We start from the raw sequence: 51,531 nt of genomic DNA, 5'->3' as shown, positions 1-51,531 counted from the left end.
GAACGTACAGTTCTTACATATTTGTAGTATCTGAAGAAGTTGTCCTATTTTCAGCAGCTTCAAATGATTGGCCATTGGTACCAGTTGATTGATAGTTGATAGTCCCTATTCCATGTTGTCTGGGTTGCCAAAAGTGGGAAGCAAAGCGTTGCTCCCTCTTTGAATTCCTCACAGTCTGCAAGAGGATCTTCTCTCTAGTGGCTGGAACACCCTTCAAACAGAAGCTGTGGATTCTCTTAAAACAAAATACTTCCATATCCAAACCCTAATAGTCAACAGCAACATAGTGCATAAGAATATACATACTTGCGGATCAAGTTATTGTGCAGGTGAGGGGGTGGGTGGGACAGGTGAGGTGAAGGGGTGGGGCAGGGGCTGGTGGGCACAGTAGTCGCTAATGGTGTTGAACAGTGATGGCCGCTGACAAAGAGGGGCGCCTGTGCCACTCCACCGCAGCGTTGGGTGGTAGTGATCTTTCGTCTCAGCTTCCTCTTCTCTGCACTCTCAACACAGAGCCAGCCTCCCTCATGCTTGTAGGGGTCCCCTCTTTCAGAACAACAAAAAGGAAACTCACTAACAGGAATAATAATAATATATTATTATAATAATAATAATAATAACCGCCTAGTAATGTATATGATGAACAAACTAGTAGAGATGCTGGGTAGTGGTTCAAATTTCAAGAATCGATGTGATTCCGATTCACAAGGTTCTGAATCGATTAATCCCGATTCGATTAGATTGCGATTCAATTAATTTCAATATCGATTTGGTTAGTGATACTAAAACATGTTTTTTGAGCTGTAACCTGAATTACATGACTGTCCAGTTATGTAACACAGGGTTTCCCAACCTTTTTTTCGCCAAGATACATGGGGGGAAAAGTTGCGGTGGTTTTAGTGGTTAATGGTTTAATGGTTTTAGTTACACATATATTTACTCACCAGGTGGTGACAAAAGGTAAATAACAGCCTTTTCATCTGTCAATAAAGACACTTTCACAATTATGCACAGTGATTTTATTTCAGCCTATATAATTTCTAAAAGTAGATGTTAATGATCAAACATTTCCATTTATGTAGCCTACAGTATTTATGTTTTTGTTTCAACTACAAACATAAATAAACGTCAACTTGAAACTATATGTTTCAACTACCACACACAGCCTATAATATTATAGCCTATGTATATTATTATTATTATTATTATTATTTTTAGATTTAAAAAAATCGATCTCTGGACATATGAATCGATATCAAAGGATTAAAATAAAAATCGATTCAAAATCGGAGAATAGATTTTTTTAACCTAGCCCTAGTAGAGATGCATTATTAATTTCACTCCAAATCAGTTTATAAATTCATACAATTTGATGACTTTCAGTTGCAGCACAAAATGCTGTCAAAAAGACATAGCTAGCCAGGTGTCTTAAGACACTGTTGACAGACACTTACAAGTTACAACCATACAAATTATAATTTAAAGTTAAAATAACTTAACACAAAACAAATATTGCCAAACCAAAAATGCATGCAGTTGCAGTCAACCCACCTTCATATATGACTACAAAATGTCATTCAAAATACAAACATCACTGTTAAATAGCACTCAATCGCTAGCCGTTAGCATACAGTGCTAACCTAGCTTATTCAGCTAAACTGACCATAGAAACACAGAAATGGCACCCTAGAACATGAATAATGTTATGGTTAGCTTACCTAGTGTTACATTACCATGGATAGATTAGCTGCAGGTGACAGTGACTCATCTTGAGAAGTTGAAGTAAATCCACTGGCAACGCTGCTGTTGCCCTCTACAACTGTGTACCAGCGCAGCACGAGCACCAGTCAGCTTTCTGCATTCTTCTTCTTTGGAGTTTTATGAGGGTTGGCAACCTTAAAGTTGCATTACCGCCACCTACTGGATTTTAGCAGTTTCACAGTACAAACTATGCTTCCAAAAGGCTGTTGTAACTGTCTTGAGTAGGCAGGCAGGCAGGCAGGCGCACACACACACACACACACACACACACACACACACACACACACACACACACACACACTAAAGCAATAGACTCTTTTCACAACAACCATTTTGAGGTGATACATCAGGAAGTAAAGCAGGTGTAACCATACCATTAATGATGGTTCCATTCCATTCATATTATTGGTTACACCTGCTCTACTTCCTACTTCACCACCTCAAAACAGTTACTGTGAAAAGGGCCTGTGGGGGTGTCATGGCATGCATATATTTGGAATGTGTTACAATATAAATAAGTCCAATTGAAAAAAGGCAAAGTTATGTCTTAAGATATGCAGTGTCTTGAAGACACGGAAAATCTTATGTCTTAAGACATAATGAAAGAAGGACTTTGCGCACACTTAAATTTGCACTAAAATTCACATTTATTGTGAGCTTTCGGTCAGCAAGACCTTCATCAGAGCATACAGAACAAACAATGACAGGCAGGCTAATAACATGTCACTCCTGCTCTAATGATCAGCAATATGCAGAACACCTGTGCACACTCAGCTAGAAGCAACACCTTCTGGGGATTGTAGTTTTCCAGGTGTAGGCTGTGAGTCCTACTGAAGGGACCTACCAAACTAACTGAAAAAGAAGTGTGACACAGGGAATAGAGAAAAACAAAGCGGTGGTCCTCCCTCAGTTTCATGTCTTAAGACATAGAAAATGTGTCTTAAGATGTTCAATGTCTTCAAGACGCAGAACATCTGTCTCTTATGTCTCAAGACGTGCACTTTCATGTCTTAAGACATGACTGCATATCTTCAGTTTAAGTCTCAAGATGTCTTGAGACATCTTGACCATACAAAATGTCTCAAGACATTTTGGTTTTGGTCACTAAGACATCTTAAGACGTCTCAAGACGATGGTGATGACTGGGTATGAAAGGCTTTGCTTTTTTACTATTCTGTTTCTGTTCCCGTTGTGCGTAAGAAGGGCGCAACTTCAACAGATACACTGATGACAAGTCAATGAATCCTCAGACGCTAAAGTAACTAAGAAGTAAAGTTAAACTGTTTGTTGTTGTCTTCAGAAACATAGTTGCCATTTTTGTTTTGTAAAACTGGAAATAAACACAATTAACATGTGTCCAAAAAATGATGCCGTTATATTTCCTTTAACATCTGCTAATAACCATCATTATTGTCTGTAGCTATCACAAGCATTTGCAGTTATCACTAATAACCTTTAACATGTAGCACAGTAATGTAGCCTATGAATGCAGTGTAGAAACATTTACACTCAAAATAACATTCACATCAAGCATATACATTATATAGTGTAGTTATGAAAGAAATAAAAGGCAAACTTACAAGCAAAGCCTTTTCCAGGGCAACAATCGGTAAAGGACAAACAATTTGCCTTTTAAACCAGCTGCTTTCTTAAGTGAGTAATTGCCTGGATGAGCTTCCTGGATTGAAACATGTGCTCTAAGCCATGTGACCAAGCTTAACCAATAGAGAAAATACAAATAAAAATAAATTCTGAAATAAATGCACTGCAGGAAATGTCCACTAGGCGTCACCAAAACAAGATATACTAAGGTATACCACAGCCCAAATAAGGTGAATAGTAAATAAGATAAGATAAGATAAGATAAGATATTACTTTATTGTCAGACAGAGTCCGAAAATTGTCTTGCATCCACAGACACTTGTTTCTCATTTATACATACAATAGTGCAAAACGACAACCAACACCATCCTCAAAGTGCATAGTAGACAAAACAAAACAATAACAAAAGACAAGAATAAGGAAAGTGGCTGCAGCCCCTATCTAGTCCCTATCTAGAGCCTCTAGCCCAGTGATTCCCAACCTGTGGTCCGCGGCCCCCTGGTGGGCCGCGAAGGTATTGCAAGTGGGCCGCCAAATCATTTCCAAAAAAGTATGATTTTTGAAAAAAAAAAAAAAAAAAAAAAAAAAATCAATTTTTTTTTGAAAGATTTTGAAAAATCATACTTGAAAAAGTATGATTTTTGTTTCTTTGATGTTATTGCTTTTGCTTGAATTGAAGTTTCATCTTTACATCATTTTTATATTGGGTTTGTGTTTATTTGTAACCCTATCGATTTAATGGGCTTTCTTCTGATATTTGGATTTTGTTTGGATCTGATATTGGATGTCAAATTGTTATGAGAATGCATTTTTCCATTGTTGAAGGATACCGTTATTTATTAATCATTTGTTAATTAGCCTGTTACATACAGCCCCTTGCTTGTCATTTCTGACATCTGTGTGGTGCTGATGGACAGCTCCTTGAATGATTGGTGTGTGTGTGTGTGTGTGTGTGTGTGTGTGTGTGTGTGTGTGTGTGTGTGCATGTGTGTGTGTGTGTGTGTGTGTGGACAGCTCCTTGAAAACTGTAATACTGAAGGTGTTGCAACATGTTACAGGTGCTGTGTTAGTGACTGTGGAGCTTCCAACATGTTTCTCCTGTATTCAGTTCAGTCCTTTATGTTCAATTTTCAATAAAAAAGTGCTCTGAGAACGCATTATATGGCCTTTGTATTTATGGGGTCGGAGGTGGGCCGCGAACATTTTTGAGACATAAAAGTGGGCCCTGAGTTGGAAAAGGTTGGGAACCACTGCTCTAGCCTGATTCAACAGTTTGACAGCCTGGGGCACAAATGAGTTCCTCAGTCTGTTTAAGCGAGCCCGTGGGACTCTGAATCTTCTATTTGAAGGCAACAGCTCAAATTGATTAAAAAGAATGTGCGTTGGGTCAGATTAGGGATGCACCGATATGAAATTTTTGGCCGATGCCGATAACCGATATTAACATTGCTGTTATGGCCGATAACCGATATTTACAGATGTCGATATGCTCTGTATAAAACCACATTTTTATGATCATCACATTTTGTACATACTGAAAAACACATATTAACACTGAATTTGAAAAAGTTATGCATTTCTTTATTTGCAAAGCCTTTGGAAAAGCCCATAAATCATAGATTTACTGCATTATTTCATATCAATGTGAAGAATTTGGCTGATAATGATAACCGATATTAACATTGCAACATCTGACCGATACCGATATGACCGATATGTTAAAAAATGACTAACATCGGCCGATACCGATATGATTGCCGATATATCGTGCATCCCTAGGTCAGATATTATCCTACGTGCTAGAGACAAGATTCTACGTCTGTGGGCTTCCTGAAAGCTTGTTTCCAGTGTTTGTCCTACAATTTTTGAGCAAATACGGACTAACCTGCCCAGTCTAGCTTTAAGCTGCACAGACAAACAGCTATACCAAGCACTACTCCCATACAGCATTACACTGCACAATTGATTGAAAGAAAAGCAGCAAAATCTTTTTGTTCGCTCCAAAGGACCTGAGCCCAGGGCCGTAACCAGGGTTCCGAAATAGGGGAGGTCCAGCAAGGGGAGCACGGGCGCCGCCGAAGATTTTTTGAGTTTTTTCCCCCCCCTTTTTTAGCCATATTTAGAGTAATATATCATTTTAAATCAACATTAGGATTATACTGTTGTGATGTCATTATTCAGTATATTCTCTTTCATGTCACCACCTGCTCAGCTCTCCTGTCAACATAATTGTAACTAACAAACACAAACTGTTTTAGCCAAATTCATATCAAAATGACACCTACAAACACAGGTACACAACCCAAGCCGTACACAACACACAAAGTCATCATCGATAATAAAAAAAACATACAGAGGGACATTTATTTATTCCTGATAGGAACGATTGAAAAATAAAATAAAATATATTATGTTGTTTTTAACTTTACACCACCTCTTTTTGTTACTTATTGGGTCATGAAACTGAAACCATGCATATAGCCACCTGCATACCTGACTTCGGGAGCTTGGCAATTGGCATCATGCATGATTACAATGAGATGCACCCACTTTAAACCTGAATAAAGTAATAAAACCACTAGTAAACCAGTAGGCGGCGCCTGGCCTGCTGTTCAGTGAGTGGCCTGGCCTGGTCTGGCCTGCAAAAAAAAAAAAAAAAAATAGCTAGTGTAGGGTTAGCTAGGCCATAGCTAGTTACGGCCATGCCTGAGCCTTCTTAAAAAATAAATGCGTTGTTGCACCTTCTTACAGATATAATCGATATGTGCACTCCAGGACAATGCAGTGTCAATTTGGATGCAGAGATATTTGTACGCAGAGACCTGTTCAATTTGCAAGTTTTGGATGGTGACTGGAGGAGGATACTCGCTCTCCTTTGCACCGAAAATAATTTCTTTTGTTTTTCCTGCATTGATAATGAGTGCATTTTCCTCACACCACTGTACTACACTATCCGTAGGCTCCTGATGGTTACTAGGGTCGTCTTTGGTGTCCAGCAAAGACAACAGTGTGGTGTCGTCTGAAAACTTGAGTATGAATGTGTTTGGTCCAACAGCTCTACAGTCATCTGTGTAAATTGTAAAAAGAAATGGTGAGCTCACGCTTCCCTGCGGTGAGCCTATTGGTTTGGGTTTGGATTTATTTGACAATTTACAAAAAGATATGCATACATCTTTGCCCAGCAAGAATACATACAATTAAAAAATCATCGAGGTTAAAAACACAATAAAGCCAAAAGGCTTATTTCCATTGTGGACCTCTGGGGATAGGGAGCGGGGTGGGGTAGAGAGGGGAGGAGTCTGGGGATAGGGAGAGGGGTAGGGTAGAGAGGGGAGGAGTCTGGGGATAGGGAGAGGGGTAGGGTAGAGAGTGGAGGAGTCTGGGGATAGGGAGAGAGGTGGGGTAGAGAGGGGAGGAGTCTGGGGATAGGGAGAGGGATAGGGTAGAGAGGGGAGGAGTCTGGGGATAGGGAGAGGTAGAGAGGGGAGGAGTCTGGGGATAGGGAGAGAGGTGGGGTAGAGAGGGGAGAAGGAGTGGGGAGGGGTACATTAGGCAACATCCAGGACAGAGAGCTACTTTATAGCCCATGAACAAAACATACAAACAAATCACAAGACATATCACACTATTAACACCTGCCAGTGCATCCTCAATCAAATTAAATTTATCTTCCACCACATCTTGAGTTGATCAAATTATTACAGTAAATAAAAATAAAAAACCATCAGAAAGCAAATACCCATCGCCGCCTAGCCCACCTAATAAATGTCTATCAGATAGAGGCAGTCACTAACCACTTTTTCAAGGAGGCCTTAAATCCTCTTTCAGTGGCCAGTTCTTTGCAAGAGGATGGTAACTGGTTCCATAGCACTCCTGCTGTATGTCTGTAGCTGCTGGGGGGGGGGGGGGGGGGGGGGGGGGGGGGGGGGGGGGGGCGGGTGCGGGGAGCCGAAATCCTACAGTTCCCACAATGCACAGGGCTCGCGTGGCCTTCGATTCCACGCCCACCCTCAGGCATTTGGCTGATATCAAACTCCAGTAGGTGGCGGTAATGCACATATATGTTTGCCAACCGCCATAAAACTCAAAGAAGAAGAAGAAGGCTTCGACATAAAAACATTAGTAGAAGATTTTTTTTTTTTGCCTCCAAATTGCACCAAATTTAAACGGTAGTATATATGTCGGGAGATGTCTTCATAAAAAAAAATTCATGCATTTTAAGGCATTTTCCTAGGAGTTTTGAGCATCTGATGTTGTAACTATTTCATGTAAAAAAGGGTACATTGCTCAGCGTTGATTTCGTAACTTCAACGCACCTTCTACTAGATGTAAAATTTGACGAGCTTTCCAATGCCCCCAGTCCCGTGTCTATAGGTGCTTCCGTTCCCGAGATATGGTTCTTTGCAAGGAGCTATGGGGAGCTAACATTAGCTAGCCTAGGCTATGCGGTGAAAAAAGATGGCTGCCTTTTGTTTTTCTTCAGGACCTGTGAAGGGGCGTGGAGGACCTCTAGAGGCGGGACCTTGGCGGCACACCCCCACAACACTTGTAGTTCACAGGTGCTCATCTTCCGCAAGGCGGACTTGGCCTCTCTGACGTAAAACGCGTCGGAGAGGCCAAAAAATATGTGAGAGATGGTTGATTGCTCAGGCTCTGAACAACCAATTTCAAAAATGTCAACGGATTCAAACTCCTTAGGGGCGTGAGATTTAATATATCTTCATATTCCCCACGGAAAAGCCGTCCTTTAATTCCCTTATCTGCATAAAACCTCTGTACATGAGTTTGACCAAAGGTGCCAGAGTGGCTGGGCAGATTGTCTACCAGTTTACTAGCAATGGTTGTAAAATATGAATTTAAATCATTTGCCACTGCCGCTTTATCAGATGTAACTTTGCCATTGATGTTAAGGCACAAGTTTGTAGTTTTGGTTTTCAGTCTTTTGCTGTATCCCAGCTCATTCAGAATCTTCCAGAGTTTTTTTGAGTTGTGTCTGTGTTCCATTATTTTGTCATTAAGGAAGGATTTCTTGGCTGTCATAATCATCCTTTTTGTTTCATTTCTAACTTTCTTGTACACTCAAAAATGATCTCATCCCTTGTTTTCCTAAACTCCAAAAATAGTGAATTCCTCACCTTAATTGATTTAAAAATTTCATAATTTATCCATGGCTCTGTTCTATGTTTTATTCTAACCTTTTTTCTAGGGGCCAGTTTATCAATGTTCTCCATAAACACAGTTTTAAACAAGCTCCAAGCTTTGTCAACCTCGACACATTGAAGCACTGGAGCCCAATTTTGTCTACCTAAACTTTCAATGAAAGCCTCCTTACTGTAGTACTTCATAGATCTTATATTTATAGTATTGTGAGTATTATACAAGCATTTTTGGACTCTCCTAGTGCAGAACGTCATAGAGTGGTCACTCAGGGCATAATGAACGACCCCACTATTAGAAATCTTAATTGCATCCGAGACAACGATTAGATCAATAACCGATTGCGTAGTAGAGCAGACCCTAGTGGGCTCCTGAATAAGCTGCTGTAAGTCAAACATACGACAAAAATTCATAAATGATTTAAAACCGGAATTGTCCTTCCCTAACATGTCTGTATTAAAATCTCCCATGACAATAACTTCTGATTCAATAAAGTCATGATATTTTGTACATACCTCCTCGATCAGTTCATAGAAATTATTCTGATCAGGAGGCCTGTAGCATGTACCAATAAGAATGGGTTTACACTTAGGTAGTAAATGTTAGTGAAGATGGAAGTAGATGTAGTCTGATTGACTCTAACTAGCTGTAGGCTACTCTGTCTGTGAGGAATGAATAATACCAGTGAATCAGATATGGATTGACCTGCAGGTGCACCATTTTGGCCAGCAGAAGGCCTGGCTGGATCGTATTAAAAGCCGATGTAAAATCTAGAAATAAAGCCCTAGCTGTAGTTTTAGGCTTGTCTAGATGCTGCAGGATGAGATGTGTCAAAGCTCCACTGCATCTTCTGTGCTACGGTTTTGTTTGTACGCAAACTGATGTCTATCTATTTCCCTCCAACGGACTTGGTAAGCTGCCCGACCACAATTTTCTCCAGTACCTTCATCATGATCGGAGTCAAAGCCAGAGGGCCATAATCACCAGGTTATTTCGGACATGTTTTCTTTGGAAGCGGTATTATACAAGACGTCTTCCACTTTGTTGGAATTATATGGGAGTCCATAGAACAGTGAAAAATAGGCTGCCACACAGGGGCCAGCTCAGCTGCACAGGTTTTCAAAATAAAGGCAGTGAGGTTATCAGGTCCCGTGGCTTTTCTCCCATTCAGCTGCTGAAAGGTGTTCCTCACCTCCTCCTCAGTAATGTCAATTCTCTCAGAATGTAACAGTGAGACAGAATTTATAACATCACCTGCCTGATTCACACACACACACACCTTCCTACACATGTACACACCTTTTCAAATCTTGCAAAGAAACTATTTAGCTGGTTAGCAAAAACCTCTACATTGTCCGTCACCAAATCTTTCCTGGTGCTTGACATACCTGTCATGGTTTTCATGGTGTCCCATAACTGTTTGGTATTCTTACATTCAAAAGCCTTTTCTAACTGTAACTTATGTGCCCGTTTAGCGTCTCGTAATTTTTCCTTCAGATCTTTTTCTAAACGCTTTAATTCCCTTATATCCTTATTCCTAAAGGCAATCCTCCTTAAATTCATTATATGCTTTACATCCTTAGTTACATACATCTTATTGTTTGGATATATTTTTATCTCCTTAGATGGTATTACTGACTGTAGGCTACACAAAATTCTATGTACGGTAGTCTGTTGTCACTGTCACAGTCTCATCCAGGGAGTCCTGCTGAAACTCCTCCCACATAGTGCAGTCTAAGCATGCTTTTAAAGGAACACTCCACCCATTTCCAACCAGCTTTGTATCATTAGAACAGTAGTATATCAGAAAACTGTAAACGGTTTTGAAGTCTGTCATTTAATTTGACAGTTATTGAGTGTTAAAGTGTGGACCAGTGACATCACTGGTCCACACTAACTCAAATTAATAACTCATTAACTCAAATCAACTCTCAATAACTGTCAAACTAGATGAATGATGAATAGTTTGACAGTTATTGAGAGTTGATTTGAGTTAATGAGTTATTAATTTGAGTTAGTGTGGACCAGTGATGTCACTGGTCCACACTTTAACACTCAATAACTGTCAAATTAAATGACAGACTTCAAAACCGTTTACAGTTTTCTGATATACTACTGATGTTCTAATGATACAAAGCTGGTTGAAAATGGGCAGAGTGTTCCTTTAACTCCTCTATACTGTCCGGTGACCAGACCCTTATTGTTTTTTTCTCTGGTTTATTTCTCTTTTCTCAGTTTGGGTTTATAAGTTGGCACCAGATGGACCACGTTATGATCAGAGTTCGCTATTGGTGGTCTTATTCTTGACGCATACGCTCCCACCATGGTTACAAAACATTTGTCCAGCAGTTTATCCTTCCTCGTCCCCCCCTTCACATACTGCCTGAAGCCTGGCATCGTTATGTCCAGTTTGCATTGGTTCATATCTCCCGCGACGATTACTGGAGCCTCTGGAATTTTGTTGTTGCAGTGTGTGGACAAAGTCTGCAACAGTAGCTGCTGCTCGTGTGGCTTTGCTGCTGGGAGGTGCGTACACCACAGCAGCACGCAACCAAACTCCCTCGGCAAGTAAAAAGGTCTCAAAGTCAGGTACAAGATCTCAACGTCTTTATCACAAAACCTGCCCTGCACGGTGTACTGACGGCACCACCGATCATTAATGTACACACAGATCCCGCCGCCCCTGCTTTTACAGGAGCTGGTTTCTCTGTCTGCTCTCAACAACGTGAACCCGTCAATTTCACTGGCGGAGTCCGGTACCGCAGAATGTAACCACGTTTCCGTGAAGCACAACAACGATGCCTCCCGAAAATCTGCGCAGTACCTCGTACAAGCGCAGATCTCTTCAATTTTGTTGTTTATCGAGCGCAGGTTTGTGAGGATCACAGATGGAAGTGGTGGCCTTGTGTGCCTTGGTCGCAGCCGTCTCCGCACCCCGCCTCGGGGACACCTCGGCATTCCGAAATGTCGGCACTCCGAAATACCGGCATTCCGACAAACTTCTAACCCTAACCTCGCCATTGCGAAAGAACCCTCCCCCAGACCCTAACCCTAAACCTAACCTCTCCCACCCCCCACGCCTAAGCCTAACCTAACCTCTCGGCGAAACATTTTTTGGAGATAAAAAAGGGCCGCCTCTCCGAAAGCATAGAAGTCAATGATCGGAATGCCGACACTTCGGAATGGCGAGGTGTCCCCCCCCCGCCTCTCCTTCCTCGTCTCTTTCGCCGGCCTGGGCCCCGTTCCAATACCCATACTTCCATACTATTTAGTAGGCAAAAAAAGATTTAGTATGTCCCAATACATAGTATGTCAGATGCAGTATGCCAAGAGTACCAGGATGTTGTACTACATCAGCTCCTATTTCGGAGTATGCATCGATGCATGCTGCTTCAGCCAAACTTCCCCACAATCCTTTGCGCAGCAGGAAGTTATGTCTTCTTCTTCTTCTTCTAATGTTTTATGGCGGTTGGCAAACAACTTTTTGTGCATTACCGCCACCTACTGGAGTTACGTCGCACTGACTGAGCTGCGTGTTCATGAATGAGATAATTAACTTTAAGAAAGCCTTGAAATATGTTAAAACCAAACAAGCATGGTGTGTACCAAAACATGCATATCTTGATTCCTGTTTAGATCTCTGACTTAATGTTTTTGCTTTATTTATTTTATTTTGTTTATTGTATTGTCTGTTCCAATTTTGTAAATGTTTAGTCTGAATTTTTTGTATAATGTACTGTTTGTTACTGCCAGACTTTGTTTATTGAAAAAAAAAAAAAAAAAAAAAAAAAAAAAACTCAAATGTGGCGCTGCGGACGTCGGCGGAAGTGAGCAAGAGGTCGGAGTTCAGGAAGCTCACGTGACGACAGATGTAGTGTGTCCCAATAGTATGCATTTTGCATGCATGCTGCACACTACAATCCATACTTTGTGAGGGCAGCGGCAGTACATACTACAAGAAAGAAGTACAAGTATGGGTATTGGAACGGGGCCCTGTGGTCTTATCAGCTCCGGCGGGATGTCAGCTAGGAGCCCCGGTGTCAGGCCCAAGCCACGGTCCCGTGCTGCAGTCCCCTGAGTTGCAGAGTATCTCACTTCAAGCAAAACTTCTCTGCTGTATGCGAGTGCAGGGCGGGTGTTCCCCACTCGACATTCTTTGTTCACACGCCAATCCATATTCCAGCGTGTCTGTTGCGTATGTTGCACTTTTTTATTTTTATTTTTATTTTTTATTTTTTATTTATTTATTTCAGGGACAGTGCTACATTAATGAACATTTGCATGTAAATGTGCCGGATTATAGCCTTAGCTAATTTGCAACCACAGACCTCCGAACAGAAAACAAATAATCCACCACTTGTACGTAGACATATTCCCGTGCTCACCGTTTGACGACATTAAACATAAAACAACATTAAACAAAAAATAAAGAGAGAAACAAGTGCGCTTGGACGCGGGTCGCAGCTGTGCCGCGCCCCACAGGTGTAGCTTATTGAAATAAGGTGAGTAGAGCATGTGAGTGTGCACTTTAAAGGCTGGCCTGTCACACTAGGAGCAGGTGGTGGTGATCTTCCTCTTTGTCACCGTGGAGAACTGGAGACAGTCGAGCTCGGACTGAACCCCAGTGGAGGAATACTTCTGCGAACATCAGGACATGCAGACTGTTGCCATCTCAATTTTGTTTTCCATCCCGTCCAACACAAACAGCTTTGCATCTCCATCTGTCATGGAGTGGTGGTGTTAAAATGAGGTGTGGTCTGGCACATTGTTGGTGCATTGCTATCTTGCACTATATATGAGCAACAGAAAGCTCTAAGTCTAGCGCAGTATTTTTTGAGGTATGCAGAATTATAAGAACAGATTTCATGTCTCTACCTGCACGTGGTTTTGTTGTTTTCGTTTTGTCTGTTTATCTTTTTAAAAATGTGCAAAATAAAGCATAAAAATGTCCCAGATCAGCCGACTTATACTGTACAGACAGGCATGACATGGAAGTCTGTCAGCATCCCAGTCTTCAGGCTATTTCAACAAACCATAACCAGACAGGCCGAAAAAATTATATCAGACCCAACTCATGTCCTCCACCCTGAGGATCAGCTCCTCCCCTCAAGCTGAGATTACACTACAAGACATTTCCTAGGATTTTACATAGGATTTCCAGTTGGGCTCAGATGGCTCTAGTTGGCTCTAGTTGGCTCTAGTTGTCCCCAGATGTGGCCAGTTGTTTGCAGTCTTAGCACCAATTAGCACCGAAATCGGTTAGTGTAAACTGGGTGCAGATTTCTAATCATCTAGTGTAAACTGCCAGATGACGCCAGTCGGAGCCACACGATTATTTCAAACATGTTTGAAATCCAGCCGCTGATATGGCATAGTGTATACTGCTCCACCGACTCAACCCAACTGGACTCAACTCAATGTTCCATCAACAGCCAATGAAAACAGAGGAGGGCGGTACCATGGGCGGTACACAAAAGGTGAATAAAAAAAATGTATTCGGGTCCGCCTATTCACACTTGGTTAATAAAATAATAAACGATAGAGCCAGGCTGTAACGTTATAACAAGCTTTTCCCCACATATCCTGTTCTACGCAACTCGAGGGAACATACACAGCCTCGCACACACGCAATAGAACACAACACAACACTGAACAGTCTGTTACACTATCAACAAAGCAAGGACTAAAGTTTTACAGAATCCCGTCAACTCATACTGCTTTTAATGCTAACCGTAGGTGTCTTTGGTTGCAAGCCGAAAGAGGAAATCGTTAAAAATGCCCGACTTTGCAGTGCTCGCTCATTTCATATCAGAAGCTGTAGTAGGCTGCTAGTAACAGCCACATCGCTCGGTTAGTTAACAACCAAGTAACGTTAAATAATGTCATTATTGAGTTGAACTGATTGGAACGAGGACATCATTAAAAATGCCCGACTTTGTAGTGCTCTTCATAATCAGGGAAGCTGCCTGAAACTGTAGGCTGCTCAACATCGCTCGGTTAGTTACGGACCAAGTAACGTTAATGGCTGGGTTTCCCAAAAGCTTCTTTGCGCAAAGAAGCTAATTCAACCCTTCTTAAGGCCCCCTTAAGAAGCAAACGCGTTTCCCAATTGCTTCTTTAAGAAGGCATGCGTTTCCCAAAAGCTTCTTAGCGCTAAGAAGCTTCTTTGACCCTTCTTAAGGCTCCCGTAAGAAGCCAACGAAGCCAACGCGTTTCCCGATTGCTTCTTAGCCTAAAATTATCTTCCAATTATCCTCCGTTAAGAAGGCTGCGTTTCCCAAAAGCTTCTTAGCGCTAAGATGATCTTTCGTTAAGAAGGTTTTGTAAGAAGGGTCTGGAGCCTTCTTAACACCTTCTTAATGACAAAACACTGGCAGATCCAGCCGCGTCAGGCAAAAGGAGATACTTGTGTCCACTGTTCCTCTTGTGTTTTTCCCATTTTCCTTTCTTTCATGTACCCTTTAGTGTTTAAAATTAGGGAACACTTGAAAATCTCCCCTGTATGTATGGTTACTTGTGTTTTAAATGTTTTACCGTAGGCTATATTCCTCTAATCAGAATGGATTCCTTTTATAATGTTGTGGATTTATATAGCACCTTTCACAGAACCCAAGGTCGCTTAAATTCTGTAGTGTTTCTCTGTTTTGTTGTATGCTGTGTATATAAAGCAATTTGAACTGCAGTCCATGTCTGAAATAAATAATGTTTAATAAAGTTTAACATGACCATGATTAGGTGTTAACAGTGTTTCTCAACCACTGAGTCGTGGCCCACTGCTGGGCTCAGAGTGCCATCAAGTGAGCCGCTCCAGTTAAGATGCTTCTTAAGAGCCTTCTATTTTTTTTATTTTTCTCGACTGTTAAGAAGGCGTTTGGGAAACACTTCTTTGGAGCCTTCTTAACTCCTTAAGAAGCTTCTTAACTCCTTAAGAAGCTTCTTAACTCTTAAGAAGCTTCTTTGTTGGGAAACTCAGCCAATGTCATTATTGAGTTGTGTGCATTATCAACATAACAATATATCTTTGCAAGTTACAGAATAATTATCTACGCTATCCCCAGTTATAAAGCCTTTAAAGGAATGCACGATATGTATTGCTGGCCACTAGGCTTGGCCAATTGACAGCGCCAGTGCGTATGGGTCTGTAAGACATATGTAGTTCTCAACGTAAGTTCAAGCAGGAAGACTATAATATCTTTTACACTTCCTTAATGCACTTTATATCTCCACTCTTCAATCTACTCACAAGATCATAATAAGCTGTCAATTTCCGAGTTTCAATGAACAATCAGCTGGTTGCCGCCCAGTCTCTGTTAACCAATTGCATAGTGTCACATCACTGCTCTGATCACCTCTCACCCTACGCACCTCCAGTGTAAGCCTATCACGTTGCTCCACAACCCAGTCGTAAGCCAATTGCTTGGAGGCGGGTTCCTTAAATATGCTTGTTTCTGTCTCATTCAGCCTTTCAATCATCGCTGCTGTCAGGCTCGCACCCTCCTCCTCCCCTTCTCCTCCCGGTCATCGCAGTCCTATCCCATTCTTCAGTCGGAGGAGTCATCATGAGTCTCAGAAGGAGATCACCAGCACCACCAGTATCTAGACACTGCAGGGGGATATATCTGGATGCTGATCTGGGCTGGTGCAGCTCTCTCAACATCTCCCTGCGGTGTCTAACCGCCAAAGACTAATAACAATACTTTATTCTCAACATTCTTTCTGTAGTAAATTATTCACTTTATTGTAATAAATATCATTTTATTCATCCTTTGGTCTCTAGTCTCTCCTGATTGAAATCCCATTAAACAACGTTAATTTCGATGCATAACATTGCTTATCATAGGCGATAAGCTGTGGTAGTAAGCCGAGAACTGCATTTTAAAATTAAAATCTAACTGTGTGTCGCAGATGAGCACAGAGCAGTCCTGACAGCGGGGCTTTTACACAGTTCTCAGTGTCTGTCAATGCTGGGCTGACGGCTTAACTCTTGCTCTTGCGAGAGTTTTGGTGAGGCGATGTTCAGTTGGAGGAAGTCGTCATGGAGACAATCGGCTAGTGTATTTCAAACAGTGATTTCCAGGCGGTCTGAGTCGTATAGTGTATTTCAATCAGTTGTTCAGTCGTGATAAAAAATCTTAATGAAAAAGTCTTGTAGTGTAAACTCCCCAGTCTTTCAAAATCTGTGAAAGATGTTCAGAGTTGGTCAGAGTTGGGTAGTGTATTTGAGGCATCAGGCAGGCGGTACAGGGTTCCCCTAAAGCTGCGTTCACACCGACCTATTCAATTTTTTCGCTGGCATCGAGTTTATATACAAAGTCAATGCAAACGAGTGATTGAGCGTATATTCGCCCGGGAGAAAAATCGCTGGGCGTCCGAGCGACAGAGACAGAGCGATAGGGAGAAGATTCGCTCATCGCCCGAGATGAAATATCCCAACTCGAGCGAAATTACGCTGGCATCAGTCGCTCGCTGTTCAACGCTGATTGGCTGCCTTGTGAAAGTGAGTCAAGGATCACACTGGCTTGGAACAAACCGCTGGTTTATTGTGTGGCAACAAACCGCATTGACAGCTGATTGACAGGCTGACAGCTGACATGAAGTGAAGTCTGTACTACTGGTATACAGGGGCGGATCTACGTTATTTTCAGGAGGGGGGCACAGGGGGGAACAACAGTTACATTGGGGGGGCCTACCCCGCGACAACAAAAATGAAGACCGCCACAGCGCCACCGACCTCGCTCTTCAACATTTCAATTGCTAACTGCTAAGTGGAAACAATTGAATTACTTTCCTTAAATTGTACGTTACAGTGTATTTGTGTGTTCATCATGTTCACAATCACAATTAGAGAGATTGAATAATAACACAGTGTAGGAGGATGACTGTTTTGATCATAGTGTCACTGTTATCTCTCTACCTGCAATACAGTCATTCAGGACAAAATCATTAATGTCAAACTAAAAAACTACTGATTTGAGTTTTCAGAGACAGATCTCACCAAGTTAGGGGTCCATGGGTCTAATGTGGACTTAGAGGTCCTTCATATGAAAATGGTTCATAATCACTGTTGTATAGCAATCACAATTATACCATGGTCTGAGTGAATACTCGATTGTGATTGGCTGCAGGGTGTCCATTAAAAAGTGATAATGTACAGTTGGTAAAGTCATTCAGCCAAATGGTCTGTTCACCATTCATATCAATGCGCCATAGTTTCATCAGTGTTATCAAGAGAGCTGTTTGAGCTCTATACCCCCGTTAAGGGTTAATATGACAATTTTGGAAGTTGAGAAAAAAATTGAGTCGGTCAAAGTAACTATTTAAATCACCCCTGTGTGCTCAGTTTATCAAAAATAACTCTTATTTACAATTTTGATTTTCGTTTCGGAGATTTCTAACCTCGCGTCACCAGGCTCTTCTCAGCGAGAAAGAGGGGATTTCCCTCGGGGGCGAGCCCGGCGCGAGAGAGAGAGAGAGAGAGACAACCTCTCTGCATTCTTGAATCCATTCTCGTCACTTCCTGAAACTATTCGCTCTTAAATGTTGATATACTTGGCCAATACGTATCTATCATACAAAATAAAGCAAGTGGCCAAACGGTAATGTCTTCATTTAATGTAGAACGCAAAACATCGTTAAACCCGCATTCCTGTGATAAAGTTAGCGTTTGAGTCGGCTTTAAAACGGAGGGTGGTGGAGGTGGGAGGGACTATTTTATTTCGTGGAAGACTGATTTACAGTATGAATAACAGACATTTAGCCATTTAGATTGCTTTATTTATTACACATGGAAATATAAATGACTGGTCTTATTGTTTTGTTGGCAAGTGACCATGGTATAAGCGGGTTAATGCACTTCGCGGAGGCAACCATCCTCGGCTTCGCCTCGGACGGTTCACGCCTCTCGCGTCGTCCCTTAAAAAGTGATAATGTACACCTCGTCGTGCATTAACCCTTAGTTAGAGAGAATGAATAACAGTGTAGGAGAATGACTGTTTTGATCATAGATTCACTGTTATCAAAATCACATGACAAAATTCTCAGGTTTAAATTTTTCAGAGACACATCTCACCAAGACATTTAAGGGTCCATGGGTCTAATGTGGACTAAATTAGAGATCCCTGCTATGAAAAGGGTTGATAATAATCACAGCTGTATAGTAATCAAAATGAGAGAGAATGAATAACACAGTGTAGGAGAATGACTGTTTTGATAATAGTTTCATCTAACCCCTGTAGTACCTCGACGTACCCATAGAGGTAAGTGTACTTCAGTTTGAGAACCACTGACTGCTCTACATGCATACCTGCAATAACAGTCTTAGAATTCAGGGCAAAATCACATGACAAAATTTGAGTTTTTCAGAGACAGACCTCACAAAGTTAAGGGTCCATGGGTCTAATGTGGACTAAATTGGAGGTCCCTCCCCGATATGAAAAAGGTTGATAATCACAGCTGTATAATAATCACAATTAGAGAGAATGAATAACAGTGTAGGAGAATGACTGTTTTGATAATAGTTCCACTGTTATCTCTCTACATGCATACCTGCAATACAGTCTTAGAATTCCCTACCTGTCTAATACAGATATTATTGGTAAATGTATGATCTAACGGTACCTGTTCAAAAAGTATGACAATGACTTAAATTTGTATTATAATCATTTAAATCAAGTTAAATAAAGGTAATCAAACAAAAGTCAAATAACTTTATAAATGCTTATTTATTGCTTAACTGCTTCTCAGTTAACAAAAACTCCTTGTCAGTTTTAAACAGTACAGCCAATTGAATCCAACAAAAACAAATAACTTATCTCTTCACAATAAAAGAAAAATCCTCCCCCTAAGTATTAAACAGTGAAATACTGACAGCCAGACTATCTAATCAAACAAAAACAAATAACTTAAACGTATTTATCTCTTAACAATAATAAAAGAAAAATCCTCCCCATCAGTTGTAAACAGTGAAATACTGACAGCCAGACTTAAATGCGATCAAACAAAAACAAATAACAAACTTAGAGTATTTATCTCTTCTCAATCAAAACATAATATACATATATATATATATATATATATATAAAAAAATGCCTCTCAATCGAACACATTCAAGTCAAGTCTCAAGTCTTTAACTTCCAGGTTCCAGGTAAGTCTCAAGTAATTCGTTTTTGTCATGTCAAGTCGCAAGTCATCAAAAAAGGGACTTGATTCGGCTCAAGTGCAATTCACCAAGTCTCAAGTGCCCATCTCTGCTGTAAAGTAGTAATTCTTAACACAGAATAAGCAGCAGTCAGAGTTGAACAAGGGCATATTTGGTATTTCAATGCTCATTTTATTCTTTCTTGTAGGCAGTGTTGGGGGTAACTCATTACAAAAGTAACATATTACATGTAATATATTACTTTTAGCAGTAACTCAGTAATATAACTTATTACTTATAGGATTTCAGTCATATTATACCAGTTACTTTGTCAAGTAACTCAAGTTACAAATTGAGTTACATTTTATTAAATCAAAGCACATATTTAAAAAAAAAAGATACAATCATTTCCTAATCAAACTGTGTTTTTATGCAAATAACCACTATAGATGACAATAAGAAAGGAAAAGAATAACATTTAGAATTTTAGATTGTTTACACTGATTTCAAGGCGGTTGAAATTATTTTTCGGGATGGTTCCGGGGCGGCGATGTCATTCTGCTGCTGCTGTTGTTTTGGTCAAAGGTAATGCAAAAGTAGTGTAATAAGTAACTAGTTACTCTACACAGAAAGTAATATTGTAAAGTAACTTATTACTGTTAAAATGAAAGTAACTACTAATATGTAGTATATTACATTTTGAAAGTAACTTGCCCAACACTGCTTGTCAGGTCAGTATCATGTGTGGTCCCACACTCTCACACTGTCGTGCCTATACAAGCTGTTACTCAACAGCGTGAGCTGTTGTTTTGGCAAAGGTGCATCTTTCCGCTGGATCTTATTCACAGCAAACCACTGGAAAAATGCGGGAGACAAAATACATGCTTCATAGAATCGTGGCAATGAACAGCTCATTGCTTGCACAGTGAGCCCACAAACCTTATAAGGTGCCACAACAACAGCAACCGTTTCATTCCTTCAGAGGCACCTGAAGTTAGTGCACATACTGTACAGTCGTAGGCCTACACGGATATTTGGATACTACTCGTCTTACCACAGCATGGGATCATCAAAGATGTTTTCGCTGTACATTCTTGTACTGGTAGTATTCATCGACCAAAGCCAAGGTATTGTGTACTTTGTCAGAATGAGACAATACTTCATATTTTCCAAGTAACTTTAATGCAGATGCTGTCATTTTTCGAAGGTGTTCCTGAGACGGATGCACAGCCTTTGAGTGTCAGCAGCACAGTCACTAATGGTATGTTTATATAGGCGTGGGGATAACACCTTTTGCACAGTACTGTCTGATGATGCATTAATAATTGCTGAGTTTTGATTGCAATACTTATGTCGCATCCCCCCTTTAAGGTGTAATAAGGTTGTTTCTGTTGCAGCTTCTGCCAGTGGAGAGTCAGTGACAACTAAGCATTCGTTCAGCAGCCCCAGAGAGCAGGAGAGACTGTGTGACTCTAAAGGTGATAGCAATCCAGGGCATATAGTGAAGAGACAATATATATAAATCTAGCTTGCCAGTTTATTTTAGCACATTATGAGGCCATTTACACCTGGCGCTAACATGCGATTTCTGTGATCAGATTGCAATCAGATTGTATTTTATCACTTCAGCCTGATTCCATTTACACCTGGCATTAACATGCATTTTCTGCAATCTGATTGCAATCAGATTGCAGAAATGGTTGTCCTCTCAATCCCCATAAAGTTGCTGTATCCAGATTGAGAGGACACATTGCGTTTACACTTGTGTTCAATGTGTACACAATGCATCTCTGACCACCTCCGGAGGTGGTTTGGCCGATCAGATTGCAATCCTTCTTCAATGCGTTTTGGGGGTGTTTACACCTGGCATTTCAAGTGATAAAACAATCTGATTGCAATCCAGAAAACGCATGTTAGCGCCAGGTGTAAATGGCCTCTCTGTTTCAGTAATAGTTTGCATTGCATTATCTTGAGGGGCAGTAAAAAATGTAACTGTATTAGAAAATGCTTCTAAACTAATAATAACTTCTATAACTATATCACTATACCTTTTACTGCATTGTCAGTCTTGCCCTGTTTTCCTTGCAACTTGAAATCTTTGTGTGACTCAGGGAGAAGAGGCGGGATCAATGCAAGCTTCGTTTGTCAGCCCTCTGTCAAACGCTACCGCAAGCCTAGGAAATGTGAGTTATGCTTACAGCCCAAGTATAACTAGCCTACATATTATTTAGTATTAGTGTAGTATTGTTTCTTGGCTTGACAATGTAATGTGAATTTAAAATTTTAAGTTATCATTTTAATCATATTTGAGCCGGTATACTTAGTCTGTGTGTGTGTGTGTGTGTGTGTGTGTGTGTGTGTGTGTGTGTGTGTTCCTTTTTTTTCTCCATTGCTGCATGTCTCAATCCGGAAGTGGCAAAAAAGTGCCTGAGGAGGAAACCAGGGAATCAGAGGACATCCTGCAAGCCTCCTGGATTGAACAAGGTCGTTAGAAAGACCCCTAGTGTCCCAATCTGAATACTGCACACAATCCTTTGTTCTGTAAGCACCATTTTGCAATCATCACTATAACCGTAATATTTCATTGTTGTATTCACTTTATTTTTTATCACCAAAAAGACTCAAGATTGCATGAATAAACGTATTGAAGCAGCACAAAAGTTGTACTCCTCAATAAAGTCTCAAAGAAAAGAAATTGTGTGTTCATGTTTAATGAATGAGGAGTTACACATAATATCATTTGACAAGATTATTAGGCATAATCACACACATAAGCTGCAGGCGTTAAGTTAAAATGTTTTCAGCAAGTACCAAAACTATTGAAGATATTTTAGAATAATTCAGCTCTTCATTCTGTCCAGTCTAAAATTATGCAAACAAATTAAAGACTTTATCAAACTGCCTCCAGGACGTAGGTTTTTCCCTTTCACTGTCAATGAGAATGTTAATCTTTAATTTGGTGAAAGCAAACGTGATTGTTATGAGAATGGCAATAGTAACAACATAGTTTCATTGGGGGGAAATATTCTTTTCCCAGCAAAATCTATAACAACTGGCAGTGATTCTCAAACCTTTTCATATCAAGCACCCCTAATTTAGTCTATATTGGGGCCACGACCCACAGATCCCCCACTTAATGGCATTTTGTGGTCTGAGACCCATCTGGTCTGAATATCTGCAGAATTCCAAGACTATCTGTATTGTATGTAGAAAGATACTGTAACAGTGTGTGGCCTGCGATGGAATTGCTTTATTTTTTTATTTTTTACAATGCACCTGAATGCAACATGCAAGATACCCGCTGAATAAGTTCCCAAATGTTCATGTCATTCTGGCCAATACTCTTCTGTTATATGTTATATCGTCTGTCCAGAAAAAAAGTCACTTAAGCAAGATCAGCCTTTCAGCCAACACAGTGGAAGAGCGGATTACTGAGCTGTCAAGTGACATTTATCATCAGTTCTAATTCTAGCTGGAGTTCCAAGGGACAGTTGAAATGAACACTGCCTAATTTAGTAATGTGCATTGTCCCTAAAAAAAATGAATTGTTAATGTTGAGAATTCGAACGGTTGCATTTTTCTCTCTTTTTTTTTAAATACATGAAGTGGCCCCCTTGTGACAAGACTGGACACTCAGCGGCCCCCAGGTAATTTGAGTTTGAGACCCCTGCTAATTGTTTTAACTTCTTGTCAATTAATTAATGGTGAAGTTTATCAATTCATCAAATTTGCTGGGGACCCGCTGGAAGCCCCTCAAGGTCCCCTGTGGTCCCAAGACCCTGCGTCCCTTGACAAAATCATCTCATAATATTGACTATGCCTACCAAGTCAAGTTTGTAAAATGGACTGTAGAGGGAGCCAGAGGCCTTTCCGTCCTACTGGATTTGTGGAAGTCATCAGTGACACAGCCAGTCACTGAGCGCAGGGAGAGACCAGGCACACAGAGCCAGCAGCATCACACCACCTTGGGACTGGAGTGGGAGGGCGTTGTCTGAGAGGAATGGACATGTGTCGGAGAGGAAAGTGATGGAGAGGAAAGTGAGGAGAAGATCCATTAGGGGGATATTCACTATTATGTGGAACTTGTATGAAAAAAAAATATTCCTAGTGTAAAATGTATCAATCTTGCACTATTATTGAAGTTTTGAATTAGCTTAAAGCAGCTACGAGCAACTTTTTCGATTGTTATTAAACAGTATAAATTTAATATCAATGCATCACATCTTACCTCTAATAGTCGACGAGACCAAAGCCGTGTGTATCTGAGATTGCTCCCTTAGGTGATTATTAAGTCTATAGTCTGTCTAAACTCGCGTCAACAGGGGGCTCTCTAGAGCAACCGGACCGGGTAACCCGGAAGTGAAACGCGGAAGTGAAACCAGGAAGTGAAACGCAGCTGCCTTCCTACGCCGTTTGCGCTGCCTAGCAACACAACATAAACAATATGAACGCCACGCATACTCGCGGGAACATCTCTCGTTATATTCTAACAGGTTTTTTGGAAGTTATTTTGTGGTTATGGCCGAAGTGGCTGCTGCAAACCGTTTCATTTCACTTCCTGATCTGCCCTGGCTACAGACACACTAACACTGGCCGATTCACTCGGGGTTCAAGCGAGACTAGTCTGCGTTGGTCTCGTCGACTATTAGAGGTAAGATGTGATGCATTGATATTAAATTTATACTGTTTAATAACAATCGAAAAAGTTGCTCGTAGCTGCTTTAAGATTTGGCAAAAATATGAAATTTCTGAACGATTATCACCATCAAATGTTTTCATTTATATTTATTCTCGAGCTCATCAGATATTACAATATGACTCTCCAAACCAATTAGTGAAGCAATTAGTGGGATACTGTAGGAACGACATCAAAACAAAGACTCACTGATGATGACGGTGAAGGCTTTAGTGTGGCTCATTGAGATGTTGGTCACGGGGTTCCTGGCCTTGCATGTGTAGTTCCCCTCGTTTTGTTTGGTGGCCCAGAGAGTGATATCAGAACCAATATGAACCGCCGATGGTTTGTAGTTGTAGAACCACTCGAACTCACTGACTGGCCGAGAGTCGGCATGGCACGTCAGTGACACAGTGAGGACTGAAAACAGTTGTACGGAGTCTGGGCCGTCGATACCCACACTCAGAGGGCCATCTGTATAGGGACAGTGCGACACGTAGCCTATACAGTCAGTAAAATGTACAGAATCTTACTGTGTTTTGGTGCAAAACTGGTGATGAAAAAAAAAAAATCCAAAATCTAATGTATTCTCATCAGCATTTATTCTCTGCATCAACATAACAAATCAATGTGTGTGTGTGTGTGTGTGTGTGTGTGTGTGTGTGTGTGTGTGTGTGTGTGTGTGTGTGTGTGTGTGTGTGTATGTACGTATGCACGTGTGTGTATGTGTGTGTGTGTGTGTGTGTGTGTGTGTGTATGTACGTGCGTGTGTGTTTGTGTGTGTGTGTGTGTGTGTGTGTGTGTTTATTTTCCTTATGTGTGCGGAAGCGTGTATATGTGTGACTGTGTGTATGTGAGTATGCATGCAAGTATTTTTTTTCTCTTTTATTTAAAGTATTGTTGTTGTTGTTGTTTTTTTTCAATACAATTACCATGGATGTTGTATATTACTGTCCTTTTTCTTTTCTCACATAAAAAATACATAAAATATTGTAAGAATGTTACGTATAAGTATAAACAGTTGATGTAAATCTATGTAAAAAATAAACTGAAATCTTGCAATAAAGTACAAAAAAAAACATAGTAAATCTGAAATACTCACAGTTCACTAGTAGCTCGTATTCAGGGCTTTTATGCTGACCGGCGAGATTGATAGCGACACACTGATAGGTCCCATCATTGTCCACTGTCACTGGACTGAAGTGCAGGGAGTTGTTTTGACTGTAATAGGACATGTTTGAGTTGATGGTGGAGTTGATGGTGGAGTTTGTGACGAGGTGCACGTTGTCCTTCATCCAATAGATGGCATCAAAGAGCCCAGTCACCTCACAGGTCAAAGTTAGTTTTTTACCGGCTATTGGAATTGTGTTGCGCTTGACCATCACTGACTCAATGCGCTCTGTAGTAGACACAAAGCACAGTTGGGGAAGGTAATAGCTTCATCAATTAATTAGATCACTATATGGTAACGCTTTAGAATACAGCCCGCAAATAAGCATGTAGTTATAGTATAACTACGGGGTACAAGGAGTGAATTTAGACTGTAACTAGAGGGTAACAAGATATGTAGTTATAGTATAACTACGGGGTACCACAATGTAGTTTTAGTATAACTACGGGGTACAAGGAGTGTAGTTATAGTATAACTATGGGGTACAAGGAGTGAATTTAAACTTTAACTAGAAGGTAACGAGATCTGTAGTTATAGTATAACTACGGGGTACAAGGAGTGTAGTTATAGTATAACTACGGGGTACAAGGAGTGAATTTAGACTGTAACTAGAGGGTAACAAGATCTGTACTTATAGTATAACTACGGGGTACCACACTGTAGTTTTAGTATAACTACGGGGTACAAGGAATGTAGTTATAGTATAATTACTGGGTACAAGGAGTGTAGTTATAGTATAACTACGGGGTATAGGAGTGTAGTTATAGTATAACTACGGGGTACAAGAAGTGTAGTTATAGTATAACTACGGGGTACAAGGAGTGTAGTTATAGTATAACTACGGGGTACAAGGACTGTAGTTATAGTATAACTACGGGGTACAAGGACTGTAGTTATAGTATAACTACGGGGTACAAGGAGTGTAGTTATAGTATAACTACGGGGTATAGGAGTGTAGTTATAGTATAACTACGGGGTACAAGAAGTGTAGTTATAGTATAACTACGGGGTACAAGGAGTGTAGTTATAGTATAACTACGGGGTACAAGGACTGTAGTTATAGTATAACTACGGGGTACAAGGAGTGAATTCACTCCTTGTACCCCGTAGTTATACTATAACTACATGCTTATTTGCGGGCTGTATTCTAAAGCGTTACCCACTATATTTGTTTTACATTGCTATGCATAATCATTTGAAAATAGCACCAAAAGCATGTCAAGCAAAACAAGGTAGTCTTACCAAGGACTGTGAGATGGACCGAGTCAATGCTGGTTGAAGAAGTCACACTGTTGTAGGCCATGCAGGTGTATTCTCCACTCATGTTTACATACAGAGGGCCGATTTCCAACATGGACGTATTGGCCACCAGGGTGGAATTGAGTCCATCCATCCATCTATCCATCGAGGGACTGAAGTACCAGCTGAATTGGCTGGGAGGCACTGAGGAGGCGGAACAGCTGAGGACCACATGCTGTCCTGTCTCAGCAACAGCTGGTCCAGAAATGATGGGTTTCTCTGGTCCGACTGTAACGACAAAGAAGATTTTGAGCACAGGCTCCTGTATACGACATCATCACCTTTAAATAGCTCAGGACAATGCACAATGAGGCCATTTACACCTGGCGTTAACATGCGTTTTCTGCAATCTGATTGCAATCAGATTGTATTTTATCACTTCAGCCTGATTCAATTTACACCTGGCGTTAACATGCATTTTCTGCAATCTGATTGCAATCAGATTGCAGAAATGGGTGTCCTCTCAATCCGCATAAAGTTGCTGTATCCAGATTGAGAGGAGACATTGCATTTACACTTGTGTTCAATGTGTACACAATGCATCCCTGACCACCTCCGGAGGTGGTTTGGCCGATCAGATTGCAATCCTTCTTCAATGCATTTTAGGGGTGTTTACACCTAGCCTAGGTAAACCCAGCCCCCACGTGACCTGCTCTCAGAGAGCAGGTCACGTGGGGGCTGGGTTTACCCAGGCTAGTTTACACCTGTACTTTCAAGTGATAAAACACAATCTGATTGCAATCTGATCACAGAAAACACATGTTAACGCCAGGTGTAAATGGCCTCTATATTACAGTGGTTCTCAAAGTGGGGTCCGTGGACCCCCAGCGGTCCTTGAGGGGGTTCCAGGGGGTCCCCCAGAAAAAAGGCAATCATTTGTTTTAACTAGAATTCCATCCGTAAGTTAAGTAACACAATGGTAGAATGACTATTTTGGTCATGGGTTTCATACACTTTTTGCAATAAAACATAAAAGTGTGACGACTCTTCCACTCTACTGGCCCTTTCTTGCAGGAGCCTGTGCTTGTTGGGGTTAAAACAAAAACTTATGACAAATAACTAGACAACACAAACTACATTAAACAAAAGGCACATCAGTGAGGAGGGAGAGAGACTTCAATCATCTGAAGGTCTTCTCTAAAAGCCCAAAGAGCACACCGGGCCCAGGTGCACCCAATCAGCATAACGACCGCAACAGGCTCCCAAGATAGGGCCATGGAGAGTGGGAGGGTTGTCACAAAATCTTATCCGATGGGACAAAATCTTATCAAATTGGGGTCCATCATCCATGGTCTAATAATTTGTGTCAGTTTAGGGGTCCTCGATGTGAAAAGGTTTGAGAACCACTGCACTATAAAATGACCCCATACATTTTTAAATTTGCCACCTAGCATACATCTTTGTGATTTGAATACTCACAGTTCACAAGGAGTTTATATGGAGCGCTGCTGGTCATGTTGCTCACAGCATTGACAGCCATACAGCTGTAGTATCCAGTGTCATTACGTTCCAGTGGGTTGAATGTGACTGTCTCGTTATCCGTAGAGAAAACAGTTCTGTTGTCCGCATACAGCCGCTCGCCATCCTTCATCCAATAAACATGCCCAGTAGATCCCGTCACATTGCAGCTCAGCATGTATGGCCAACCGTTTATGGCGAACCCTGATGTCTCTATTTGTACATCTGTTATTTGGGCTGTAAGACAACAGCAATTTCAACTATGAATCTGCATGTGCTTTTGGATGCATGAACAAAATCAATCAATCAATCAATCAATCAATCAATCAATCAATCAATCAATCAATCAATCAATAGCTAATTATTGTTAGCTGTTTGCTGGGCTACTAACTATCCCGTTTGATCATGAGGAAAAAACATCTACAGAAACATAACAAAGGTTCTCCATACTCACCGATGACAGTGAGCATGTGGTAGGCAGTGCTGTCTTTGCCGGTGATAATGTTGTAGGCCATGCAGATGTACTTCCCACTCATGCTTAAGGTAAGAGGACTGGTCGTATACTCCGAAGTATTGGCCAGCGGCCCCGTTGAACCGTTGAAGTACCAGTAGAAGCGGCTGGGAGGATATGATGATGCTGAACAGCTGAGAGTGACACTGCGCCCCGCCATCGCTAATTCTGGTCCTGTAATATCCGACTTCTCCGGTCCATCTAAACACGTTAAAATGTTAAGATAACATCACAGAATACTTGCTCACACAACTGTCAAGCCATTTATACGGTGCAATAGAACGTTGAAAATTCCACCCTTGGATATTCTTACCACCAGGGTGTCAAACCTCAATTTCATCCCGGGCAACATTAGCATTATGGTTGCCCTCAAAGGGCCGGTTGTAAATGTAATAACACCATATAAATCAAGCCTACGTGTTATCATATTGTATTATTGCCTCTCATTAAATTATTATAGTTTTTTAGTAATAACTTAATACTTAGTAAATAGGTCTGAAAGCAGAATTATAGGGAAAACAAAGGCAAACAAGACAACTAGCAGCTTACAACTATTATTCAATTTAAGAGCAGCTATCTTTAGCCGTATTGCGAAGAATTGTATTGTGCAAATTGTATTCTTATAGAGACAGTCTGCATGTCTGGGAACGCCCATACAGGCTCTAGGAACGCCCACAATAGACGCTGGGTTAGCCTGGGGGCGGAGTCAGGGTGGGGTAAATTCCCCCGTTCTATCCATTCAGCAAAGTTAGAATTTAGCTGATAGCCCAGCCCAGGCAGACACGATCGGGGATTTAACCACCGCAGTAAACGCACATCTGAGCAGACGTCTTGTGTCCTGCTCTAGAACCCCCAAACATGTAGTTTAGAGCTGCAGCACCGTCTTTTGGTGAGTCAGCCCATGAGATATATGGGCGGTTTTACCCCACTCGCGCGCCAGCCGTTTAACATTTTGTGGGCGTTTCCAGACATGCGGACTGTCTCTATAGCTCTCGCGGGCCACATGAAATGAGGTGCCGGGCCGGATTTGGCCCCCGGGCCTTGAGTTTGACACATACTGTATATCAGAAATCTTTGATGTTCAATCCATTCCAGGAGTTTTTGATTTTGTAATTTACTTTTTGGGCGTCCCCACTTCCACAACCTGCTTTGTCTACTTGTTCTTCAATTAGTCATTTTCTACACCTTCTACAGCTTTCAGCAGTGGGCTATATGCGTAGGTGGAGAGAGCGATAGCGATAGCGATAGCAGTCCAGAAAAAGCAAGAGTTCACGCTGCTACTCAAAACGCAGTATAATATGTCTTCTGGCTGAATTGCATTGTGATGTGTTGAGGCTACTGTCGGTGGACACGGTTTCTCCCTGCATGATTGTTGATTGTTGATGCAAAAACAGTGGATTTGGAAAGAAGCCCTTTGTCTTTGATACTGCACTGCAAAAAAAAAAAACTATTACAGTACGTCATTTAGTCTATTACTGAATCCTAAAATCATAGTTTTCTTAGAGAAATCAGCAAAAAAAGCAATGCAAATCAACCATTAATTGCTGTTTTAGACAGTTGCAATTTTCTTCCGCTATTAAACTCCACCGAAAACAGAATGGACCTGAATTGCACAAGGTACATCTCCAATGGACCCATTTCACAGCAGCCGTTTTGAGGAACCTATAGCTGCTGTTTTTGTGTGTGTGTGTTTTTTTAACAGTGTAAAGTGTTTGAGGGTGTTTGTTGGGGGTGTTTGTTCTTCCCTTTAATGGTATTGGGTCAAATTCCAGACTCTTCTCTTTCACAAGCAAGTTTGAAAAAGTCTTCCATGTTGATACCAATAGCATAAGGGCTCAAGGTTGGTACTTACGTATAACGTGCAATGTGAAGTTGCTACTCTCCAACTTGCTGAGCGGGTTGTAAGCCACACACTGGTAGTATCCATCATCAGAGAGCAGGACAGGGTCAAAGGTCAGAGTGGCATTGTCCATGGAGAGGTTTCGTCTGTTGTCAGCATGCAGAGGCCAGCCATCCCTCATCCAGTAGATAGACTCCACATCTCCAGCGGTCTCGCACGTCAGAATGAAAGTGTCATTCATTATTGGCTGAGCACCCATAATTTCTACGGACGCATTCGTCACTGGAGCTGTGGGATTGAGAAGAAGAAGATTGCAGCGTTTCAGAATCAGAATCAGAATCAGAAAGACTTTAATGATGGGACAAGTTACAGTTGCTCGCACTCAGGCATGAAATATCCACATAACACAACATAGTATAACACAGTATCACACAGTATCTCCCTAAACGTAAAAACAGTCAATAAAATAGAATAAAATAGAATAAAATAGAATAAAATAGAATAAAATAAAATAAAATAAAATAAAATAAAATAAAATAAAATAAAATAAAATAAAATAAAATAAAATAAAATAAAATAGAATAAAATAGAATAAAATAGAATAAAATAAAATAAAATAAAATAAAATAAAATAAAATAAAATAAAATAAAATAGGGTCAATGGGATAGTAAAAGTAAGAATTGTAGAATGGCATTCAATAAGTAGTTACAGTTACAACCTATGTACAGTATTTAAGCAGAGGGACTCGATTAAATTATATTGCAATGATTCTTCATTTAATGACAAAATGCACTATGAGTTACCGAGAACAGTGAGCATTTTGTAGGCAGTGCTGTTTTGGCCGGTGATGTTGTTGTAGGCCTGGCAGACGTACTTCCCACTCATGCTTAAGGTCAGAGGTCCAATCACAAGCTCCCAGGTGTTAGCCAACAGGGAGCCATTGAGGGACCAGCTGAAGTGGCTGGGAGGATATGATGAGACGGAACAGTTGAAGGTCACCTGTTGTCCTGTCAGGGACACGGACGGTCCCATGATCACTGGTTTCCCCGGTCCATCTTTTAACAAACAGTTGAGTAAATAGATTACGTTTTTGCATGGATGGCATTACATAATCTAGATGCAAAAGGAAAAAGGAAAACAAATCCATGTAATCTGACCAAAAAAAAAAAAAAAATCTTACACATGTGAAAAATTTGAGAATTACTTATGGGAACTCAGAAAATAGTGTCATGTTTAAGAAGAACTTGTGTGTGTGTGGGAATTTAACGTGAGAATATATTCTGTCTTTTATTAGACAGGATTATGGTAGTGATTTGAGTTTTCATGGGGTGGTGTGAGTACTTTGAGATCAACGCAAACCAGACTCATATTCCTTGTGTGTGTACATACATTACGACCAATAAAGCTGATTATCATTCTGATTCTGCTTCTGTAATTAGTCACTGTAATGGGATACATTTTTAAAAGTAACCTACCCAACCCTGTGCATACAGTATGAGAGAGAGAGAGAGAGAGAGAGAGAGAGAGAGAGAGACAGACAGACAGACAGACAGACAGACAGATAGACAGATAGATAGATAGATAGATACATAGATACATAGATAGATAGATACATAGATAGATACATAGATAGATAGATAGATAGATAGATACATAGATAGATAGATAGATAGATAGATACATAGATAGATAGATACATAGATAGATAGATAGATAGATAGATAGATACATAGATAGATACATACAGATACATAGATAGATAGATACATGTACATAGATAGATAGATAGATAGATAGATAGATAGATAGATAGATACATAGATAGATAGATAGATAGATAGACAGACAGACAGACAGACAGACAGACAGACAGACAGACAGATAGATAGATAGATAGATAGGCTACTTACAGTTTACATGAAGTCTGTATGGACTGCTTGTCATATTGCTCACAGCATTTCTAGCCTCACATTGATAATATCCATCATCTGAATGCTGGAGCGAGTTGAGAGTCAAGGTCTTGTTGTCCATATCGAGGACTGTTGCATTGTTAGTGGAGACGACTTGATCATCCATCCACCAGCGTATATAGTCTGCAGGTCCAGTCACTTCACAACGCAGGGTGAACGAGTCATGCAGTATAGGAGGCCCGCCGGTACCATTCACCGCAACGGCTGATATTGGCTCTGAAATGGAGGGGTGATACCATTTCAAACACACTGCTTTTTTGAATTGGATGAATAGATATGGGTAACCCTTCCTTTTACAATCCGGTAATTACTAGGTAATTACCTGGTAATTACACATAATAATAACAAATATAAAACATACCTGGTAGTTGTCAGGGAAATATCTAGTAATTACCCCGTAACTACCAGGTAACTACTAGGTGAAATGATAGAAGGCCAGGGGCCAGTTAATAAACAATCAATATACATTTTTCTGTAGCGGATTGTAGGTTTTTGGGGTGTCAGCCGGAGTTTAGTCTGACAATGTTGTGCACACCGGATAGTTAGTTAGGTTAAGTTAGGTTAAGTACATACATAAGTGCCTGGGTAGAAAGCAGACGGCGGTATTTGACAAATTTAGCAGCTAAATCATAGATTATTGAAAGATTTCCCCGCTGTTTGGGTGTGTTCATCATTATAAATACAGTCTGCTATAAATCGGCAGGTGACGGTCATCATCTCAGTTGTCGTTCAGAAATGTTACTTTCAGAGCAGGGGGGATTTTTATTTAGTGATTTGGGGGGAAGTACAGCAGGCAGATACTGTCTTGCTTTATTTTTTATTATGCTTTCAGTTTCCCTAGCTGAATGTTGCTATTGGCACAGTGTGGTAGAAGGATATTTTAGGATATTTAAATTAATAATAAAAACGCACCCATTAAGATTTTGCTACTTTTTTTTGTTAAAGCTAGTGCTAGTGGGAGAATGAATGAGGAAAGGATAAATGAGTGCCACCTAACTGTGACCAGGTTAATTTGTTTCTTTTTTCCCCCCTTTCTCCTCTTAAAAATAACAAAAAGAACCGACAACAACCAGTCCCATTTGTTTCTGGATTTTTTTCTCGTAAAAATAACAAAAAGTACCGATAAGAGTACCGTTAAAGTACCGGATCGATAAGCAGTATCGATAAGAGTACTAGTATCGTTAATTCCTTAACGATACCCATCCCTAATCCCTATACTTTACATCGCCCCCAACTAATTGTCTCTTGCTGCCAGACAGTGGCGTGTGTGTGTGTGTGTGTGTGTGTGTGTGTGTGTGTGAGAGAGAGAGAGCAAGAGTGAGTGAGTGAGAGAGAGAGAGAGAGTGAGTGAGAAAGAGAGAGAGAGAGAGAGAGAGAGAGAGAGAGAGAGAAGAAACATTTGATTGAGTCTTTAGCAGGACCTTGGCCCTCTAGCAAAAATCATCTTTTACTGTAATTACCTGGTAATTACACATAATAATAACAAATATAAAACATACCTGGTAGTTGTCAGGGAAATATCTAGTAATTACCCCGTAACTACCAGGTAATTACCCCGTAACTACCAGGTAACTACCTGGTAATTACCAGGTAATTACCCAGTAAATACTTCTAATTACCAGGTAAATACCTGGTAATTACCGGACTGTAAAAGCAAGGGTTACCTGAATGGGTAATATCCTACAAACTTAAGAAGTGTCCTATTTACAGCAGGGCCGGATTAACACAGTGTGATGCCCCAGGGTGACCCAGACTTGAAGTGCCCCCCCCACACACACACACACACAAAGTGAATTTACCCATAGAACCCATTATTATTCAGATATCTAGAGGTGACAGGTCAAGGGACCCCTTTGAATATGGCTACGTCCGTTTTTCCCTTCCCAAAATGTTGTCTAAATTTGGAGCGGTATGTAACCCCCTTGCTGACAAGCTAGCATGTCACGGTTGGTATCAATTAGGGATGTCACAAGATATCGTCCCACAATATATCGCAATATCAAAACGTGACAATATGTATCGTTGAGATGAAATCTCATATCGCGAGAAAAAGCAGCTGAACATGGTGGCACTGATCTGCATCTGATTGCATGCTCGCTCTCCTTTTCATAGCTTTGTTTGAACAGACGAGGGACGTTACAGACACGGAGGATGAAAATGGTGAAATTACTCAAATTAGCGTGGAGGATGCCCCATCAACTTACAAATCGATCGCAAAAAAATATTGTTAAAATATCATATCGTATCGTTATCGTGAACCCAATATCGTGTATCGTATCGTGATTGAACTGAGTGTATCGCGACACCCCTAGTATCAATGGATGCCTTAGGTCAGGGATACTCAACTTACTTTGCCCGGGGGCCACTTTCGTGAAATGATAGAAGGCCAGGGGCCAGTTAATAAACAAACAATATACATTTTTCTGTAGCGGATTGTAGGTTTTTGGGGTGTCAGCCGGAGTTTAGTCTGACAATGTTGTGCACACCGGATAGTTAGTTAGGTTAAGTTAGGTTAAGTACATACATAAGTGCCGGGGTAGAAAGCAGACGGCGGTATTTGACAAATTTAGCAGCTAAATCATAGATTATTGAAAGATATTCCATATTCCAGACTGAAATGCTATTAAACAGAAGTGGAGTATTGGCCAGAATGACACGAACATTTGGACACTTATTCAGCGGGTATCTTGCATGTTGCGTTCAGGTGCATGTTTTTTTTTTTTTTTTTTGCAATTCCATCGCGGGCCACACAGGGGGCGCCGGCCCGCGGGCCGCAAGTTTAGTATCACTGCCTTTAGGTCTTCTAGTTTCATATGATATCAGTACCTTCGCTCTAGCTTTAAAATTGGCCGATGCCCCGAGGCAGCTGATGCCCCAGGGCACTCACCCTGCCCATATAGTTGCTAATCCGGGCTTGATTTACAGTCTACACACTTTATAGACCAAATTCACAGTCTGAAATACATCAAACCCTTACCTACAATCCTGATCATTTCACTCACGCTGCTGGACCTGGATGTGACTGTGTTGTGAAATAAGCAGCTGTAACTCCCTGTTTGGCTTGCTGTGACCTTCTCCATTTGAAGCTGAGGGCCAGCCTTGTCCATGTACATCCCGTCAAAGAGCCACTGGATCGTCGCCGGAGGGTCGGACTCCGCCGAGCACGACAGTGTGATGTTCGATCCCGCTTTGTAGACCCCCTTCATGGGCATCGTCATGATTGGGTCACTGGGGCCATCTGGCAAGGAACAAGAGGAACGTTGATTTAAGGATGGATGGGAGAATAGTGTGAGAATATGCCCTATTAGTGCTAATTTTTAATTTATTTATCCTGGTTGCTGCTCCACCCTCTGCCGATCTAGGGAGAGCCGAAAACTGGCTCCATGCTTCCTCCGAGACATGGGCAGTTAGCCAGCCGCTTCTTTTCACCTGACAGAGGAAGCTTCACCGGTAGGACATAGCACGTGGGAGGTTCACGCTATTCCAACGAGTTCCCCTCCCTCCGAACAGGCGCCCTTCACGACCAGAGGAGGCACCACTTCAGCGACCAGGATATTGCATGTTTTGGTGAAGGGGTTCCTATATGAAGGAAACCCCCGGGAGGCACGGGGAGAACATGCAAACTCCACACAGAAAGGCCCTTTTTGCGGTGGGCACTCGAGGACATGCGGACGGGCACGCATTCCTTCAGCGTTCACAGCGTCCCAGGTGGGAATCGAACCCAGGACCTTTGAGCTGTGAGGCGACAGCGCTTACCACTGCACCACCGTACCCCCCCTTTTCAGTGCAAACTTACAGCTAATGTTCAGATGTACAGGCTGACTGATTTCACTGCTGACACCATTGGACACGTTGCACGTGAACGGTCCCTGGTCATAGCGGGTCACGCTGACTAGAGTGAGGGTGGAGCCTCCATCACTGAGCTGAACCCCCTGACTGGCTGAAACCTCAGCGCTGCGGTTCAACCAGAGGTAAGAGAGGGAGGAGCCATTGGCAGAGCAGATAAGAACCGCTGTATCGTTGAACTCCACCAAGTCGGCTGCATTTGCCCTCAAGGTCACGTTGGAGACAGGCTCTGTGGATGAAGAGAGAACATGACTGATCGCATTAACAACAAAGAGGTGTTTGCAACACTGCAGTTTTGTACTCGTGTAACACCCACAGCTGGGAATCGAACTTGCAACCTCCGGCATGGGAGGCAAACAAGGAGGCTAAAAAAAAACCATGGGCTTGAGCATCTGCCACTAGAGCCTCTCTGTAGCCTGGTAAACCAGCCCGTCACATGAACTCATATTTCATTTGGTTCTGCGAGACTGTCTGGCCCCAAAGCCAGTGGGGGGGTTTAGCAGAAGCTGCAGAGCGGAAGAGCCAATCAGCGACTGCGCTGTGATTGACAGCGGCCAATTGGCCAATCAGGAACGCTACTAGCACTGCACTAACAAAACAATAATGGCCGCCTCCTTGCCTGATCGTCTGGAGGAGTCATGTCAGCGTTTTTATCTAGTTTAAACAGCCATAAAGTGCAGTTATTGCAGAAATAGACTCAATAACAACAATTAAACAAGTACAGGAGTATCGCCGCAACCGCGGAGTTTCTCGGCTTCTGTTTTTGCCATTCTCCCGAGTGGATTTGGGTTTGACTGTATCCGACGCTGATTGGCTGAAGGAGTTGTCTGTCAAGGCAACTACGCCCGCCCCTGCTAAAGACTGGGTGAAGAGTTGGGGCCAGACCGTCACGCAGAACCAAATGAAATGTGACTTCACATGACGGGCTGGTTTACCAGGCTAGCCTCTGTGAGGCGTTGGGGAGAGGTTTGACCACTGGCTCTATAACCCACACTCACACCCTGCTATATATTCTTTGCAAAGGTGTCTTGAAAAGCACAAAGCATCAACTTTGTAAAGATACGAGTACGGCATAAGTTCAATGTTAGCTTGTCATTGTGGCGTAATGAATGTTTGAAAACTTCACAATAACAGTGCCGGAATACAGAGAGGAGAGAAACAGAGCCACAGAGAGAGGTTGCATGGTTCTCTCTCTCTCTCTCTCTCTCTCTCTCTCTCTCTCTCTCTCTCTCTCTCTCTCTTTCTCTCTTTTCTTTCTCTCTCTGTGTGTGTGTGTGTGTGTGTGTGTGTGTGTGTGTGTGTGTGTGTGTGTGTGTGTGTGTGTGTGTGTGTGTGTGTGTGTGTGTGTGTGTAGGTGTGTGTAGGTGTGTGTGTGAGTGAGAGAGTACAGTAGAATGCAAGGGAATATGTGTCAGTATATTAATGAGTAAGCAAATTATAATTATAATTGGAACTTACCTTGGACTGACAGTGTTAACTCAGCACTAAAACTATTCATTTCCTCTAATTTCCAGAGTCCAGAATCTGACAGCTGTAGTGACCTTATGGATAATTCTGAGGAGGTAGAATTGAATGTGATCCTGTCTTTCCAAGCATTACTTACGATAATGCTCCCTGCTGTTATTATTAATACAACCGTATCTGTATCGTGTAGCCATAACCCCCCCACAGTCACTGCGGTTTGGCTGGAAAGCGTGAGGTTGCTGCCTACAGGTAAGGGGTTCTCCGAGGCGTATATCTCCTGGCTGCAAACGTAATCTGGAAAGACAGGAGAAATAGTACATTTCAGTTCAAATGTACCCATAAGTGTAATTATTATCCCCACAAAAACATGACTGATACATTAGGCAAGGCATTGAGGCTGTTTTATTTGTATAGCACATTTCATATACACCGAGGCACTTCAAAGTGCTTCACAGATTAATAATACGGTAAAAGATTTAAAAAATATTCTGAAACCATTTAGAATACACTGAGATATATCGGCATGGCTAATTCGATTTTACAATTCATTCTATAAACTGACAAATTAAAGTGAACATTGGTCTGAACCCATACGACTGGAGAGAAAAAAATCAGGGTAAAAAATAAAAATTGGAAAAACTGTAATTCAGCCTTACCTGGTGCAAAGGATATGATTGCCAGAATTAGGACAGACACCAGTGGAAGCTCCATTACTACTGCCTTAATGGGAGGCCGGATCAGAAATGAGCTGGACTTGCAGCTCAAAATGACTCCGTTCTGCCTTTGATAAGCTCAGATGTCTAGATATTGTACGAGCACGGTCGCCTCGTTATCAGCAAATATTTGTTCTGCATCATAGCAGTGTGGCGTTTCTGTTCTCATGGCTCTTGGTCCTCCTGGCCACACCTTGTTTTGCCATGGCCCACACTTGGATATGTCACTACACACAACAGGGAGGGAGTGTCCACGAGGATTGACTGTAAACCTGCATCATAATGCTATTTACTGCCAGGAATATATGTGGGAGTGTAACTCAAGAGCTGTGGAATAATACAGATCTTTTTTTTTTCATACAAAAAATTACAGAAAATTGATACATTTTCTGTAAATATTGATATGGACAATCGATACACCCGCTCAGTGTTGCGAAAAGACTAGATAAAAAGAGACCTACACGAGTATCGAGGTTTTAGAAGGTTATTTAGCACATTTTGGAGAGAGAAAATGTCCAATGTGTTTGTGTGTGTGTGTGTGTGTGTGTGTGTGTGTGTTATTATCTTATCTACATCCATACCAATCACTGTCTATCAGCAGAGCTTTGTTTCACTGTATTTGCTAATTGACTGCTTTCCCACCAACAGTATTGACAGGGGTCTGTATCTCTCTGTGTGTGTGTGTGTGTCACGTGTGTGTGTGTGTGTGTGTGTGTGTGTGTGTGTGTGTGTGTCTCTCTCTCTCTCTAACACACACACACACACACACACACACACACACACTATCACCCATTCTGTTGACATCTTTGTACATGTCTGTGATGACGATTGTTTACTCGTCTGTAACCAAAGAAGGCCTGCGCGGTTAAACATTAAGGCCGAGACAGAGTGAATATTTGATCTGTCCAAGAACAAAGACGATAAAGCTCTGAGACTCGCCTGAGAAAGGTGACAGTAATGGCGACAGGGTACAGTAAAGGTACTATTTCTATACTTACAGTGATTTAGACATCATAAATGAATGAATAAACAGCTGGAGAGCTGTTGCTAACCACCTGCCAACTATATGAAGACATCAGAGACACATACTTCCCTCAGATTACAAACATCCAAACAAGACTTTGAAACCATGACGGACAACAAAAAACGTCCGTATCTGCTGGGGGAAGTACCACAATGTGCAAACACAGCAGCACGATTTGAGAAGTGTTGTGACAAGAAAAGGATGGAAGATAATGGAACATAACTACCCCTCAACCCAGAGCAGGATAGGCCCCGGGTCTGCCTCCTGCTCCTGCTGTATAACTTTAAATACCTCTAATTCAATCATGAGAGACTAGTAGACAGTATAACAAGCTTTAATGATACAACAAATTAATTTTGGCGTATGACTCCATGATATGATGACGCTCTCCTGAGATGATGAGAGGGCGTCGTCAGTGAAGAATAGGATAGGAAATCCCCCATAGGGAGTTCTTCAATCAGGAGTCATGACGATGGTGGTGGTCAGGGGAGGAGGTGGGGCGAAAACAACTGCTTCAGCGATGATGATCAGCAACTGAGAATGACACATGGCACATACACAGCACATAGCAAACAGAGTAAAACATGGACCCTGATATACTACGCTGATTAGGTGATTGGGATCAGCTGGAGAGAAATACCTTGGGCTGATTGGTTATTGTCACATGTGTGGTAAACTGTGAATGGGTGAGGAGACAGCATCAGAGAAAGGGGGCGAGACTAACAATGAATGGGTTATACAACCTCAAAGAAAGGGGGCGTGCACTGTGATATGACGAGACTGGGCGTTGGCTGTTAAGTAGTCTTCATTATTGAAAATAGTCCAAGACATCATTTGTATTTGTATATATCATTTTGAACTACAGTGTCTACTTTGTATTTTCATTCATCTATACCCTTACTTGCATATATTTCGTTCAACAACCATCAAGCACAATTTTCTCTTTGCACCTTTTAAGTGAATGTTTATACTCTTATGTACTGACAGAGTGCACTGACAGAGTGCAGCGGGTTGAGGTCAAGGGCACTATGTCCGACGCCAGGCACATAGAATGTGGGGTCCCGCAAGGAAGCGTCTTAGGGCCACTCCTTTTCTTACTGTACATCAATGATATGTCTGCAGCATGCTCGTGCAATCTCTTCTTATTTGCAGATGATACTGCCATGCTAGTCTCGCATAAAGACCAGAGCACACTCGAAAAGCAGCTGGGGGATGAGCTAGCCAAGATCAGCAGCTGGTTGGTAGACAACAGACTCTCCCTTCACCTAGGCAAGACTGAGGCAATCCTGTTTGGCTCCAAACCCAAACTTAAAAAGGCCCAGGACCTCAAAATTGCACTAGGATCTACAACAGTGACAGCTACAACAACAGTGAAGTACCTAGGCTGCATGCTAGAGAGTAGCTTAGAGGGGGAGGCTATGGCAACCATGGTACTTGGCAAGGTCAATGCCCGAACCAGGTTTTTAGCTAGCAAGGCCAGCCTCCTTGGCAGAGATAGCCTAAGATTGCTAGCAAATAGCTTAGCACTCTGCCACTTCGATTATGCTAGTATAGCATGGTATGGGGGGTTGACAGTGAAAATTAAAACAAGACTACAAAGAGCGCAAAACAAACTAGTTAGGGTTGTATTAGGACTAGGTAATCGCAGCCACATAGGGAAGAAGCAATTCCAAGAGCTCAATTGGCTTCCTGTGGAAGAGAGAGTGAGACAACTAAAACTCAATATGGTGCATAACATTGTCAACCACAGGGCCCCCACATACCTTCTTAACTATTTTACTGTAGTCGGGGAAGCTCACAGCCACAACACCAGAGCTAGCATAGCCAACCTCAAGCCTAAAATCTGTTTTAAGACCAAGATGGGTCAGCGCTCCCTGGCTTACTCAGGAGCGCTCGAATGGAATGAGCTGCCTGCACCCATCAAACAGTGCACAAGCCGACACAGTTTTAGGAAGAACACAGGGAAATGGCTGATGGAGAGAGTCAAGGAATAGCCACAATAGACACTAGGAAAGGCCGTTAACTTATTGTTCTGTTTGTATTTTATTGCATTTTATTGTATTTTATTGTATTTTATCTAGTTGTATTTTATCTGACTAAATTATTAGATTTATTTGATGGGAGGGTTGTTAAGGGTATTCTTACATTATTATGTTATATGAATTGTTTTAGGAACATCGATGGGACCATGATGGAAACAAGTGTCCAACACTTTATCATGTAATCCTTTGGATATGATGTGTATTTCCATTAATAAATCAAATCAAATCAAATACAGCTGTTTACACACTTTAGAGATCTTTTATTGTAGGCCCATGCTTAAGTTAACTACGCTTATGTATATTATCTGATTGCAATGTTACATAGCTGTTTACACAGCTCCTTAGTATATATTTAATTGGAAGCATAATCTTAAGCTAACTTATGTGTATTATATTTGAGTGCAACGTTACACTTCTTTATTCTCCTATATCTTTAACTGTACGCACATTTTTGCTTTTGTTTTTGTTTTCATTTGACACTTGCTTTGGCAATGTATACATATGTTTCACATGCCAATAAAGCCCCTTTGAATTGAATTGAATTGAATTGAATTGAATTGAATTGAATTGATAGAGGAGAGAAGGTTCTGACGGGACTCAGTCCAAAGTCAGTGGACACACATTGAGCTGATTGAGGATTTTGATAGCCTACATTTGTGTTGCAGTTGCACCACAACAAAAATGAAATATTTCATCATCATTACAGCTGCACCTTAAGGTGCAAATGTCCTTATCTTATTTAAATAATGACTCAGGGAGAATATTATGCACGCTATTCAAGGAATGCCACCCTTAACTGTAGCCTACTTTGTGAAATACATTGAGATTTTCAATTGACAATGAAAAGGCACACATTTCTTTCTGTCAGGGGGGTGTTTATTTGACACTTGACATACGGTACCCGCACTTCTGTGTGTGATGTTTGTGGTTGTGCAAAGTAGTTTCTGCCAACTTTACTGTTTGTCTATAAAATGTCAAATCATTGTTTGACAATAGGGAAAAAAATGTCAAGGATAGAAATACCTAATATTAATCAACATTTGCTTACAATAACAGTTTACACCACAGTATATCTATGAACCTGCATGAAGTGAATGCATTTTATAATTTAGGCTTAATGGGATTCCCCTTTATTACAAATAACAGCAACCAAACAAACAAACAAACAAACAAACTGATTATGGAGTTTCGGTCTAAGCTGTCATTTTTTTTTTTTTTTTTTTTTTTTTTTTTTTTTTTTATACATGTTTTAGGCTACAGGACCAAACCCTATAGAATAACATGCAACATTTGATAGTAAACAAGGTATAGTTTTCTTTTCCTTTCTACCAAGCGAAGTACTGATTATTGCACCGGAGTCATCCACGGCCCACCAAAGTCTGTGAAGGAAAAGCAGTGAAATAAAGTCATTAGTCACAATGATGCCAAAGTGTTCTATATTTCTCAGTTTTCCCACTCTCCTTCTGTAACTGGTGGAATGTTGCAGTGTTATTCTTCCATACATTCCTTTTTGTGGACCGACGCACCCTGTTGACTGCACTATAGGTTGAGGCCACGTCTCGTCATAGACGCTGGTTTAGCTGGCTCAGCCTGGCTGGGGGCGTGGTCAGGGTGGGGTAAAAGCCCCCGTTCTATCCATTCAGCAAAGTTAGAATTTAGCGGATAGCCCAGCCCAGGCAGACACGATCGGGGATTTAATCACCGCAGTAAATGCACATCTGAGCAGACGTCTTGTGTTCTGGTCTAGAACCCCCAAAAATGTAGTTTAGAGCCGCAGCGCCGTCTTTTGGTGAGTCAGCCCATGAGATATATGGGCGGTTTTACCCCACTCGCGCACCAGCCGTTTAACATTTTGTGGGCGTTCCCAGACATCTCTATTGGCTTTCAAACATAGCAAAGGTTACTGGGCATACATCTCAACTGGAAGCAGCGTTTCACCACATGGCACCCTGTCACACATGAGCACACATCACACTAGAAGGATTATTAGAAGGATTTGTGCTCTTCTGAATTCCTCTTGTCTTCTAACACTGTACTACAGTTTAATATTTCCATACCTTACTTACTGTATTGTATGGGCCAGTACTTTCCCAACCTATCTTCACAACATTTTTCTGCTGCAGAAACGTTTTGTTAGATTGGCATCTTTCTCTAAGAGCCATGTGCTCCAACCGCACCACTCTTTTCAAAATGTAATATACTGTCCATTTTTGATATTAACATTTTTCAACTGTGTATCTTTATTTTTTAAAGTGAAGTACATGGGTACTGACTTGCCAGAAATTTGTAAAAAATTCTTCATTTGTAACTCTCAAGTTCACTCTTACTCAACTAGACAAAGTAATAACCTTCACCTACCAATGTATCATACATCTATAGGGACAGTATTCGTTAAAATACCATGGAGCCAAAGTATGGAATAAGAACTTGCACCTACTGTCTGATTCTCTGTCTTTATCTCTCTACAAAAGAGACTTAAAAAGTATTCTAATATTGAACAGAAATTGCATTGAATGATCCAGTTTCTACATCTTCCTGAAATCTCGAATCTATCTTGAACCTCTCAACATAGTGCTGTTTTTGTTTTTTGTCTTTGTACTAATCATTTTACATAAATACAAACTAATATGTAAAATTGATACAAGTTAACTATTGTTATCTTGCATTTTCTGTTATTTGCTGTTATGTACATTTCTTGTCTTTAGGTGAGATTTCAAGATAAACCCGTAGTGGGTTTCTATCTCACCTGCACATGTTTTTTCTTATTTCTTTGTATACATTTTATTTTCTGTTTAACCTGTTTGCTTTTAAAATGTGCAAATAAACAAACAAACAGGCCCGTAGCCAGGGTTTGAGAAATACCGAGATCATTTTAGCGCGGCGTGGGGGGACCAGGGGGGGCACACCGGATAGAAAATTTTGTCCATTTTAAAGTAAAATGCTTCAATCTGGTGCACTTTGAGAGCAAAATGAAGAGGCTAGATCTATAAAGAACTACATACATCATGTTAGATTAATATCCTCTTTACTGTGCTGTTGCTTTAAAATGATACAAAAAATAAATGTCTCCCCATATATAATTGATATTCTGCATACAGGTCACATGGCAGAATACTGCTCAATTAAATACAATGGCCCATCTACACAAACATCACTTACAGGGGAGTTACTTACCCATTCACTTCAATAGAACTGTCCCCAAAGTCTAGCCCCAATCTAGCCTCAATGCAAAATCTGAATGTTGTGAGTTATCTCTCTTCTATAGCACACAGAGAGGAAGCAAATTGTTGCATTTCCGATCAACTCAACTGTCGCATTAAAACATCAATGACAGATTAATAGATCTGGGGGACCAGGGATATTTTTTTTTTTTTTTTTTTTTTTTTTTTTTGGTGTGGAAAATACCGAGGTCATGACCTCGGTGTCCTCAATGGTAGCTACGGGCCTGCAAACAAACAAGCAAACAAACAAACAAACAAACAAACATAATGTTCAGAAGAGATCTCAACAAAGTCACTGTATGACTTGCCTGTAAAGGAGAGGAAGAATCCAAACAGTGACAGGAAGGGGAGGAGCCACACACCCTGTCGTTCTGCTCCTGACTCTGTCGGGACAAAACACAGGCAGGGTGAGCGTGTAGATGTGTGGATAGAGAAACAGGGAGGAGGTTACTAAGGCCATGTTCAGACTAGGAGGCCAAATCTGATTTGTGAACTTTAATGACCTATTAATGACTTTATCCAGATTGGTTTTATGAGTCTGGAGGCTCCAAGTCTGATTTGTGTCACTTGTCCCAAACCACATATGGAGGTAGTTTCCTATCTGCTTCAAATGTGCTTTCGACTGATGTGACTTCAGTGCGGACGGCGCGCAGATCCACCAAATCTGATTTGAGCATCACTCACAAGTCACAACTCGTCATCAAATGCTTCTGCGCAGGAAAACCACGTCACCAACGTACATATTTACTGACGCCCACTTCGTTAGCATAGCAACCCATTAGGTCTGGACACACAGATCCGACTTGAGAATCAGATTTGTGGCAGTGCGGACACACTCCCAAATCTGATTTGGGAAACCAATCAAGATAATGATGATTAATGACTTTATCAGCAAATCGGATTTGCCTGTAATGTGAACATGACCTTAAACTCACTGGCTATGGTGATGTGTTTGGTGATCTTGCTGTTCGCGTGGGTCCTGTTGTTGAAGGCCAGGCAGGAGTATGGACCACTTTGCTCCTCGCCGACATTGTACAGCTCCAACTCTGGACCCGTCCCGTTCAGAACCTCGGCTCTGAAAGCCCACCGAAGCTGAGCTGGAGGACTGGACTGGGCTGAACAGGATATGGTCAGATTGGATCCAGTAAAGAAGGAAGTAGAGTTCTTCTGCCCATTCACTGTAAGGGACATACTATCTGGGCCGTCTGAGAGAGGGAGGGGAGGGGAGAGAGCGAAGAGTGGAGAGAGAAGAGAAAGTGAAACAAGCTTACTGGAAGCTTGACCTGAACAAGAGAAGGACATGTAGTTATCCATGAAGAGCTGCTTTGGTGCTACACTGGAGAGCTACACTAAAAAAAAAAAAAAAAAAAAGTAATTTATTACATTATTGAGACCAACATTTTAAATTTCCAAAAGTCTGCCACTGCCATCAGAGAAATCCACTATATTTTCCCAATGCAAATCAACTTGTTATTTAGTTACTGCACACTAAGTTGTCTCATTCTGACTTGGTTACAAGATGATACTCACTAGAAAATTCCAGTAATAAGTGAAAAATCCATTAGAAACTAGAGGAATTATGTCACCACATTGGCATAATTCTTCTCTTGGTATAATAAAAATAAGATTTGAAGGTTGAATGTCATCGCACTGTGAGAATAAATGACTTGTTAAGATGGATGCTTTTACTGTGTATGTGGTTGGTTCACTTCTTATAGCAATTGATGATTAAGGGGCACTTTACACGAGGACGGTTTCCTATGGTGACGGGGAATTCTTTTATCGTTAGTGCTTCCCTTTTAGACGGCGACGGCAAATTTGCGCTTAGGAAACGACACATTTTGAAACCACAAATTCTTGGTGACACTCCCCGCTGAGCGCTCCATGTAATCGCTTTGACACGGCTCATTTCAGGAACTCTGACGTGCCTGCACACGCGACACGCGCGATTACGTCATAGCTGTGCGCGAGTTCAACAACAACATCAGTCAGGAAAACAACACAAAGAGAAGCAGACATGGATCTTACGGTTGTGCTCTCGTTGATGTTGCAGGTGCTTACGTGTCCAGCTGTCCATAACACTTTTACGTGTTAAAAGGAAGTCGCGGAAGTATTTATAGGCTGACCCGGCACTCTCCAAGTTGTGGAGCGACGAGCAACGCCTCGTTGACCATCACACTGCCACCTAGCGACCTGGCATGTACATTACGGCGTTTTAAAAATTCAACAGCGCTCATGTAAACAGGGAGAAGGTGTGAAGGAAACGCTATTGTGTCGTTTCTTCCAGAAACTGTCCTTGTGTAAAGGGCCCCTAAGTTGATATTATCCAACTCACAGATGATGGTAAGGTTGACAGACTGGCTGATTCCATCACTGACACCGTTGGACACGTTGCAGGTGAACGGTCCCTGGTCATAGCGGGTCACATTGACTATAGTGAGGTTGGAGCCTCCGTCACTGAGCTGAACTCGCTCATTGGCCGAAAGCTCACGGCTGCCGTTCAACCAGAGGAAAGAGAGGGCGGAGCCAGAGGAGACAGAACAGGTAAGAACTGCTGAAGCGTTTGACTCCATCAGGTCGGTGCTGTCGGCCCTGAGAGTCACATTTGAAACAGGCTCTGTGGATGAAGAGAGAAGAACACATCAATCCAGGTGTTTATGCGACTGATTAACCCATTGATACCTGATGCAGCATTTGTGTGTGTATCCCTTTAAGACCGTTAACGCGGTTTGCGGTCTTAAAGGGATACACACACAAATGAGGGATATACACGCAAATGCTGCATCAGGTATCAATGGGTTAACAACAAAAGGTGATTGTATAGACTCACAACCCGTTGTATTCTTTGCAAAGGTTTCTTGAAAAGAACAAACAGCTCTGTGGATGACAGAGTAAGACATTTATCAAAGTGTTTAAAGCAATAATCCACTTTGTTTTATAATAGGGTTTATTTGGCTCTTGACCACCATGAACTTAGGCTCGGATTAACACAGTGTGGTGCCCCTGGGTGACCACCTGGGAGAAGTGTCCCCCTCCTTTCACTCTTGGTACAAACCAGCAAGGCAATTGGCCGGTGCCCAATGCCAGCTCACAGCAGAAAAGAGTTAACGGAGGAAGTACGCTGTACCAACTGCGCAGGCCTCCCCGTTCATCTACATCAAATGCAACAGCCCAGCAAGCAAAATGACGTCATGATAACGTTGTGATGACATCTTTCAGTGACATCCAGGACGTGGCCAAATCACATGCCGGTTTGGGAATGATTTAGACGTCTACGCGGGAACGTCAAGCTGACGTCGAAATATGACCATTACCATGAATGGGCATGTTCAGTTATTCTGCTATGTACACAGTGTATATATTCAGCAGCTTTATTCACCTTATGTAGCCACGCCCATTTGACCTGGTTGTGTGGTCGTTCGACGACTTCCGGCAAAAAAAGAAGAAAAAAAAATGGCTGGCTGCTCCAATATCATCTAACTCTGAATTAACTAATAATTTAGCCAATTGTATGTAACATACCAAATAAAAGCAAACGGCAATGTCTAAGAATGCAACGCCATGTAACTGGCTCGTTAAGTCTCGCATTCCAGGGAATTACGTTAACGTCTGCGGGTCTTATAGACGTAAGTGGCTCGAGCTGCGCTCGGAGGACAGAAAACCTTCTGAAGCTTTCTTTGTTGGAGTCCAGGTATGTTTTACAAGAAAGTGCTTGTCATTGTCGACGATAACGTTATCTGACCTGGCTAAACAGTGGATACTCCGCTTGCTTGCTGTGTACCGAGCTCAAAGTACACCCTGCGCTGTCCGCTCCAAAAACAACTCTCTTCTTCATGACGTTCTTTCATATTTGGCGCCGTGACCGCCGGAAGTGTTAATAGGACCCGGAAGAATTTGGCCCACTGTAAGGTCTGAACATAAGGTGAATACATAAAGCTATAATTATGTCCAGATTAACAATTTATGCTACATTTTCAAAAAATATTTTAAACTATAGGGCCGGCTGGTGACTAATTGACCAGTGATTGTGTGCACTTGGTAAACACTCTGGTATTTGGAGTTTGTTTGTTTTTTGTTTCGTTTTTTATCCAAGAGATATTATGTGAGACGTGGATACCAGGGCCGTAACCAGGGTTCCGAAATAGGGGAGGTCCAGCCGAAAAAAATTTGAGTTTTCCCCCCCCCCTTTTTTAGCCATATTTAGAGTAATATATCATTTTAAATCAACATTAGGATTATACTGTTGTGATGTCATTATTCAGTATATTCTCTTTCATGTCACCACCTGCTCAGCTCTCCTGTCAACATAATTGTAACTAACAAACACAAACTGTTTTAGCCAAATTCATATCAAAATGACACCTACAAACACAGGTACACAACCCAAGCCGTACACAACACACAAAGTCATCATCGATAATAAAAAAAACATACAGAGGGACATTTATTTATTCCTGATAGGAACGATTGAAAAATAAAATAAAATATATTATGTTGTTTTTAACTTTACACCACCTCTTTTTGTTACTTATTGGGTCATGAAACTGAAAGCATGCATATAGCCACCTGCATACCTGACTTCGGGAGCTTGGCAATTGGCATCATGCATGATTACAATGAGATGCACCCACTTTAAACCTGAATAAAGTAATAAAACCACTAGTAAACCAGTAGGCGGCGCCTGGCCTGCTGTTCAGTGAGTGGCCTGGCCTGGCCTGGCCTGCAAAAAAAAAAAAAAAAAAAATTTTTTTTTTTTTTTTTTTTTTTTTTGCAGGCTGAAATATTAGGGGAGGTCCGGACCTCCCCGTCCTCATAGCTAGTTACGGCCATGGTGGATACAGATACAGTATGTGAGATTTCGGTGTGTGCGTGTGGGTTGTGTCTGATTGTGTGTGTGAATGAGTGTGATTTTTTATGGAACTTTGTGATTTTATACAACTGTAACTTTGTGTGTCTAGTCTGGTGTAGAAGACTGTTATCCTGTACCAGGAAATTTCATTAAACTTCATTAAACGTATTCAAATGAAGGGGAAGTAGAAGTCAAAGCTCTACAAACTCAGCCCTGCATCCGAGCATGTTGATTAGTATGATGGTTTTCATGGTGGTCAAGTGCTGAATAACCCCCATGTTCAAATGAAGTGGAATTTCGCTATAAATCAAGCTGTTGCCTAATCTGACACAAGTTCCTCTGGTTAGTAACAGAGGAAGTTAGGAGGCAGACAGAGGGCCGTTGGGAGGTGTTGATGACACAGCAGAAACATGCTCTGTGCAGCAGATAAGGCACAGAAGAGTGTGAACACTTTGAAAAGGGTGGGAGAGGAGAGGGTTAACAGAGAGACAGAAACTCAAAGGGCACGTTGTGCGAAGAAAAGGGCAGCAAAACCACAACACATGAAGGTCTTCATTATAACTATTGTGTTAAATTGGTTGGCTGTCAATCCAAAATCCCAATTCAGTTCAGTTCTTATTGCCTGATGCTCTGTGATCCTCCTTGAACATCACAATCTGTTTGGCCACATTTATTTATTAGTTAATACATTTTGTATATATATCTTTTTTTTTACGACATCTGCTTTATATGAGATGTTGGCTTTGAGGTAAACCAATACCGGCTCGTGTAAAATGTAAACAAACAAATTGTCAGTGTTTTGAAGCGACTGTACTCAACAAGCTATTCATTCAAAAGCAACCTTTATTGGTAAACACTTCCTAGACATAGACAACCTAGAGCGCCCTCCATAGGTAGGGCGTGGAACCACATATCAATACATCTTCCCTTTTTTCCTTCACATGACAGTATGATATGAAAAGATAAGTATCTGTATCCGGATGCAGATTAGGTTGACAATATAACTTGAGCTAGGAAGTTGGTTGTTACCGAGTGGCAAAACATATTGAACTTAACAGTCTAACCATTCTGTTCATTGCACCCCATATGCTTACATTCACATTGTACTTAAACAGGATAAATTTCTATACATCACCCCAAGTGCATTGTACAATACATTTACATATTCTCCATTCCTCTTTTTTTTTTTTTTTTTTTTTTTTTTCAACATTCTTCAATCAGCCTCCTAGGTCTCTGAACCTCTCTCCTTGTCTTGTGCAATGTGTCCCCCATAACCTGAGGACTGCCTTCCCCCATCGTCTCTGTCCCCGCATTGGGATCCCCCTCATCCGGTTCCGGCCCCTCTAGTCTATCTCCCAGTCCTGTCTCCACTCCCGGCGTGCCTGGCACAGCCAGAAGATGTCGCCTGTTCCGTCTCAGGACACTCCCCTGTTCTGTCTCCACTTCATAAGACCTCGGGGCTGTTTCCCTCAGCACTGTAGCCTTTAGCCCCCACTCATTACCGCTCCTCACCCTGACCGTGTCCTTCTCCACTAGTGGTGGCAGCGGTCTAGCAGACCTATCGTAGTTTCTTCTCTGTCTCATCAGGTATTTCTCATTCCTGACCTCTTTTCCCTGACCCATTTCTGCCAGGTGGTCCGCTGACGGAAGGCGTGTGCGCAGTCTCCTATTCATTAATAGTTCTGCTGGGGACCTCCCACACTCTAACGGTGCCGCCCTGTAATTCAGGACTGCCAAGTAAGGGTCCTCCTTACTTTCTATTGCCTTTTTTAACAGTTTCTTCACTATTT

General features: G+C 41.5%; 2 protein-coding genes across 2 annotated transcripts; one reads left to right on the top strand and one right to left on the bottom strand.

The window, feature by feature from the left end:
• Window positions 1-20,650: 20,650 nt before the first annotated feature.
• Window positions 20,651-22,212, top strand: LOC310798728 (uncharacterized protein). The gene is made up of 5 exons (XM_083661282.1): window positions 20,651-20,784; window positions 20,865-20,918; window positions 21,055-21,135; window positions 21,769-21,840; window positions 22,071-22,212. Exons 1-5 carry the CDS (start codon window positions 20,718-20,720, stop codon window positions 22,172-22,174), a joined length of 378 nt encoding a protein of 125 aa, XP_083517408.1. The 5' UTR covers window positions 20,651-20,717; the 3' UTR covers window positions 22,175-22,212.
• A 1,296-nt stretch (window positions 22,213-23,508) lies between these two features.
• Window positions 23,509-38,721, bottom strand: ceacam1 (CEA cell adhesion molecule 1). The gene is made up of 13 exons (XM_083661281.1): window positions 38,549-38,721; window positions 37,887-38,186; window positions 36,379-36,657; window positions 35,560-35,820; window positions 32,523-32,798; window positions 31,416-31,667; window positions 30,624-30,899; window positions 28,715-28,972; window positions 28,222-28,497; window positions 26,746-27,030; window positions 25,435-25,731; window positions 24,543-24,806; window positions 23,509-23,648 (listed from the first exon to the last, which is right to left on the bottom strand). Exons 1-13 carry the CDS (start codon window positions 38,601-38,603, stop codon window positions 23,554-23,556), a joined length of 3,174 nt encoding a protein of 1,057 aa, XP_083517407.1. The 5' UTR covers window positions 38,604-38,721; the 3' UTR covers window positions 23,509-23,553.
• Between the last annotated feature and the right edge of the window lie 12,810 nt (window positions 38,722-51,531).

Source organism: Poromitra crassiceps (genome assembly GCF_964638095.1).
Source record: "Poromitra crassiceps genome assembly, chromosome: 26".
Classification (NCBI taxonomy): Eukaryota; Metazoa; Chordata; class Actinopteri; order Beryciformes; family Melamphaidae; genus Poromitra; species Poromitra crassiceps.
The sequence above is the reverse complement of the archived record's forward strand: the minus strand, read 5'-3'. Positions and strand labels throughout refer to the sequence as shown.

Excerpts from the sequence above, each read along its gene's own strand:
- ceacam1 (XM_083661281.1), bottom strand. The coding sequence starts at position 38,603 with ATGGAGCTTCCACTGGTGTCTGTCCTAATTCTGGCAATCATATCCTTT. Across the intron at positions 31,668-32,522 it reads ATACAGACTTCATGTAAACT|ATGGACCGGGGAAACCAGTG; the intron begins GTAAGTAGCCTA and ends GTTTGTTAAAAG. Across the intron at positions 23,649-24,542 it reads AGCCTTCACCGTCATCATCA|ACAACGCCCTCCCACTCCAG; the intron begins GTGAGTCTTTGT and ends CATTCCTCTCAG.
- LOC310798728 (XM_083661282.1), top strand. The coding sequence starts at position 20,718 with ATGGGATCATCAAAGATGTTTTCGCTGTACATTCTTGTACTGGTAGTA. Across the intron at positions 20,785-20,864 it reads ATTCATCGACCAAAGCCAAG|GTGTTCCTGAGACGGATGCA; the intron begins GTATTGTGTACT and ends CATTTTTCGAAG. Across the intron at positions 21,136-21,768 it reads GAGACTGTGTGACTCTAAAG|GGAGAAGAGGCGGGATCAAT; the intron begins GTGATAGCAATC and ends TGTGTGACTCAG.